Below are 71,875 nucleotides of genomic sequence, written 5' to 3'. Positions count from 1 at the left end.
AACAACAGCTGGTGAATTGCACTCTTCTAGTCTGTAAGTCCTACCTACACATTCTCTAAGGTGAAGTTGAGGCACAGCTTGGATGGAGATTCTCTAGTAGTTAATGAACCAATTATCTTTAAATACCTACTCTTCTTCTGGCCAGAGCCTGATAGACAACAGGTGATTTCAGCACAAACCACACATTTGTCTATGAATTCTACACACACATAACCATGCAGGTCTGTATCTTTCCTGAGCACACAGCACCAGAGTATGTGGTTTAGTTTAGTTCCGTTTATTTTGTAAGGAACATTGCGAATTAATAGAACAGTATTAGAATAGAATTAATCGAATTAATAGACGGTTGACATGCCAGATTTAGCCAAAAGGCTATTTTCTGTCTGTCGTCCCTAGCCAAGGTGTTTAAAGAGGTATGTGCAGACACACACACAGACACACACAGGCATGCACTTACACACAACCCCCCCCCCCCCCCCACAAACACACACACACACACCCACACACACACACAGTGGAGGTGAGTGCACAGAGTTTAGGCCATGTGGTTGTGGGCCTGCGTGGCCAGCACGTGTGCGTACGGGTCTCTCTCAGGCGCTTTGGCTCTGTGCGTGAGCGTGGAGGGCAGGGAAAGGAGCCGCCTGTCTCCCTGTAATCTCATCAAACCACAGCCGATTACCTCACAACACTGGGCCAAACAGTGCCAGCGCTGCCTTATCGCCAGGGTTGAGCGTGTGTGTGTGTGTGCGTGTGTGTGTGGCATGTGGTATAAGGTGGTATGCAGGTTTGTGTGTGTGTGTGTGTGTGTGTGTGTGTACTTTAAGGTGGTATGTGGGTTTGTGTGTGTGTGTGTGTGTGTGTGTGTGTGTGTGTGTGTGTGCAGTGGGGTTGAGCATGAGTGAATCATCTGTGTGTGTGTGTCTGTGTGCTGTAAGGTGGTAGGTGGGTTTGTATGTGTGTATGTGGGTGTGAGTGGGGGGGGGGGGGGTGAGCACAAGTGCATATCTGTGTGTGTGCGTGTGTGTACGCGTGTCTGTGCTAAGATGGAAGGTGGAGTTGTGTGTGTGTGTGTGTGTGTGTGTGTGTGTGTGTGTGTGTGTCTGCACATATAGTACCACTGATCATACGCACACTATTCTGCCTACTCAGCAAATGTAACGCACAGTTTTTAGATTCACACGGGCGGAAGCAATGAATCCACACAGCAGCTGTTGGGGTTTACAATAATCATTGGCTTTCACAAGTGACCTTAAACTATGTGCTCTGGGTCCTTCAGTAACGTGTCTGTGGTCACACTATACAGTGGACAGTGCTATTGTAATGTCCTTCCTCAGCAACTTATTACATGGATTTTCTTCTTTCTCTTTCTCTCTCTCCTCCAGTCTGCAGAACCCCCCAGGAGCCAAGGCATTTAGGGTATTCGCCGTCATCTGAGCGCGTGCAGAAACTGTGGTCAGTCGCCGGATGGACGGTGCGGTGGTGAAGCTGTAATTTAGCCTGCGGTGAAGGCACAGCTGGCCGGTTTATCCCCCAAGGCCAGGTCACTGGGAGCTTTGATGATGTTGACTGAGTAAAGAACACTTGACCCAAACAAACAAACAAAAAACAAAACACTTCTGGGAAGGGTCTCTCCTGGTTACCCGTTTAGTATTCACTTGCAAAGAGAGAAGAGACTCCTCAAAGTGTCTCCTCTCCTCTGGTGCTGTTGAAGGGCAAGGAATGTGTTGTATTTTTACTGGGTTAGGCAGATCTCATAGTCATGTAACCCCATTGTCAGATCACCCATTGTGTTTGGAATTTCTATGTGTTAGCACTTAACTGTAATGTTATGAGTCTATAGTCTTTGTCATTTATGTCTCACGGTATGGCACATGTTTTTCTCTCTGTTTTAGTTTTTTAATTAGCTGTTGTGTCCATTGTTTCTGTGTTTTAGAAATAAGTGGAGAATGAATTAAAATTCAGTTATTTTTCTATATTTTGTATCACAAAGTGTATGTACATTAGTGCTGCTAAGAGTACTGTATGTGGCTGCGCACGCGTGTGTGTGCAGGTGTGTGTGTTCGTGTGTGTCTGTGTGCGCGTGTGCGTGTGTGTGTGTGTAGATGAGCGTGTTTATGTATATGTGTTGTATGTATGTGTGTGTGTGTGTGTGTGTGTGTGTGTGTGTGTGTGTGTGTGTGTGTCTGTGTCTGTGTCTGTGTGTGTGTGTTTAAATAAGTTCAATCCAAATTACGTCACATCAATTTATTCCTAAGCAATAAAGTGAAATGTAATGTTGTGTTATGTTTGTTGTTACAAAAGCTGGAACAGTATAGGGCTTATGCATCCAGCACTTGGGAATTTACAGTTTGGCCAAACGTCTCTGTGGATGTTGTACGCAGCAGCTCCGTCTTGAGCTCTGCACCAGATTTGTCAACACCTCGCTCTACACCAGTGACCTGTTCCTAGTGGAATTTGTAGGGAGGGGTGGCAGGATCTGCACACGTGCAGATGTCCTGTATGTACAGGTGTGCCATTTCAAAATGGCTGTCATGGAAACTGACCTGGTGGAAATGCATCATGGGAAGAGGCGTGGTGGCTACTCCATGCTCCTGCTGGTCAGGAGTAACAGGTACATTGTGGTGTTTGTTAAGTCCTTCTTGTCCTCTAAAGATCCAATGAATCCCTATTTTCTCTCAACAGCTATGTTTCTGGTCCACAGCTATGTGAGTTTTTTTTGGTAATGTAAATGTTGTATTTATAACAGTGCATATAATGTATTCATGTGTGTTTCACATGTTTTATGACATACATTTTGTTATGGTGTTTAATTTTGTAATGAATAAATGCGTACGATTAAGTTTGTGTTGTTTTTGTTAAAAGCTGAGCCGTGTTGCGGTGGTCCCTCATGTAAACCATGTAAACTCTTAAGGTATGTATTTATGTGGGGTTACATTTGTGAGAATGAATATATTAGCTTACCCCATATTGTTTTCTGGCCCAGAAATAATCTTTCACTGTCCTTGAGCACATGCCTGTGTTATTATGGGGAGCTAAATATAGGATAGAATCACAAATTGAGTGCAGTCAAATTTCTTGCAAGTGCATTATAAGCATGATATAGCAAGTTATAGAACCCCACTGTAAAAACAGTCCTTCGTGCAAATGTGTGCTTTTGAGATAGATTTGGTTGTCCATTTTCTATGCTCATGTTTCTCTGTATGTTGCCAGACTATTGTTGGGGAAGTGAAATTAGGCACTTTCACCAACCAAACCCTCAGCTTTGATTACTGAGGTTTTTAAAAAGGAATGAAGCCCTGCTTGTAAAACAGAACTGCACAAATAAACAAAATTCATCTTCTAGCTGTGCATAATATTATGTCACTAGATAAATATGCGATTACCAGGCCATTACAAAAAGATTCCAGAATGTAATATGTGGTAAATCGAACAATGGTCACGGAATCTTGGAATCCCAGAATGAAAAGTTAATCTGGTGTTTACGGTCTCTCACCCTTGGGGTAGCCAGGGTGATATTTCCCTCAAGGGTTCTGGAATGAAGCTAGCAAAAATGCTAACTCCTCTCATTCCTGACACATGCTACAGCAATTACAATGTTGAAGTTGAAATATGATTACCTCTGGATTCTAGGGTTCATTCTAATTCCATTCTCTAAACAAACTTCAGTACAGTATGTAGGATTCAAGTGGACTTTTTGGAGTGCACTCTTGGTGAGAAAAAAAGGTTCTCGATGAATTCTTGAAAGGGCAAACAGTTCTATTTAGAACCTTTTCAGCACAGACATCTGTCAGCATAAAAGCTTTCATTCCACCAAACAGATGTTTTCAGCTCAAGTATAAAGTTGAAGGGTCGATTACTTCCACAAAAACACCCTCATATGAGGATTCTAGGGTGCCTCCATTTCAGCATTAGATTCCTTCTTTAGAGACAAGAACTAGACGGTTCTAGCCAAGAGCACAAGAAGGTTCTAGCTTGCACATTGTGTTTTTCATTCTGCAGGGGAAAGCTAGCTTTTATCAGAGGTGTGCCAGGTGAGCTAACAGTAAAGCTGATACTCAGCCATGACAGAATCCAGACCTGGGGCCTGCAAACTGTCTGCAGGGGAGGGGGCCTCTCTCTGCTGCGTGTCTCCTTCGCATTCTGTTTTCTTAAAACCCCTCATACACCCCCCCCCCCCCCCCCCATCCCTGCCGACAACCCACCAAAGACCTGATGAAGAGTGGAGTGGGGTGGGAGGGCAGAATAATCGCTTCTCATCGAGCTCACATTTGCATTCTGCCGACCCACTCCCCTGTAATTGGTCTCTGGCATATTGACGTCTGACAGAATTACGACATAGGTAGCAGCTGCAGACCACAATAGATTGTGGCTTTGGCCGCGTAGCTGACACTTGTAATGTGAAGTGTTGCTAACACGGAATGACGTGGATTTACAACTTGATAAATTTGTCCCGCTACTGATTGGGGTGTGCTGCCTCGCTATATTTAGGCCATGGAGTCAATTAAACGGCACAGTCAAAACAGGTGACGAAAAAAAAACACCTTTTTACATCTATTAAAGTGCTCCTAAAAAGCCAGTGGCAGGAAGAGGGAAAAAAGTGGCTTGCTGTAATATAAGGGGAAAGTATAGATATGTGTGCGCTTATACTCATGTGCGAAACTACTTACTAGCGCCTTACTTACTAGACTACTTACTAGCACAAAGGGTGACATTGTGTGTTGGTTTTGGTTTGAAAGAGCTGAACGCGCTGAGTCCTGGCCGCTGCTTGGGCCGCCTGCGCCACAGAGGGAGAGGCTGCGTCTTGTGCTCACGTTTCTGCCTCTCGCTGGCTCGCTCTCTCACTCACGACGTGCCATCAGCTTGTGAGCGACAGAGTAACCGCCGAGTGACAGGGGACAGAGGACAGAGTCTCTTTCTTTTCATTTTGAGAAACACCAACAGTGCTCTTGCTTCAAGCTCGGTGGCTTCAGCTCCAGTTTGAGATGAGACACTACAGAAGGACAGAGCTTACAGCAATTTTTTCTTTAAAGTCGATTTCTTTATTTTCATTTGGTGAAATGTCAACAAACCCAGCAGATGACCACAGCTCAGTGAACAATAACATTTGAGTTGGACACTCCGAGGAGCAGTTTGCCCACTGTGAGATTTCCCAATGCCTCTCACTCCAGTTTAACTGTTAGATTCCCTTGAATCAGCTTCTTTGCTGTGCATCAGATGTGAGACACCTTCCACAGGGCTGAAAGGCTTGCAGCTCACGGTTTGTTATTTGTTGTTTATTGAAGTGTAAACAATGGACCAAATGAGTCAAGAAACACAATTTGCTCAGTACTGGATGTCCAAACATCAACCTTTCTCCCTCTGGCAGTATTTCTACTTTGATAATTTCACATAGAACTATCCAGTTGCCCAGTGGTATTGCTAACCTTCCTTTAATTTGAAAATGGACCTTGGGATAACCTTCATGGACCATCACTTTAGGGAATGGCAGTTTTCCAGCTTTGATGTTAATGTGCAGGCACATGCTTATGAGTGCACACACACACACACACACACACACACACACACACACACACACACACACACACACACACACACACACACACACACACACACACATTCTCACACACACACACACACACTCTCTCTCTCTCTCACACACACACACACACACACACACACTCAAACACACACACACACACACACACACACTTTCTCTCTCTCTCACACACACACACACACACACACACACACACACACACACACACACACACACACACACACAGTCTCTCTCTCTCTCTCACACACACACACACACTCAAACACACACTCACACACACACACACACACAACCAAGCAAACAAGCAAACATTTAACATAATTTCTTTACATGCTCGTGAGTGTGCGCACACTTAGACACAAACACACAGACAGCCACATAGAAACACACACACACACACACACACACACACACACACACACACACACACACACACACACACACACACACACACACACACACACACACACACACACACACACATACCTACACCCATACACTTATTGAATATGATGTCTTCACAATGCAATAGTAATTTGTGTATAGCAGCAAGGACCAAGATGGCAGCTGAAATCTGTCCTTGACCAAGGCAGGAGAGGATCTGCTGCCCACTCAGCTGTTTTTACTGTGCAGACAGTGCAGGGACAGATGGGCGTGAGTGAAAGACAAGCCCACAGACAGCGGGTCTCCACGGTGACCCCCGTGGGTTGTCGAAAATAACCTTTGAATAACCACTGCAGGCGACAGTCTGCCCCGGCACGGCACACTAAAACCTAAAGCCTACAGGCAGCCGCAACGGCACAGCTGACAGGAAGACACCGCCGCTCTCCAGCCAAATAAACTTGGACAGAGTTCTCTCCACTCTCAATGAGGGGTTTTTGTTTGTCAGCTTATTTCTTTATTTACTTCTTCATTTACCTGCCTACTTTATATTTACCTCCATCCCCTGGACGTTTCGGAGCCCTCTGAGGCTGCTGCAGAAGTTGTCAGCACCGCATTGAAATATGCTGGTAACCAGCAGTAATGTCTGCCCTTCTTACACTTGACTTTTCTTTGGCTTAAGATGTTAACACAAAGTTGACAGGGGATGGGGATTTTTCCCCCTCTGGAGAGCTAAAAATATGTCACACACACACACACACACACACACACACACACACACACACACACACACACACACACACACACACACACACACACACACACACACACACACACACACACACACACACACACACACACACACACACACACACTCACACACACAGTGAATATATTTTCATGCAGTCAGAGTGCCCACTTTTTGAGCTTTTAAAGATTTACCCGAGTTCCCAAATGAGTCATAGTATTTGGGTTATTTCAGCAGTGTATGTTCTTTAGACATAAACCTCTGACAAATCTAAGTTAAGACAGTGATTTAAAATATCCTTTAATTACAACCTGGCTTTCTTTTTTGGCTATTGAAACAGTACCTGCTTGTCTTTCTCCTATTCTGCCTATGGTTTATTTGAACAAGTGTTGTGTGATGTGTGTGTTCTTTGTGTGTGTGTATGTGTGTGTGTATGTGTGTGTGTGAGAGAAAGAGAATGCCTGAGTGTATGTGCCTGTGTTACAGTGCCTGCAGTCAAAACAGACCTAAAGTTGCACACTTTGCAAGTAAAATTTGACACCAGTGAATTTATGTTCTTATTAAGTATTTAAAACTAAACATAGACTTCCGCACTACATCACAGAAATGAAATGAGTTCAAAGGCTTGTGATTGCATTTCTTCTTTCACAGATCCTTAACACCAAACAAAATCAGTCTATGACAAATATCTTAGTAGACATCATTATCTGTGTACACACCAAATGTGTTTTATTTTGTGTAGTTTTTTAATTTAACATTCATAAAAACGTACCGTTGCCATAGTGATTAATTTCTGTTGTGGCACTTCTTGGAGGAAAACTATTGGAAGTTATAATTGTACTAAGCCCCCTTCCCCTCCACTCCTAAACATAATCAACTGTTTCGTGAGAGGACTTAAGAGCATCTGGAGTTTTAGGGATTTTTTTTTTATACAGAATTTAAATAAATATGCAGTTTTAATTGGCTTGGACAATATCCTATGCTTCTATACAAACACACACACACACACACGAAACACACACACACACACACACATATATATACAGACATATACTCACAAATCGTCTGCCGTCATCCTATTATAAAAGACGTTTGAACATATGCACAAGCGTCATTCATTCAACTATTTGACCTAAGCTTTTACAATAGGCATGAAGCACACAGAAACATTTGTTCAATTCGACTGCACTGAAAGTAATGTAGCATTCCTTCAATGGACGTCAGAGGCACTATTACAAGGTTGGGATTCAGATGTGCACCACATGTACAAGGGCTTCTTAAAACAAGCAAAGCGAACTGCCTGAGGGGAAGACCTGCTCTCTCTTTACGCTACTGACCAGGTAGTTCCACTTCTCCCCAGTTCTCCTCTGGCTGGCCTCCGTGTCAGTTTTGAAATGAGCAGAGTAGTTGGTGTTTCAGCAAAATCACTTCCCAGATGAATCAGTTTCTCATGAATCAGAAATGCAGTCTGTGGATGGTTTTTCTTTGGTGAGAAAAAATACAGTATTAAAATAGATGTAAATATAGTGTAAAAATGAGGCATTTTTCACACTATACTGACACACTGTGGCTGTCTCTTTGACAGTGTTGCAAGTGTTTCATTGTTCCAAGCTACAATGTAATAATGGATGTACAATGTTCATACCGTGAGACACTATGTGCACAGACAGACAAAATGCAGCATTTACAAAACTGCAAAGACATCAGTTGTGGCGACTGCAATCACTGAAAGCATTATGTTGTTTTGAAAATGGACTGTTAAGTGTTCAAAATCGCTACAAATGACAAGTCAGTGAAAACTGAGCCCTGCTTTTGGGCCATTAAGACGGCTGAAGAAACTCAGCGTATGCAGACTTGGATGTGAGCACTATTCAGGAACTGAGAAGAGGAGGAAATGGCTTCAGCTTCAAAGAGTTGCTGTCAGTCCAAAAGCACAATTATAGAGCAGTAGAGAATGGTAAATGTTTGCAATCAGAGGCAAAAAGGGAATGGAAAAAAAACAACATAAGTACAACCAATACAGTTATGTTAAAATACTATAAAGTTTGATTCAACAAAGAGACTATATAGTAAAACTTAAGGCATCAGAATGAACCTTTCTACCACATCTTATAACAGAGACCAAGTGCAGTACATTTCACTCGACCTGTGTTATTTGAGAAGGGATTTACAGCAGGCTCACATGCATGAAGCGCAAACAGAAGGGTATGGGATCAAATCAAGTGTCCCTCCACTTGCTCGCAGTCGAGAGGGGCCGGCGCTACTGGCGCACGTCATTGGCCGACCTTCCTCTGTTTACCGAAGGGCTTTCGTTTCGTCGCTTTTTTCCCCGGCGCTCACACATGAGCCGTTGTGGATGTAAAAGAGTGGCTTTGTCTTGATGAAGTGGCTTCGCGGAGCACATATGCTACTGCCAAATCCCGAGCAGACCGGCCCCGGCCCCGGCTCAGGCACAGGCAGAGGCAGAGGCACCGGAGTCCAATCACAGAGACACAAATCTCACCTGTTTCATATTAAACCAGTCAGATTAATCGTGGAAAGCCAGCAAAACTGTAGCGCTTGATCGAGTGAATGTAAGCTTCCCTCTTCCACTCACTCTACTTAAACTCACAGATGAAATCTTGAGGTGGAAGGTGGATTTATTTTTTTAATCCCCAGATTTCCCCCATCTCCTTCCAGATAACATTCTTCCTTTCAGTTAATGCCACTAAATGGTTCTTGCACAATCACAAGACACATTTATAATAATGACCTATGTAACACAGTCGCACAAGTGTCTAAGGGTCGCCGTTTTTGTTGACCATCAGCGGCTTGTTGATGGATAGTCATCATGGGACACCCAGTGAGCGCCTGAAGGACAACATTGCCCTCTAAAGGACAATTTGGGTGACCCCCAATATAACTCGCTGTGTCCCTCTGGTAAGGCAACAGGTGAGTCAGTCACGGTGAAAAGAGAGGACTGCAGGATAAAGATTAAGTGAGGTAAACACATTAGACCCCCTGCCCTTCACTCTCTGAGTTATGTACTAACAAGGCCAAAACAGTCTGCACTTGATTATTAGAACTGTTCTCCTTCCAAACAGCAGGTGTCAGTGTTGCTAAATTTAACCTGTTGTTTCATACTCAAAGAGGCCTAAATCTATGGTATATAAAATAACCTGAAAATATCCGATTAATATGGTTAGTTACTGTACACAATATCTAATATATGATTCATAACATGCAACGATTGATTGTGCTGTTGTAGCCCATAGGGTTGCGATTTGTATCTCTGAGGATGACAACTATGCCTTTCATTCAGACTTGTAACTGGAAGCCAGTGGAGAAGTGGGGGTTTGGAGTCATAACAGCAAGTGAGTCTCCCATTGACATCTTGCAGAAGTAAGACCAGTATGGTGTCATTATTCTTCTTAAATATGGCAAAGATGTGAGATATGGCCAGGTTAATTTATTATATGGTGTGTGTATACAGTGGGGAAAATAAGTATTTGAACCCCTGCCGATTTCGCAAGTTTGGCCACTTACAAAGAAATGTGTGATCTATAATTGTAATAGTAGGTGTATTTTAACAGTGCGAAACAGAATATCAACAAAAAAATCCAGAAAACTACATTTTATAACATTTATGACTTAATTTGCATTTGATGCAGAAAATAAGTATTTGAACCCCTAGCAAAACATGACTTAGTACTTGATGGAATAACCCTTGTTGGCAAGTACAGACGTCAGACCTTTCTTGTAGTTGGTCACCAGGTTTACACACATCTCAGGAGGGATTTTGGTCCACTGCTCTTTGCAGATCCTCTCCAAATCCTTAAGGTTGCGTTTTCAATGGGAGGGAATGAGGGAATGAGGTTCAAGCCCAATATTCCACGTTACATGGCCCCATCCATAGTCCCTTCGATGCAGTGGAGTCGTTCTGTACCCTTGGCAGAGAAACAGCCCCAAAGCATAATGTTTCCACCTCCATGCTTGACGGTGGGGATGGTGTTCTTGGGGTCATATTCAGCATTCTTCCCCCTCCAAACGCGGCAAGTCGAGTTGATGCCAAAGAGCTTGATTTTGGTCTCATCTGACCACATCCTGTCTCCTAATCCTCCTTAGAATCATTCAAGTGTTCATTGGCAAACTTCAGACGGCCCTGTACATGTGCTTCCTTGAGCAGGGGGACCTTGTGAGTGCTGCAGTACTTCAAACCATTACGGCGTAGTGTGTTGCCAATGGTTTTCTTGGTGACTGTTTTCTTGGTGCCTTGAGATCATTCACAAGCTGGCCTGGCCTTTCGGATGATCACCGATACCGCACAAGGGGATATCTTGCATGGAGCCCCATACCTAGAGCGATTGACAGTTGTTTGGTGTTGCTTCCATTTACGAAAAATCGCACCAATAGTTGTCTGCTTCTCTCCAAGCTGCTTGCTGATGGTTTTGTAACCCATTCCAGCCTTGTGCAGGTCTACAATCTTATCTCTGATGTCCTTGGTCAACTCTTTGGTCTTGCCCATGGTGGTGAGGTTGAAGGTGTGAAGTATGATTCTTTGGACAGGTTTCTTTTATACACGTCACCAGTTAAGATCAGGTGTACCTTGTTAGGCCTAATGAGGAATAATCTGTGTGCTTCTTGGGCACATAACTGGTCATTGGGAGCCAGAATTCTTGCTGTTTGCTTGGGGGTTCAAATACTTATTTTCTGCATCAAATACAAATAAATTCATAAATGTTATAAAATACATTTTTCTGGATTTGTTTGTTGATATTCTATTTCTCACTGTTAAAATACACCTACCATTACAATTATTGATCACACATTTCTTTGTAAGTGGCCAAACTTGCGAAATCGGCAGGGGTTCAAATACTTATTTTCCCCACTGTATTTAAAATCTGCGCTCCATCCGTGTACCAGAGTGTTACTCGGGAAACAGTCCCACTTCACTCATCCCCAGACTATAATCCCGGCAAAAATTAACCAGGAGAGCACCTGTCTAGGCTCCAAAGATCCTGACCGTCAGGAAAACTGGTCTCTTTTATGCACTGATCAGGAACAGTGTAATTCTGGGATATCGGACGTTAACCAGCACACTGCAGGAGACAGAACCAACTAAGGTGTGTTTATGGGTGTACAATGTCCATCTGTTATGTAGCAACGAATAATGAACTACAGTATGAGATATGAGCATATGTACTGTATATAGCACGTGTTTTGATTTATCGTGTTAGTAATGGCATCAGCTCAATATTTTGTGAGATCATTCCCCTTTGAGTTAAATTTCAATTTGGCAGGGAATGTAGGATTCACATTTAAAATTCTGTTACACAACCACAAGTCGACTTTCCACTCCCAGTGTTAATTTAAAACAATTATTCATCTGTGAATTAACTATTCTGCGTTGAATTAATAATAATACACAGTCACTTTCCAGGCTTTTTTTATTTCCTTACACAAACGGCATTCATATCAACAAGGTATCAAATATTTATATGTATTTATATTAGGTATTTCTGGGGTACTTTCCGAGAGCAGGTCGCTGGTGTTTGCGCTTGTGGTTGTCATATATATTTCTCACTGACACACGCTCTATGTTTAGAATAACGGTACCTAGATGGCCGCCCTGGATGCGTATGTGTGTACTGGGTCATTCACACTCTGCTACTTCCTTCCTGTGTCCGCGTGGAGAAGGTGACTGCAGCAGAACTATTGACACCCTAGGGAAAGGGCCTTCGGATTCCACCCTGACAACATGAGCCCAAATTTATCACACTGAACTTCATATCGCCATCTGGATCCCCACGCTCCAGTCACTGGCTCCTCCATTCCAGAGCTTTCTCCCGAGGCACTTTTTGCCAGCCAGCCTCAGCCGAGGAAGAGTCTGCACATCCATAAAGTTTCTCATCTGATTTCAGACCCAGCTGAAATTTTTAGACGAGAGCATGAAAATGGCGTAACATTTTAGTGGAGCTCCTTAATAATTCCATTTAATAGGTTCATAAAATACCTCACCACAAATGAGCAAAATAAAGGTCATTTTATAATTTCATGACGTGGTCTGAAAAAGCCAATTTCACATAAATGTGTCTGGAATACTGCAGATTATAGATATTTTTCTGTGTATACAAGGATAGTGACAGATTCACCATCATGCCAAAAAAAAACCTCTCTTAACTATTTCAAACCATTTTAAACCACATGAATGTCCTTCACTGTGTAATTGTCTCAGAGCAGGCAATTCAGTGATATTTATTTTTATTAAGATAAGGCAAAGAGTGAAGGACAAAGATGGCTGCAAACCATTCCTCACTTAATGCTTATGAGTAAATCATAAATATGACAGTGGGGACCCGGGGCGAGTTCTGTGCCATAGCCAGCCTCTCCTGCTCGCCCAGCGTCCTCTGTGAAGGGCCAAGGAGCCGACATTAACCCTGATCCGTTTCTCCTCCCTTTCTCCCTCTTTTTCTACCTCTCTCTCCCTCCATCTCTCTCATTCTTCCCCTCCTGCTCTCTTTCTCTCTTCCTCCACCACTGTCTTACTTTCACTTTCTCCCTCTCGCTCTCTCTCCCTCTCATCCACCCTTCCACAATCTCTCTATATCTATTTCCCTCTCTTGCTATCTCTCTGCCCCCCCCCCTCTCCCCACTCCATTCCACTCTCTCCCTTTATCTACATCTCTCTTACCTTTTCTCCCTCCTTCTTTCTCTTCCTGTCTCCCTCTCCTCTTTTCACCTCGCTCCTCCTTGCGATCCTGAAGGCACTGACATTTAATCAAACCCAAGTCCCAACGTGCTCATTTTCACATCTGCCCCATGTGAAGCACAATAAAAAGCACTCACTAGCCCTCAGACATTACCATAACTCTGACAGCATGGGCCCATATCTAATTGCTTACGAGGCAAACAGTCGTGGCCTTTTTTTCTTTTCCAATCTATTAATTATTTACTTGCATGTGTAATTGAAAGCACGGGAGACAAAGCACAAAGGGGGCCAACCCGCAATACACAGATGATATCAATATTCTACCGCAAGACAGGCCTGCTGCTATCAGTGTCAAGCACATGTAAAAGAGGTGGACGCTGGGTTGGCTTGGGTTGGTGTGTGGTCTACAAATACTAGGCTACTCAAATGAATGTTGCAGTTCCCTCGGAGTGAAGTATAAATTGCTATATAAATCACTGCGGACACATAAGACATGGATTGTCATGTAGAGTAGGTATGACAAATAGGAACTATGTCAAGCCAATGAGAGATGAAATGCCTAAATGATTAATTTTCTTTATATGTGGATTTAGAGCTTCCATAACAAAATGTATAATGCCCATCAAATTTGTGTTTTTATTCAATAAATGTTATTTTCTCTCTCTCTCTCTCTCTCTCTCTCTCTCTCTCTCTCTCCGTCTGTCTCTTAGAAATGTTTCTTTACTGTGTCTAAAGAGTTATGACTGAGAGGGCTGTGAATTTGTCTGTGTAAATATATTAGAATGACAAAAGCTATCCACAGAAAATGAATGGGGAGGGTATCTGACAGTCGTCTGTCATCGGTCGGGTTGGCATCTCCAGTTAATATACAGGGGGGAACACAGGAGATGGAGAAGAAGCTGAGGCAGGTCCGAAGCTTCAGGACAGCGCCAAAAAAGAGAGAGATGACAGATATCAAAGACGAGTTGTTTGTTGTTTGTTATGGGATATTGCAGAGGCAGGGGCGTTGTAATTTGTGCCGTGAAAGAAAATGGAACATTGACAAATAAGAGTTCTCAAAGTGTCAGTCATCCATGATGAAATAAATAAAAGACTCATTGCATTTCAACCGTATTCCTTGCAGAGTGGAAGAATATGATCTTCTGTGTGTGTGTGTGTGTGTGTGTGTGTGTGTGTGTGTGTGTGTGTGTGTGTGTGTGTGTGTGTGTGTGTGTGTGTGTTTGTGATGGGGAGTGGGTGGGTAACAATACGTATAAAGTAGGAAAAACCTGGTGAAGCAATACTGGAACAAAATCTGGTGGTTCATTGCCTAAACACCCTTTGAGAAATGAACAATCAATCTATCATTCAGTCTGTTGGGATCATCTGTCGCGTCAGATGTGACTTATCCCAAATACCCGAACAGTGGCGAATACAGTTGAGCAAATGACTCAAGACTGCGGTCTGATCCTCCTGTTTATATAACCCGTTGCATAATCCTCTGTCCCCATGTTGCCATTTCATTAACATACCCAAAGCTCCTATGCCTATACACCTGAACCATCTGCTGTTTTAATGCTGTGGATTTTGGTTGTCATGTTCTTTAATGACCGTGGATTCTCCCAATCCCAAACAAGGATTAGTAGGTTTAGAGCTATATGGGCTGGGAGAGATTGAATAGGGTTCAAATTTTATCTTTGGATTTGCTTCCCTTTTTTTGATCGGTTAGATTTCTACATTTTTGACAGCAGTTGGTGGTTTGGAGTCTTTTAAAAAATTACCTTGAACAAATCCCTGGGTAATTCACAAACATCTTATCATTTGTAAAAACGTGTCTCTGGGAAAGATTCTGGTGGGTAGGCTACAATTAATGCAAATGTGGGCGAAACTGGCAGAGACAGTGAATTCTCACCTGTCAACAAATTCGAGCTCAGACATGGTTTTCTGATTCTCTTATTTGCACTAATTGGTTGTTTCAACTTAGATGGAAATAGCCTAAGGTAAGAGCTCCCTGTGAAAACACTGACTTTGTGATTACGTGTTTCCAGCAAGGGTACTTTAATCTTGTACAGAATGAGCAATATTCGACTTTCTCTCACATTTAGCATCGCCCAACAACACATGCAAACCTAATCGCCTCTGCAGCCGCATATCCAGTTAGCACTTCACCCCCCCTCCGCGTGGGGAGCAGGATGGTGTGATCCAGGAAGCCGCGCAGCTACTGAATCACATCAGCTGACGAACAGCATCTCCCCATCTGCGGATGGAACGACCCGCCCGAGCCGGGTGCCCGAACGCTGACACAGGAGGCAGGTTGTCTGTGGTCTCTGAATGCTAGGCAGACTTCTGGAGGAGGAGGCGAAACAAGAAAAAAGGGACGTAAACCTGTTACCATGGCTTCTAACTTCAATGACATAGTGAAACAAGGCTACGTGAAAATACGGAGTAAGAAATTGGGGGTAAGTGACACTTACAGTGGCCACTAAAGTGAATTGTTTCAGCAGCAGCAGGCAGCATCTGAATGCAAAAAGGTTGAATTGCTTCATAGGCTGCTATCCTGACGTGAACTTCTGAAGAAAATGAAGCAGAGTGAAAACGTTTAGATTATATTTGCACTTCGCTTATACGTTTTTACGTTTTCCTTTATGAATTGTGAAGTAAAGGATGTTCAATAACAATATGTAACCATCACCAATAAGGTGCTTGTCACGTCAGATTAGTTTGTAACGTTAGTTTGATAATGTTTTTTCCTTCCTTTATGCGTATGCGTATCCTTTTAAACAGAGTACTGTAATGAAATTTTGCTGGACAAAAATATTTTTCAACAGTTGTGTTGTCAAAAAAAAGTGAATGTCAATATTTCTTAGACAAACAAAGATGTGTCAACACATGACATGGTCTCATATTAACAGTACCCAAAACGGCCCTGTTTTTGTGGTCTACTATGTTGGTCGCAACGCAATGTACACAGGTGAAGGATGTTTTTGTTTGAGTTTATTTTCCTTATCCGGTTATCCGGTGAAACAGTTGAACAGGTCTTTAAATCACTATCTACCAGTTGCTTTTTGACTGCTACACACATTTAAAAGGAAAACAACAGAGAAAAATATGCTGAGACATTAGTCCATTGAGAAATTCCAAATCCAGTTGGGGGCAGGAATACTTGCTGGAAAGAGACGCTTTGTCAGATGCTACTGTACATGGCGCTTGGTTTAATTCATATGAGCATATGATTGTACTGAAAAGGTGATTCCATTGGATTAAGTCCTTTGCCTTTGCATTTTACCTGGCAAGCATCATAACATCCAATTCAAATCCATCCATTTACTGTGAGGCAGCAAAAATTAAGTATTTAACAACTGTAAGTTTCAATTGGCCTACAGCAGTTTTTTAGTCATCTTTGAAAACCTTTGTTTATGACCTTTGTTTGTATGTCAACCATTACTGTGCATACTTGTGTAAACATTCGTGCTTTGTGTGACTGCGTTATTTGTGTAGTAGGGTCAGTTGTGTTTCAGGTGTATATGCCAACAACTTAGCCTCTCTCTCACTGTTGTGGTACCACCATTGGAAGCACTTATTTATCTCCCCCCCTCTCTTTTTTTTCTAAATAGAAATTGTGGGCCTTAATTTCATGGACTGGAAATGGGCAAAGCAACGAGCAATGAGCAAAATGAACTGAACCTAATTTAATAACTTAGAAAAATAATTTAGCTAATTCAATACCTAGAGCAAGATCCTATGTCCCCCAACTGTTTAATGGTGTCATCAGTACCAGTATATTTACCTCCAAATTTATGGGAGAATGATTGATTTGCCCCTTGTTGATCCTTGATGATGTTATCTGCATCTGTTATAAGTGTTATAAGCTAGTTTCTCATATCCTAACTGGGTTGTGTGTGTAGAAATCCTGCATCATGATGTACAATCGTACACATATTGTTCAGTTGCAAGTTGTACGTTTTTGTGAGCCTTCACACATCTTAGATATGTCCTTCCCCGTGTGTTTAATGCTGCAATGGTGGGGCTCCTGTGCAGCCATGACACCAGTATTACCTTCCTGCATGGCTATTTGAGTTGGTGTTTGTCGTTCTCATTACCTCTACAGAAATTGCTCTGAAATGAACCGTAACTATTAGAACAGGGTCTGGAGCTCCCATTCAAGGCTGCAGTCAAAAGAAAAGAGATGAAAAAAAAAGACAAGACAGTTCACTGGCTTTCATGTTTTATGCACAGCCCGATTTTTTTTTTATATATCTTAGTTGACTGAATCGGCCCAACGGTACAGTGGGGGCTAGCTGCCTCCGAATTTTTTATTTTTTTTGAACAAGTGTCGTCTTGAATTCACGGATCAATACTCTCGAGCTGTAGGATGAGCTTCCTCTCTCTCTCTCCCTCTCTCTCTCTCTCGCTCTCTCTGTCTCCCTCCTTCTCTCTGTGGAGAGAGGAAAGCCAAGTGGCTCAGGCCAGACTGCCGTTAAGAACAGCACCACGGCCCGGCTGTTTGTCATTCACCCTGTTCCCCCCTCTACTCGTGTTTGAAGAGAAAGACAAGTACAGCACAGTGCCCTCACAGCTACAGTATGTCCAAGCTTATATTAGACATAATTTGCCTTTTAGTTTTGTCCTTATTTTGATCTTGTGTTTGGGTCATGCCTGTGCCAGATATACTGCGGTTATTCAGATGAAGTGAATACCCGCTGAAAAGTATTGTAGTGTTGAAGTATTACAGTGTAAACATTGACTGGTTAATGTTTAGAAAGTTCATGATACATTTTTTCATTTGACATTTTTTGTCATGCTCACATGGTCATTTTAGATAAGAAATACAACAGCATTTACGGTCCCAGCTAGACAGCAACTGGGTTTACATCCAACTTTTTTATGAAATTTGCATAATATTTTCATCGAAAAAGTCGAGTAAGTCGAATAAGAAACCAATTCGCTAGAAAGGAGTGGATTAAATCCCGGTCCGCATTGGGTATAATGCAACTAAGGTTGATGGAGACGGGTTTACTCGTATAAACCCAAATTTTTTGCCATTTTATTAGGTATTTTCTTTATTAGTTGTTCTGACATCCTTAGATTTTTGATCCCACAGCTGTTCACAACTCCTGCCTTGATTAGGAGAGGGTCCATTTTTTATTTGCCTTACACAGCGGATGGAAACTCGCACAGACTTGCATTTTCTTTAGCCAAATTTTCATGAATGCGCTTAAAATATGCGAATGAGTTGGATGGAAACCCAGCTAGTGAGGATTAGATTAAAATGCCAGACCAGAGAAGAAACACGTTATCCATTCGCACGGTCAGAAATAGATTAAAAAAAACCTGTCTGGTATGTACTTGTATTTAGAAGTTTCTGTGGACCTTAAATTATATGTTTTGTTGGACATATCATTATTGTAGCCTACTGTATGGAGAACCCAGGAGACAATGGCCAACATATACACACTCACTGGCTGATTTGTCATCAGTAATACTGCAGGACTAGTGTGGACGTCACTGTATATCCATCGATATCTGTTTCTCATCTTTCAGCCCTGCACTGTTCTATCCATTCTCAGGATGTTTCTAGCTGCATCTCATACTCTGTGTGTTATTCCGAGGCATTATTTACAATGTTTCTGTCATCCGCTCAGTGAGAAACTGCTGTTTTAGGAGGGAGAGTTAATGATGGGATGTATTTGATCATATTACAGTATCGAAAGGAAATGTCACTGGATTGATTTTTTTTTAACAGTATGTAGTGAGTGTGTGTGTTATTAGAAGAAGCGCTAAAATAATCATAGTAAGCATAACCAGAACATAAAGTCTATTAAGCCTTCAACCAAAGTGTTACTGTGAAGGTTAATAATTATGTCCGAACCTCAAGTGACTTGGCATGGCGTTTGTAGTCATGGTCTATGACTTTACTTGATTTGGTTTATGATGACCCAGTTTTGATGTCTGTATGTTAATCTGCCATTTTTATGATCACACAATCCTCAGTGTAAATTATATATGTTGTGAGATTTACATACACACAGTCCTGTGTCTAGGCATTTATCATGAGGCACCATAGACATTAAAGGGTTTCATATGAACGGTTAAGCAGATATGACCATCTGCTGCAAACCGCAAACCCCATGCTAGGTGCTGTTCCACTGAGGAAAGATTAACTTGTCTAACCGTTGTCCTTTTGTGGGGTGCGTGGGTAAGGGGGGGAGGGGGTTGTCAGTTGGGTGGGAGTTAGCCTCTCTTTCCACCCCCATCATCACTAGACTGTACATTGAGAATATGTGTTATAATGGTGTGTGTTATCCTCGGCCATTATACTGCATGAAACAAAAGCATCGCATTAGAGAACAATTGAGTCATTGTTGGACCAGTTAGCCATTTTACACTGGGATCACCCTAGTGTTTCTACTGTCTGTAACAATGAGCGTACAGACTGCAACCGTGTCCTTGTGAGGACTTTGGGGGGGGGGGGGGGGGGGGGAGGAATGATAATGGTAATTGTTTTTATTGTTGAGGAAGAAAAGAGGCATAATGAAGGAATCGTTATCTGGTGAAATTCCTTCCTGTTGAGTCAATGCGCTTTTATCTTGAGCACTTTAAGCGTTTCCTTGATTGAGCCACGCGACTCTATCCTCAGTCGTACATCACTGTCATCCGCTCGCTCAGTGTCTAGTCCTCTTTAGCTAAAGACGCATGCAGTTAAGTAGTACCCTTTGCCGAAGTACAGGGCTTTTTCATTCGTCTTGTCATCCTGTACATATGACTGGTTGAGAGGTGCCTCTCTTTTCACTCTGCAGTTGTGTCCACACAAATCGAATGCGTTTCCCCCCTCTCATCTGTACGCAGATGTGCTGTGGATCAGGTAGGATCCATTTGTTCCGGCCTCATCAGGCTTATTCAGACAAATCCGAGGATGGATTGCGAGCTGTAATTGGTCCTGATGAATGGCCCAGTGCAGGCTATGGGAGCTCCATTGTTAATGTTACGTGCAGTGATCTATGCTGCAGAATTATGCGGTTCCTTTCTATAAGATAACTTTTTGCCTGGCTATTGGTTTAAACATTCAACATCATTGATCCTCTTACTGTTGTCAATGATCAGAAAAGCTTTTTTTTGCCTTTAACCAGGACTAATGCTACTATTAGTTGTTTGTGGCGAGGAGTAATTGATCAAGCAAGGCAGGAAGCCGCGGGATCACTGTCACCCAATAACTACATCCATGAGCCAACCATTTTCTCATGGACTACATTTTATTTTACATTTATTCATTTTGCTGACACTTTATCTAGAACAACTTATAATACATTACATATATAAATACATATATTTACATATATACATTTTCATCAGTACGACTGCTGCCTGGGTGTTGCACCCACGACCTTGGTGTTGCTAGCACCTTGCTCTCCCAGTGGAGCCAGAGGCCAACACAGGGATTGTGATGGGGTTGTTGCACCATAGAGGATGCTGTACTGGCTGTGCCATTGAGTCTTCTGGGATGTACATGTTTGTGTGGTAAGCTAGGCTCTTTGACAGAACACATTTGACATCGTGCTGGAGGCTCAAACAACAGCTTTGTTTCCACCTCTCGTGGACTGCTTACAAAGTGCAAAGTTCGCTAATCCACGCCGAAAAAGTCAAAGCTCATCACACACTCTCTCGGATGGCAATTTAATTTCTCTAATCCCACGTCCTTATGCCAGACTGGCACTTAACAGCAAACCAAATTTAAAAGTCAAATCAGGATCTCCCACCCACCCCTGATCCTTTCGCCTAAACACACACGCACACACACACACACACACACACACACACACACACACACACACACTCACACACACACTCACACATCCATGCACACACACACAAACACACTTACACTCATATTCTCTCTCTCTCTCTCTCTCTCTCTCTCTCTCTCTCTCTCTCTCAGACACAGACACACACACACAAGCATACACACACACAGCACTGAAGCACTTGTCGTTTAATGTGAAGTCTTCATTTATTAGTGCTAGTGGCTTAGATGGCCCAAACTTTGATTAAATGGGTTTGACCTTCATGTAAGGAGGGCTGACCCATTCACTGATTCTGTCTGAAGAGAGCAGGATTGTGGACCTAACCTCTTATTTGGTTAATCAAGGACAAATCCAGAATGATCAACATTATGAGAGGTTTTAAGGTTTGTATTTTAATGATATACAATTTTTCCCGTTTCACATTTAAAGTTGGGCAAATGTAGGTAAATGGCTTAGTGCAGCTTTAGATAACTGTATTAATAGTTGAGGATTTTATTTGCATCATGGAAGCTTGTATATTTGAATGTCCTGAATTTTATTATTTTTAAACCCTCTTTGGCAACCAGTGTTATCTGTGAAACCTTTGTGGTTATCCATACAATGATCAAAGCCAGCGTATTAATCACAGTCTTTTTTAATCACAGTCTTTTTTTGTGTATGTGCAAAATGCCCGACTCTCATGCACGCTTCAGCGTTACGTGACCGTCAGAGACACCTGAGCTCTTGAGGTCCCTGTGAGGGAGAAAGGGAAAGAGAAAGAGAAAGGGAAAGAGAAAGAAAAGCCACTGCGTGCCGGTCCAAACCAATCCCTCCCAGGTCCATTTAGCCCACCTCTTTTATCCTCTCATCATTTGGGCGGGCAGCATTAATCACAGGCCTGGGCCTTTCCCCAGGGCTCAGGTCATCCCCAGGCTGGCTGCTGCTGCTGAGCCTCAGAGCTTCAGCTGCCTGGGAACATGTGTATCCTGTGGTGTGTAGACAGGCACAGTCCTGCGCTGGACTGAAACTAGGCGGTCATGGTAGCATGGAGGCTATAACCCATGGGTACTAGCGTTATTCACTAGCTCACTGCACAGCACTGTACCCACTGGCTACCGTTACATGCGGAGTGCCACAGTGAGGCTGGCTCCATAGTATCAGTGCCATCACATTGCTGTGTCAGGTCCGGCCCAAATCCAAGCCAGAGCAGTTCTAGAGTGTGGAGCTCAGTTCTAGAGCGTGGAGCTCAGTTCTAGAGTGTGGAGCTCAGTTCTAGTGTGGAGCTCAGTTCTAGAGTGTGGAGCTCAGTTCTAGAGTGTGGAGCTCAGTTCTAGAGGGTGGAGCTCAGTTCTAGAGCGTGGAGCTCAGTTCTAGAGGGTGGAGCTCAGTTCTAGAGTGTTGAGCTCAGTTCTAGAGGGTGGAGCTCAGTTCTAGAGCGTGGAGCTCAGTTCTAGAGTGTGGAGCTCAGTTCTAGAGCGTGGAGCTCAGTTCTAGAGCGTGGAGCTCAGTTGTAGAGGGTGGACTGTGGACCTCCATTGTCAGTCTGGCTCCACACTATCAGTATATATTAGGGATGGGCATTCGATTAAATTGTCTTAATCGATCGTCGGGAGAATTAACGATCGATTTTCGATTAATCATTCAAATCTTTATATTAAAATTCACTATTTATAGGCTATATTAAAATGCAGTGAAAATAGAAAAAACACAGCGTGTTTCCTCATTGGCATCTTTATTACAAGATGAACAACTCTTGTGGCAGTTAAACTTACAAGATGGACAACTCTTGTGGCAGTTAAACGGGATCCGTTCAATTGTTACACTTGAAAATATGCGCTGCTGTACTCTAAAGCAGCAGAGCCGACAGCTAGAAGCCGGTGCTCATAAACACAACTGACCCTCGTGAAAAATCTGATTATAAATAAATTAGTGCTGTCAATAAGATTAAAAAAATAACTAATTAATCTCACATTTTGAAATTCATTAATCTAGATTCATCGCGATTAAAAGTTTGTTTTTCTTCTAAAGACTAAATCTTATAAATTAACGAGTAATCACTTCAGATAGCGTGTATTTTAGACACTATTGTTTAATTGTATTTTTTTTCGTGCTCTCTCGCCATCATACAAGGAATGTATGCGAGACACAATGGTGCCTCTCGACGGTAAATCGTAAGAATTGTCCCCTGAAGCAATTCGAATCACCTCAGTCAGCCCACCGTCTTCAACTATGTTGATGGGCCGACAGTCACCGGCAACCCAAACTGCTACAGCGTTGGTAACCTTTTCACGGACTGGTCTAGTTATTTTCCTAGAGAAGTCGTGGAGTGTGGGTTGGCGACCATCTAACCTGGGACTGCTTTCTGTCGAGTGCTTTGCATTAAGGTGATAACTTAAAGACGAGCTGCTTCTGTGATAGCTACATTCAGCTTGACAAATGCTACATACAACTTTAGTTTTGTCGATTGTTCCGTCATTTTGCCTCTTAAACAGAAACTTTCCGCCCAACAATCCCTCAGCTCTCTCCATCTTCAACTACCGTCTCGGTCTCTCCTATCTAACTGACTGCAGACACTCTGCGGTTTCGTGCCATGGGTCAACGCACACCGGAAGTAAACACAGTTGCGTTAACTGCGTTAAAATATTTTATTGCATTAATCTCGGCCACAGTAATCTCATGGAATAACGCATTAACTTTGACAGCCATAAAATAAATAAATTACACGCACACTACGGAACAGAACATGCATTAGTTTTATCGATGAAAAAATAATGTCATCGAGGAAATTCTTAATGATCAATTAATCGATCGTCGATTAATTATGCCCATCCCTAGTATATATACACTATTCTCTTTTTTAATGTCATGCCAGATCTGGGCAAGATGTGGTTAACGGCCTGGGTCTGTGGGTCCACATTATCAGTGCAGTCACATCACCCTTTCGTTCATGTTGCGTCAGATCAGACCAGGACAGTTGGGACTGTGGATCTGTACTGTTTATCTGACTCTATGAAATCAGTGCCGTCACACAGGTCCGACACTGTCATTCATGTCATGTCAAATGAGGCCAGAACAATTCTAGAGTTAGCTGCCTGGGACTGTGGATCTGTACCGTTAAACTGACTCCACATCATCAGTGCCGTCAAATCACCCTGTAATTCATGTCACGTCAGATCAGGGCCAGATCCAGGCCAAATGCAAGCCCGATCCAGCACGGTGCTGTTCTGCTGTCAGCTGCCAGGCCCTGTGTAGTTCCACTGTCAGTCTCTCATTATCAGTGCCTACACGGTGTCCCCATATTCACCACAGCAGTCTCAGGATCAGCTGCTCTATGTGAAATATGCAGCCGTTTGCCAAGTGTGTTCTAAAATGGATTCACATACACATCCAATGTGGGCACAGGTGCGGGTACCAAAAGTTGATTACGGTGAAAAAAGTCCTTCCTTTTGTCTCACTGTAATCAGTTTATGTTATCCTGCACTGTAACCAACACATTGTGTATGCAGCCTGGTTTATTAGATATAGGAATGGATTTTTTTGTCATCCCTTTATGTTTGGTTCTGTTTGTGTGTGTGAGTGTGTGCGTGTGTTTGTTCGTACACACAGGAAACAGACTGATGCTACTCAAAATGGTTAAACTGAAGGCCTAACCTAAACTTTGTAAGCATTGATGTTTTATTTTTAATGGAATTTATACTATTTAAAAGATAATCTATAATAATGTCCTTATAATAGCTTACTTTGGGAAGGATGCTGCCCTGGTCTGATCTATAGGATGCTTGTATCTGGGTTGGTCCACTTTTAAGATGCCTTACTGGGGAAACAGGAAGAAATCGACAATCTAAAATAAGCAGAAAACAGTGGGCTGTACTCTTTCTTCTTTCATTGCAGTGCACACAGATTCCCACAATGCACTGCGAGGTGCAATTCAGTTCCACACACACTGTCAATTCATGTTTTTGCCCCCCCCCCCCCCCCCCAAAAAAAAGTGTCAGATTGAAACATCACAGATGCTGTGGCTATTCTGGGAAACCTGAAGCACTTCACCAGAGGTGAGACCTGTATCTCAGTGGCCTACACACAAGCCTTGTTTCTCACATGGAATAGAATAGAATAAAATAAAATTAAATAACCCTCCTCACTTTCCCACCAGAGCAGCTACTCTGGGTGTTTTGTCAGGATGAATAATCACAGCAGTGCACACCTACAAGGGTGACCACTGTCATCGTTTCTATATTTATTTATTTGATTCCTTTGGTTATTTATTTATTTTCTTCTTGATGAGGAATGACTCTGTGGGTGCAAATATATGGCTGGCTGCTTATAGAAAACTCAGTTGGCTATAATGAGCCGAGAGGAGAGCAGTAGAACGGTGCCGCTATCTAGTTTTCTATTACGCCAGTGATCGTTTATCCTCCGGAGTTATTGTTCAAAAGATGAATTTTGAATAAGGACTGTCAAAGCGGTTGCCATATTAGGTAGAATACAGTACCATTTCTGGCGGTGCCACTTTCAAAAAAATCACTTCTAGCTAAGAGCAGAAGCGGGAGAAAAAAAATCACTTATCAAGCTGAAGGCAACATGTGATCATGAGCTTTGAATGGGGTCATGAATGATGATGTATGTTGAAAAATGATATGTGATATTTCCAGTCCTTCAAATGAAATCTGAAAATTAATTTTCAGGACATATTCTCCATTCCTAGGGCTGATGTCTAAGATTTTGAATGCCAGGCTACCACTGTGTCTCCCTTTCTCTCTCTCTCTCTCTCTCTCTCTCTCTCTCACGCTCCAATCTGTCTGACCTTCTTGGGTCTAACTGAGTTTGCTAAGAGTGCACATTCTCCCATTCACAGCACACAAATGATAGCTATGAATAACCCTGAGTGTCGTCTGGTCTTTGCTCCCATAGACCTGTGTAATATCTTGGCAGATGACACGATTCCATTTGTTAATGCTAGCAGGATTTTATGGATTGGATTAGTGAATATGAGTCTTTTTATTAGCAAGCAGGTCTTTATGTCTTGTTTTATTTTTTTTTAGTTGATAGAATGAAATGACTGTCTGTCCCTGAAATAGCTACTGGGAGATACACTGCCACTCTCCTGTGTAATTATGCATATTTGGCAGCATGCACCTAATTTACCTCTGCGACAGACTCTCTCTGTGTGTGTGTGTGTATGTGTGCGTGTGTGTGTGTATATATATGTATATATATATAGGGAGATGCAGCAGTTGAATGAGTAGGCCTGAAGCTGTGAGGTAAAAACTTCTCTTGGCAGGGAGACACTCGGCAGGTTCATAAACCTGGAAACCAGCGCCCCACACTCCTAATAACAATTAGACTGATTGGGTGATCTACAGTCAGCAAACCACACTCCTAATAACAATGGGCCTGATTGGGTGATCTACAGTCAAGAGATCTACAGTCAGAGATCTACAGTCAGCGATCCACACTCCTAATAACAATTGGCCTGATTGGGTGATCTACAGTCAGAGATCCACATATATATTCTAATAATTTATCTGTCTGTGGTCCACGCTTGTAACAATAATCGATTTGATTGGTTAATCTACTATTCCAAATGTATAATAATAATCACGCTGATTGGGTGATCTACACTCAGCAATCCACACTTACAATAATAATCAGGCTGATTGGGTGATCTACACTCAGCAATCCACACTTACAATAATAATCACTCTGATTGGGTGATCTACACTCAGCAATCCACAATACAATAATAATAATCACTCTGATTGGGTGATCTACAGTTAGATGTTCAGTGGCAGCTGACTTTGGAATGGATGTAGCCTGGATGTGGCATGGATCTACCAGATCAGCATAGCATCCGGGCCAGACCAGCACTGCATCCGGGCCAGATCAGCACCACATCCGGGCCAGACCAGCACTGTGTCCTGGCCAGATCAGCACCGCATCCGGGCCAGACCAGCACTGTGTCCGGGCCAGATCAGCACCGCATCCGGGCCAGACCAGCACTGCATCCGGGCCAGATCAGCACCGCATCCGGGCCAGACCAGCACTGTGTCCGGGCCAGATCAGCACCGCATCCGGGCCAGACCAGCACCGTGTCCGGGCCAGATCAGCACCGCATCCGGGCCAGACCAGCACCGTGTCCGGGCCAGATCAGCACCGCATCCGGGCCAGACCAGCACTGCATCCGGGCCAGACCAGCACTGCATCCGGGCCAGATCAGCACTGCATCACCTAGGCCTTTACTTTGCTAGGAGAATGAATCCTTAGGGCTCTTCTATTCGGTTTAGCTTTACCTCACCCAGGTTTGTCACTAAATCACATACTTGGAATACCCTTCAGGTCAATGTGAGTAAGTGCATAGTTTTTTGTAGGAAACAAACAAAACAATACAAAACCAAACAAAATCAATCAAATTCTAGAGGGTAAGTCAACTAGAATAAGAGTGGCAGAAGTACAGTGTTTCATTACTACGGAGCACCAGAGGAGTTCTGCATCCCTGGCACAGGTTGCCCTAGATGCTTGTTTCGGCACATCTTCCACACGGCATGCTCGAGTGGGGATTAGCAACCTCTACCTGCCCCACCCGCGTTTATGTAAATATGCCCCTTCCTCTAGGGTCGCATTTGCATTCCCCAAAATCTTTACAAGTACCTTTCATTCTCTCGCTCGTTTTTGTTTTATTTGCATTGTACAGGCAGTTCTGCATGCTAAATACTTTCCAGCGTTATTGTTGTGCTGGAGCCTGACAGCACGCAGCCTTGTAGATTGGATTGAGATTGTGCTTTTTCCTAGTATTGCTGAGGGAAGCCATAATACAGACAGACACGGATAAGAGATTGTCAATGCTCAAGTGGAGTGGTAATCATGATGATTGAAAAGTAAATCCTTAAAGGAGCAACGCACCAAGTTCGGCGTCCAAGGAAAAACGGATTAAAGAGTGAGAATTTCTCTAATGCACAGGCATAGCCCTGTTCACTTACACGAGAAAGGCATTAGTCAAATAATATCGCACAGATTACAATTATAGATTGATGAAATTGTTCTGAGGATGTCCTTGACAAACAGGGATTTCAAAATATCTAAGTAGTTTTGCGGTATTATTTCAGTAAGGGATGAATAAGTGCTGTCAAATAAGCACACTCAAGATGTTTACTGCAAGCAGCCCTGTGCTGCCGAGGCCTCAGTAACAAACAACATTTCTCAAAAATATTGGAAAAACTTGAATATTGACCTACTTCTTTTTCAGAATTATGGCTGCTATTTTTGTAATGTGCTTGAGTGTGCAAGAGCCGAGGTACGAGGTGAGACGGTCTTTGTGTTTGACATTTTAACTAATGCTCCTTGTGAAAGGTTAGCGTGACCTACATGTTCCTACATGATTTCTCCCCACACTTCGCTCTCTCCTTCTCTCCGGGCTTGTGTTCAGATAAGGCGCTTCTTCAAGTAAGGGGAGTGCAAATCTGGCATTCTGGCAACAATGTGTGCGTGACCACTGGGATGCAAGTGGAGAGAGCCTTAATGATGATTGCATTATTTGATGAGGGCCCTGGCTGGAAGGAACGGCTTCTCTCCCCATCCTTAATAAAACATATGGTGCATGATACGGCTTTCCACTCCGGGTGTCGCACGTCTGCGGAGATCAGACCGGGACTCGTCATTGGCTGCTAAATGAGACCAGTCAGTATTAGTTTCTGCAGGGGCTATTAGTATGAGGCGTGTGTGTGTGTGTGTGTGTGTGTGTGTTTCTGCAGGGGCTATTAGTATGAGGCATGGTGCAATGCATTGAGGGCCAGGGAGAGAGGAGAAAGCCACTGGATGAATTTATTCTGTGTGTGTGTGTGTGAGAGAGAGAGAGATCTGTGTTGGTTCACAGCTGCTATACTGTTCCTGATGATCTCACCACCAAGCTTCAGTGTCTCTCTCTCTCTTTATCACATTCACACATAGGCACAGGACACGTATGCAAACACACAAACAAACAGAAATGCCCATGCTTATATTCACATATACACACACACACACACATGCACATGCACACACTCTAACTCTTACTTCTCAATGCCCCCCACTCTCTAGCTCTCTCTCTCTTTCTCTCGATCTCTTTCTCTCACTCTTGCTCTCTCTCTCTCTCTCTCTCTCTCTCTCTCTCTCTTGCTCTCTCTCTCACACACACACACACACACACACACACGCTGGGCCTGATAGGTTGTGACTGTCCTGACAGCTTGTGTTATCAGCTTCCTCTATCTGGAGCGACTCAGTATGGACTGGCTGGCTGCTGGATTAGAACCCCGGCAATGACACCGCCTGACCCTCTTAGGTTGCTGAGGGAGAGGAGGACTGTGGCTGGCACTGCACACAGTATCACATTTCTGGACCGGGGTGGCGCACGCATGAATGTTTCATTGAAAACTCAATCCAAGCATGGGTGATGAGACAGGGAGAAGGATTCCATGATTACTTGTACGGGAGGTGGCGATGCTTTTTGCATGAAGGATTTGGACTGTCCCAGATAAAGTAATCTATGATTAACTGGGCCAAGGCGCTCGCCTGCTCGCTCGCTCGCTCGTCTTCATACAGCAGCCAAAGTCGGGGGCAAATTACAAAATGATGTTCGGAGTAGCCTAAATGCGGGGAGCAAGCACAGCGTAATGATATTGGTTGCCAAAACGTCTGCAGAGATAGTTCGACTAAAGCTGAATTACTTGAGGGGAGTGTAAGACATGATTGCCATAATGATGGTTTCAACAACTGTCCAATAACATAATAGATCAAACTCTGTCTGTGTAATGAGTAATGTTGAGCACAGAGCTAGTCGTTAGTGTTTTTTTTTTTTTTTTTGGTCTGACAGGGATTCGTAACACTGTAGGCAATCATACTATTTGTGGACACAGTCAGTCCTCATTGTCATGCTAGACGGAGTTTACTTTTCAGCAGACTTTAAAAAGTCTCCTGGTTTTCTGAGGGTTCTCTGCACCATTGTTAAAAATCTCGGTGCTAAATTGCTTGGGCGTTGCTTAAAGTTGTCAAGGTAGTCGCAGCTGCCGTCTGCTATGCCTATTTCATAATTTTTATGTTGACCAGTTCTCATTGTGCTTTTAGTGGCTATTGTTAGAAGGCTGTGAATATAATTCACTCAGACTGAAAGCTATACATGGCAATGAAACATATGAATGGTTGTTTTAACATGCAATTTTGCCGGATGACTAATTCGTTTTTAGAATTTTGATATTGAGAGATGTAATTACAAAATCGACAGTAATTTCAGGCGTTGCATTGGCACATTTCTGTGGGGAAGAACAGTGTGGTGAGGAAATATGACAGCATCAAAAGACTTTCTTTATCTCACAGAAAGGCATTTTCATTGTGATTGTTCATTATTATTCCTGTACATTTTCCTTCCCCGTGTCATGACGACAGCGTACATGAGTTCCACATGATTGTCCCCGGGGGAACACAAATATATTAAAGATGATATCTTGTCATCTCTTACATAGCTGGTCTATTTTTACCCACTAATAGGCCTATAGGCCTACCCAACATGTCTCTTCCATATACCATCATCAGCTGCACCACACAGAATCCATGCGTTTGGGTCTCTTTTGAAGTCACAGGCTTGGCTATTAATTGCTATCTTTGGCAGCAGGCATTCTGCTGAATACCTGATTGAGCTGGCTGAACAATGTAAGGCCAGACGGCGATTGGCAGCCCGGTGATAACCCTGTGTGGACACTGCATCTGTCTGAGCTGGGGAAAAGTGAGCGTGATTGTCTGAGGTGGTCGGGAGTCGGTGGTGGCGGCCTGCGCGGATAATGAGATAAACTTCACCTTGACTGCCCCTGACTCCGAAGGCGCACACGCATTTTAGATTTCACTTTTAAAGGTGAGGCGTCAGGTTGCTGCAACAACACCGCTGTCTTGCACTACCCTGTCGGCACAAGAAAAGGTCACACACGTCCCTCAGCCCCCAGCATGTTGTTTTGTCCTTAGAACAGATAATGTTTAACTCGTGGGCTATGCCTGTCCACTGAAATAAGCAGTATTGCTGTATTATAAACCTTATAGTATTCTCACACGTGTTATTATTGTGTTCACAGGATTCACACAATTGTTTTGATGTCACGCTTCCCATTTACTTTGGACAATACCCTCATTTTCCCAACGGGGTGTAACATGCTAATTTAGTGCTATCAAATGGCCGGCAATCCTCCTTGTACACACTTTTTGTTTGGGGCTATTTTTTTTATGAAGTGGCTAAATTTACCTGTCTCTTGTTCGCCGAAAGTGAAGGGCTCTCGAGCTTGTCTCTAATTTCCAACATTTGGGAGGAACACGGTGCCCCTGATTCATAATTAACCAGGCCGCCGCATACAAGGGGAGTTGTATTCATTAATCAGCCTTTGAAATTTTCTCCGCGCAATCAGCGCGCTCCGAAAAGGTAGGGTCCATCCCCGGCTCTTAGACCCCCATTGAGAGGCACTGTGAAGCCAGGAGCATGAAAGGAGACTGATTGCATATTCATTTGCATGCACACTTTTAAGGGACCCTGCTTGGATGGGTGTTGTCTGAACCCCTTCATCAGAGTTGGGGACACAGACAAATCAGTCGTGCTGTACAGGTTCGCCTCCACAGAAATAAAGCCTTTGGGAAGGGGAGGGGTGGTGGAGGGGGGGTGGGGTATGTTTGCACACATGCAGTGCTGTCAAGAAGCAGCAGACCAGTTAAAAAAAGTCTTGCATTGTATTTCTAGGAAGCCACTGAGTCATCGTGAAGGCCTTTTAAGTTGAAGGCAATTGATGGGTAAGGAAGTAGGCTATCCCATGGGGGTACAGCGGAGTACCTATGGGTGGGCGGATGTCGATTACCCCTTCAAAAAATGTGTTGATCTTGAATGATTTGCACAAATGGCAGCTTATGAAATTGCACAGTGATTCTCATTTTGCAAAGATGATTTGCAATTCTAATACCATGTGTGGTGGTCCATGGATATTTCTTTTTAATGTTGATGACTGGAGGAGCCTGTCTTTCCAAGACACACAATGGCAGTTGTATGCTCATATGGAGAAGTACAAAAAAGAATGCCTCAAAAAAGTGTCTGTGTCCAAACGAGACTGCAAGACAGTGTTGTAAAGTAAGTGCTTCTTAGGAACAGAGCAGAATACATGAATCTTATTATCTCTTCTCCGCACATAGCTTTAATCTAGATGAGTTAGACCACCAACACCACCCAGAGCATTTATAGGATGATTAAATATGATAAAAGAACTTCCAAAATCTCACACATGAAACACATGCTGTGTTTTTTATGCATTTTAAGCTACAATATGTTTTTTATGGCCTTTATACATTACTTCTCATTTTGTCACTTCATAATGATACCCCTGTCAGCTCCTGATTATAAATTGAATTAATCTGCAGCTCAGGGGAATAAAATGAGAAAGGGACTGTTTCATTTGATTGTTAATCAAGTCGGTTAGGTATTTTTTGCCGATAGTTCACCAACATTTAGCAGACAGATTGCAAGAGAAGGAATGGAAAAAGGGACAAGGAGGGGTGTGCTGCTTCTATCAATTATCACGAAATGCCTTGTTAAGCTCAGGTATAAAAATGATTCTCGCCCGGAGAAAACGACTCCCCGGTCGCAAACCATGATGAGGGGAGGCGTATACATCAACAAAATGACTCCTGACTGCCTCAAGGCGTGAAAAGCCCCTGTGAGGATTAATCCTGGTAACCATACAGAGGCCTACCCAGCCATCTCTCTGCAAGTCTGCATAGCCTTCTCCATGGCCTCAGATGAGACCAGCTCAACTCTATTCTCATGTCTGCTCTGAGGATGCCATTAAAAAGTATTATATTAAGATAATAAAGCATGGCTGGGGTCCAAAGTGTCCCTTTGGCCAACTCCTCATCAATGTATCATAAAATGTTAAACTATCTTAGGAAGAGATGTCTGGCATTTTTAATGCGGAGTGTGGCATCATCGGCATATCATCATTGGCAGAAAGCAGATGTGGACGGTCGGATCAGGGAAAGGTCGTTCCACTCCATTTGTTAATTATGATACTTTTGGGTTATTGATGTCATTAAAAATACATGACTTCAAGAGCCAAGACTCAAGGGTTTAAGTAACTTTTTTTACTTTATATGGTGAGTCGGGGACAGAATGTGAGAGAGAGAGCGAAAGAGAGAAAAAAGAGTCTGTGTGTGTGTGTGTATGTGTGTGTGTGTGTGTGTGTTCCTCACATACCCCGCGTTCCTGGTTGACCTTGACGTTGTCCTCAGGGGGAAGGAGAGATGTTTAATCTGATAGAGTCATAGACCTGGCTGGGGGGGATTTTGGGGCGTTTTACTTTAATGTTTTAATCGTCACACGTGGTCACAGACTGAGAGAGTCTCTGCAAACCAAGCAGCCCTGGATATATTCTGCCTACCTCAAGGTTTCCACCAGGAGTGACTGGAATGCAATGACTCTGAATATGTAGAAATTGAGTTATGCCTATAAATACTGCTAGAAACTTTTGATGAACTGAACCTTGTGAATATTGTTTTTGAATAAAACTCATACAAAAGGATATAGTATTAGAGATGAAAGACTCTGTAAAATAAGCACTTAAAGGTGCATTGTGCATTTTCTGTAAAAAAAAAAAAAATGCAACCACTTCTACTGCAGTAATTGAGAGAGCATGGCAAAAAAAGAAAACATCAAACGATAAACAAATTCATTAATAAAAAAAAAAGCAAAGCTTGATTATTTTTTCACAGAAAGTACAAGACCACCGGTAAGCATGATTTATCGGACCTTGATCTCATCTGCCTAATGAATGGTTATGTTTTCCATATTTCCTGCAGATCTTCCGGCGATGTTGGCTGGTGTTTAAGAAAGCCTCCAGTAAAGGAGCCCGCCGGTTGGAGAAGTACCCTGACGAGAAAGCAGCTTACTTCAGAGGCTTTCATAAGGTAAAGCTCCCCTCTTGTCTCTCGTTGCGTCTGTGGGCATTAGATATACCTTGAGGCCCCTATCATGTCAACAACAGGAACTCTATAACTCTAGCCATGGATGGGGCTCTCTTGGCACCATAACTTAAGCCAAAAAAGCAACACCGTCAGTAAACTGGAGAGCAGCCATTGAGTGCCGTTGCCGTGTAGTGATTTATGAGAGGAATTGTCATTTTCAGAAAGTCACTGGGAAGAGAAAGTCACTGATAATAGATATTATAAACATTAAAAAGCGCCTGTTTCGAACCCCCACATCGACTTGTCTCGTACGTGGAAATAACAAGTATAGAGGAAATGTGTGTGTTGTGTGTTCATAGCACATGCAGATCACACACACACACACACACACACACACACACACACACACACACACACACACACACACACACGTCTGTGGGATGAGACAGTGTGTTGATAGATGGCTGTACACTTCATAAGCATCACGTGGCTGGACTTCCTCCCAGGTACCCAGCATGCCCAAGAAGTCTCTGCTCAATATTCAACAGTGATATGGGCTTTGCGTGTAGTGGCAAACACCCCAGATAGAACCATTTCCTATTAAAACTGCAGGAGAAGTGCTTCCAAGACTCTCAGATAAGTGCATTATTCAAACTGGAGCAGATATTACTGTTAAGATTCCATTAGGACACATTTTTGGTTTTATCGACTTCCTCCAAGGCTGTTTCCTTCTTTCGTTCGTTCGTTTTTTTTTTTTAAGGAGATAATCGTGAACGTAACATCTCCCTCTCTCCCAATCCTCTGTTTTTGAAACTATTCCAATTAAGACTCATTATCAGTACCGCGGCTCTGCGTCATAAGTGACTAACCCGCTGAATGGCTGAACTTAAATAATGAGTGGGAGATCCGGCTCCTAGATCGGGGCCGTGACATCTCAGGCGCTCTTTTGATGCAGTGTTGTCAAATGCCAATTTCTCCGTAATTACGATTCCTCTAATATGATGTGTCGTCACAGACAGGGAGGTTATAATGTGCTTTAAAAAAAGTCCTCCCTCTCTCTGCTTTTATCTTTTTTTCCCCTGTCAGCTATCAGAGCTCTGCTTTAATACTATGCCTGTAATGACTTCACAACAACAAACAGCACGCAGTGGTGCAGTGGAAAGGTCCACTGGCAAGTCTATCAAAGAGAGGAGAAGGAGGAATGTAACTCCTCTGTATGCCAGTGTACCTGAGGGTTTTTGGTCCTGTGTTCAGACTTTTCAACTTTAACTTTTCACCATCAACACAAAGGCCCTTTTAAGGACCACCCGAATGACCAAATGAACAGCATGCACTGTGTGTGTGTGTGTGTGTGTGTGTGTGTGTGTGTGTGTGTGTGTGTGTGTACATTAACGTGACACTGTCTACCAACAGGGTCCTCTTTAAATTTTATAAATTTAGCCTCAGGCATGACTACAGCAGCTACTCCCCCAACCCCACGAGCTTCGGCTTTCACCTCCTGAACAAATGAGGACGCGACGTGTCACAAACACGACTAGGTTCTATGACGTACCAATGCAGATATGATAACCTAGCAGATATGATGCCCACATCCACCATCTCACTAAAGATCTTTACCTCTGTCTTCCTTCCAGCCATGCACATTTTAACCCACAAACTAGCTCACGTTGGGCCACACATCTATTACAACAGCTAATGCTATTGTTGTAAGCATCAGTTATGTACAATGAGACATAACGGGTGGAAATGTGATTCCCCTCCCCCCTCCCCCCTCCCCCCAGACTCATGTCAGCGTGTGTGCACCTACGTCTTGACACTGGTGGTATTGTCAGCTCCAGTGATTCCAGCTCTTGGTGGCGTTAGTGAGGCGTGAGGAGCGAGGCGTGAGGTGCGAGGCGTGAGGCGTAAGGTGCGAGGCGTGATGAGCGAGGCGTGAGTCGGAGCAAGAGCCAGTGGTTGGTCCATTACCTCTCCCAGCCACCGTGGCAGAACCTCACCCAACACACATCACAAGATGATCAATGGTGGCGATTTAGTGCGCGTGCTCCGGTCCCTCACAAGCCCACACAGCCAGGAGAGGAGAGGAGAGGAGAAGAGAGGAGAAGAGAAGAGAAGAGAAGAGAAGAGAAGAGAAGAGAAGAGAAGAGAGAGAGAGAGAGATATGGAGAATGAATAATGGTGGAGAGAGGAGAGAGAGAGAGAGAGAAAAAAGAGGAAGAGAGAAAGAAGGAAACAGAAAAACAGCAATAGCAAGCACAGAGACCGCAGAAAGAGATGGTGAGAGGGAGAGAGAGAGAGGGAGAGAGTGAGAGAACAGGGAGGGGCAGCACCCTGCCATGCCCCTCTCACCCCCCCCCCCCCCCCAACACACACACACCCCTCCACGCAACCTGGCATCCACCGCCGTCTCAACTCACACTCCCCGCTGCGGCTGGCAAAACACACATTTACCGCGCTGAGAACGCCACCGGCTACGTGTGAGGAGAGGAAAAGAGGAGAAGAGAAGAGGAGGAAGACGGAGAAGGAGAAAACTAGTGGGGAAAAAATCAGCATGCTGTGTGCAGCCAGCTCACATCACTAAAAATGTCTGGGCCCTCCAGCGTGGGGTGAGGGGAGGTGTTGGGGAAGAGTCACATTTTGGGCCCGTGGATAAGCCAGGATAAGGTTTGAAATAAAACCCGATAAGCCAACCCGAGGTGCTAAAGCAGTTTACATCTCAGAAGGTCACCTATTTGGCATTTGGCTGGGTGTGTGTGTGTGTGTGTGTGTAGCCTAGTGTTTTGATAATGTCACATCATGTGATGAACTCCAATGCGGGATCTGTTTTCTGATTTTCATTTAGTCTCTTGCAGAAATGGGCCCAGCACATCATTCCCATTGTGTGTATGATGACAATTACTGATATTATTTCACTGTGAGGTGCAGTCTCTCCCTGGAAATGGCTTGTAAATGTCAACTGTGTTTTAAAGAATGCAGAGTTTGATAACTGTGTAATACATTCAATTTGAAAGGCTTTATAACCTCCTGATTTTAGTCTTCTAAGCAGATATTGATTCTGAGTTGACGACATGCACGTGTTTCTGAGAATTTTTTACAGTGGACTAGGCACACTGCAGTTTCCACCACCTCACACCATATGTCAAATTCACAAATTGCCTGCGACAAAAGAGCCGTTTTTGTGGATAACTGGGCATTGTTCTTGAAATCTGAATCTACTGTGCTCTTGTCAAGAGATTACGTCCACAAAGAGGTTTTGTGTGTGCAGCGTTCTGGTTGGGTACCATTCACTCAACTCCCAGAGCTGCGCAAGTCGGCCATGATTTTTGTTGTCCCAGAGATTAACACTAACTGTATTAGTCTGGCTGCCGTCAGGCTCCCCCAACACCCCCCCCCCCCCCCCCCAAAAAAAAAAAAAAGCCTAACTTTTCCCCCTCCTCATTAAATTGGGGTAATGAGGTTTTTCTGTCTGTTTTCAACCCCACAGATAACGGAACTCCACAACATCAAGAACATCACCAGGATGCCCCGGGAGACCAGGAAACACGCCGTGGCGATTATCTTCCACGACGAGACCTCCAAGACGTTCGCCTGCGAGTCCGGTGAGAGAGACGGGGCTCCCCTGGCTGAAGTGGCGGCCCAGGCTAATATAGATTGACAGCACTACCTCGGCCCAGCTGGAGTGCAGCCAGGAACTCATTCATTTCTGTGTTAAGTAATGAAAGAGCCAATAATATTGATTTTCATACATCAGGTACTTGTGTATGAGTTTATGATGTAATTCAGTACACTTAGACCTTGTAGGAGTGGCACCTGCATTATAACATTTGGGCAGGGCGCCAGAAATGATCACAGAATCCCCGAGGGCCTGTTCCTGAAAGCATTGGTTTGTGACACGGTTTTCAAACAAATACATATCTAAAGGCAATGGCCTGGAAAACGGCATTAAGGGGGAAAAAAGAGAAATAAATACAAAACACAGACAAATAGCACCCACAGGCTTGAAATGGAAATAAGCTATCTTTCCCAACCATTAACTTCTGCTAGGAGCTGTAAATACAGACCGTATGCACTGTGCCCCTGCCATTAAACTGGGTTAGCACAGTAGCCTGCTGTAGGCTGAGACTCCCTCATACTGAGCAGATGATATGAGATGAAAACAGACTGCCATAAGTGAGGGAAACATTTTTCAGGGCTAATATTATGGGACGTTTTTCTTACACACACACATACACACACACCACCTCTGAGAAGAAATGAAATGGAAATAGCTGGGACTCTTTTTGTTCGTTTGTTCCACTGGCAGAATGATTCCCGGGCCGAGGGGAACACGGGCAGGGGGTAAAAGGAGACCCCCTGCTGGGACATCATTAACACCTCACCAGCACTGCTTCCTCACCCAGCCCTCTGTGTGTGTGTGTGTGTGTGTGTGTGTGTGTGTGTGTGTGTGTGTGTGTGTGTGTGTGAGAGAGAGATAGAGAGAAAGAGAAAGAGAAAGAAAAGAAAGAAAGAGAGAGAGACAGAAAGAGAGAGAGAAAGAGAAACAGTGTGTGTGCCTGCATGAAAAAGAGAAATGTTCAGAATAATCATTTCAACAGAAGAGAACCTTCTTCCTTCCTTTCTTTCTTTTTTTCTTTCTCTCTGCAAACACATTACATTAGCTGCTCTCCTGTAATTAAACAAGAGAAGGATGTTAATTGAGAACTGAGCAGAAGAAAGCAGGAATGAACTAGAAATGAAAAGATTATAATTTTTTTTCAAAATAGAAACCTTTCGACATCACACTTACATGACAGTGTTTTAAATATATGTAATTGATAATACACGGCATGAGGAGAGCGGTTGAATGTCGACTGTTTTCAGCGGTCTGTGCGATCGCCCTAAATACAGTACACATTGAGGTATCTGTGGCACATCCGCCCGGTGCACACCGTGGTACCATCCGCACAGCGGTGACCTCCGCCCTTTCCTCGCCCCGCTTCTTGGCTTAGGTACCTCCTAACAGCTGCCACGCGCTCCCACTTCCCACTTCCCACAATCCCTTGCCATATGGAGGGCCTCGGTCTCTGGCGTGTCCGTTGCATGTGGAGCACTGACCTCCCAGGAGCCTCTCTGTCTCTCTCTCTTTCTTTTTCTCTTTCCCTGTTTGCCTTTCTATCTCTCCCATCTCTCTTCTCTTTCTTTCTCTTTCATCTTTTCTTTCTCTCTCCCTCTCTCCGTCTCTCTCTCTCCCATTGTGTCAGGCCTGGCCCCATCAGAGTGGCGATAAAGTGCTCTCCGTCTCTCCTCCTTGGGGGATGCCGCTCAGCACGCTGGGCTTTTCCCTGGACGCCGGCACCCTCCTCTGCCCGTGACGCCACTGAGAAATGCACCCTTGCTGGGCCAAATCACTGAGTTTTTTTTCTCCCCCGCTATTGTTTTTGTTTTGTTTGGTTATTGCCACCGTCCCTCAGCTCTATTCCTCTGATTATACTGGGGGTCTTATGCTGTTTACTTCTCCTGTGCTAGTTTCATGGTGAAATGACAACTACGGCAACAACAATGAAAGTTTCGGGTGGGGATAAAAGGGGAAAAAAAATGAAAGCGTGTAATCCGCAGGGCCTGCTGTGTTGTGTGTGTGTGTGTCTCCCCTGTGTTAGCCAGCATGTCTGTCCTGCTGATGAAGTGTTTGTTTATCCAATTTTCCACTCGGCAGGCCTAAAAGTGAGTGTGAATTTAGACACACTAAAAGGTCATTGTCTCAGGGAGAGACACCGTGCACAAAAAAGGCCTGCAGCAGACCTGAAAACACACACAAAGAAACGCGCGCACACACACACACACACACACACACACAGACACACACACACACAGACACAGACACACACACACACACACACACACACACATAGAAACATTCATATATACAGACACATGCACACAAAGACACACTCACGCACACAGATACAACATACACATGTGCACATACACACATACAGACACTCACTCACACACACTCAGAGAGAGAGAGAGAGAGAGAGTGAGTGATTTATCTGTGCTGTTGTTATCGGTGGCAGGTAGAAATTAAGGCAAGGTGTCATTACACTTCAGCTTGGCGCAAGAACGACTTTCAGGACAGAAATTTCTCGAGAGCATAATGATGGACTATAAGAGCCTGCTGGCCTGTTTCTCTTTTTTTATCACAAACTGGCTCATTGCAGATACCACATAACAGTGCAGTAGCCACTCAATAGAGGAAGACATCAGAAACATGATTAAACATGACCAAACACCTCAGAATGGGACTTACTGTTCAAAACAAGTCAACAAATCAAGTCAGAAATCCTCATCATTGTGAAAAACAATGTTAAGTAAATCATCATTGTAGTACAGCAACAGTACAGTGGCATTATCCGCGATCCGTTGATGTAGTTGAAATCCGCCGCTGAACCCAAGCCGAGCAGGGTCATGCATTCGTTAGCCGCTGGTTGGTATGAAAGAGTAATTAAACTATTTAATCTCATAACACTCTGACGAGGCTGGGCTAATGCTAAGCTGTTTAGACAAGGCTTATATTTGAGGCTGGCTGTGGGGGCATTATTTCCTCTGCCCCTTTCCCAGCCTTTCAGCGTCATGAAGTGCAGACCCCCCCCCCCCCCCCCTCCCTCCCCTCGCTGAAAGGAGAGGCTGCTTCGCTGGTTGTTGCCTTCGCAGCTTGACCCAGTCCTCAAGTACAGTAAATCTGGCTGGGCCCTGAGAGTGGATTTCATTAAGGCAATATGTGGCAATGAAGCAGAGTTGATAAGCTGGAAGTGAAAACACACAGACTTGTGTGGCCATTCTGTTGTCTTTGTCAGAAAAAAATGATACCCTTTTGTCATGATTTAAGTAAGGCCTGTCGGTGTAACTTCATCACCGGCAGATTTACTAGAAGCTTAGTATCTAAGCAGGTATGTGTTAGTTTGCTCATTTGAAAGGTGTAATTCTCAGTGGACCTTGTTAGAAGACCAGCATGGACATTTCTTCACAGAGACGAAGTTTCACCTTTTTGTGCAATGACTTTCAGCACGTCAGGGCCTAAAATACCTTCCAAAAGTGTGATCAGTGGCAGCCAATGAAACGCCAGAATTATGGCACGTATTTCAAATGCTGCTATTAAGTTTTGATGTATGGTATGGATGAGAAGGCAGTGTTGCAGTTCAGAGGACACCTGCAGTGTTTCTGGATGAAGATCTACACTTGACAGGACAAGGCATGCTGTGTTAGCTTTCACTCTGCGCAGAAACCAGGAACCATAGCCCTTTTACATTACAGCCCTAATGAAAGAGTGTACTCGGCAAGTCTAACAAACAATTAATCGCCTTAATTGTTTTCATTCACAAAGTTTTTGGCAATTGCACTCCCCACTCGATAAAAGGGTGCACGCATCCCTCTATTTGCGTAATAGGATATCGATTGTGTAGAGTTTAGCTGGGCGGCTAACCTCCCCGTCAGGCGCTAGTGAAACGTTGTCATGAGGTGACAGAGCGACTGTAAGACGCAGGGGCGGGGGACGAGGGGTTCGAGGTTTCCCGGGCGAGACAAATCAACATTCATCATCGGTTTCGTGTTCATAACCTGGTTGCCTCTTTTCATCAACGCTCAATCGATGATATGGATTTTTTTCTTGTTACCTGTTCAACATGGACCCCCAATCCCTAGCTGCTCTCGCTCTCTCTCTTCCTCTCATTCTCTCTCTCTCTCTCTCCCTCTCGCTCTTTCTCTCTCTCTCTCTCTTCTTTTAATCTTTTAATCTTTCTTTCCTCTCTCATTTTCTTCTGTATCTGTGTTTCTCCTATTACTCTTTTTCCTTAACATGTTTTCTGTCTTCATGTCAGTCTTTTGATTTGTTTGTCTGTCTGCCTGCATCTGTCTGTCTGTCTGTCTCTCTCTCTCTCTCTTTCTCTCTCTCTCTCACTCTGACATACTTTCTCCAGAGCTGAAGGTCAACACATAGATGTGACAGCTTCTACCTTTCTTTCTCTCTGTCTGTCCATCTCTCCACTTTAAGTTACTTTCTTTCTTTTATTGGTGTTTGATGGTTTTTAAATACAGTCAAAAGTCTTTATTTTTTCATTAATTCTTTCTTTCTTTCTCACTCACTCTCCCTACTGTCATTCTCTCTCTCCATCCCTTAATACCTCTACTTTCATTTTCATTTTTGTCTGATGTCTCTGTTGTTGTGTTGCAGAGTTTACAGAGTTTCTGTTGTTCTTTCCCTCCCTCTCTGTCCCTCTGTGTCTCCTATTGTCCTCTTTCTGTCTGTCCACACCTTGGCATCTGATATCTCTGATTTCGTGTGGAGTTTGTGTCTCTTGTGTCTGTGTCTGTGTCTGTCTCTCTCTCTTTCTCTCTCTCTCTCTCTCTCTCTCTTTCTCTCCCTCTCTCTCTCGGTGTGTGTTGTGTCTGTTGTTTATTTCAGTTTCAGTGTTTATTTCTCTCTATCCCCTCACATCTGATCATGTGTGTGTTGTGTGTGTTGGGCTGTGTGTGTGTGTGTGTGTGTGTTGTGTTGCCAGAGCTGGAGGCTGAGGAGTGGTGTAAGCTGCTGTCGGTGGAGTGCCTGGGCAGCAGGCTTAATGACATCAGCCTGGGAGAGCCAGACCTATTGGCAGCGGGCGTTCAGAGGGAGCAGAACGGTCAGTGTCCAATTACCCACGCTTTTTTGGGTCAGTCCTTTGTGTCTGTGTGTGTGTCTGTGTTTTTATGTGTGTGACAGTGACTGAGTGTGTGTGTGTGTGTGTGTGTTTATGTGTGTGAGAGTGACTGAGTGTATCTGTGTTTGTGTGTGTATGCACGTAAGTGTTTGTGTGAATAAGTGTATTTACGGTTGTGTGTTTCTAATGTGTGTGTGTGTGATTGTGTGTGATTGTGAGTGTGTGTATTAATGATTGAGTATGTGTTGGTGTGTGTGTATGCTAGTGTTTTTTGTGAATGAGTGTATATAGGGTTGTGTGTTTCTAATGTGTGTATGTGTGTGTGTATGAGTGACTTAGTATGTGTTTGTGTATGTTCGAGTCAGAATCATGAATTTGTGTATATGAGTAACACACCAGGTTGCCACACCGGTAAATTATTCTATTACCCGTGCCCCAAAGGTGTTTGTGAAACACAGGAGCGCTGTGGGTCCAAGCAAACGTGCTGTGGTGCAGTGGCTGGCTGGCTGGCTGGCTGGTGTGTTTATGGATTAGAGGCCGTGCAAGAGGCAGCTCCTCTCCTCTCCTCTTCTCTCCTCTCCTCTCCTCTCTTTTTCGCTCAGCTCTTCTCTCCTTTCCGCTCCTCTCCTCTCCGTTCCTCCTCTCTTGTCTTCTCTTCTCTTCTCTTCTCTTCTCTTCTCTTCTCTTCTCTTCTCCTCTCCTCTCCTCTCCTCTCCGTTCCTCTCCTCTCCTCCCCGCTCCTCTCCTCTCCGTTCCTCCTCTCTTCTCTTCTCTTCTCTTCTCTTCTCTTCTCTTCTCTTCTCTTCTCTTCTCTTCTCTTCTCCTCTCTTCTCCTCTCCGCTCCTCCCCGGGCCTCTAATGAGCACTGCTGTGCCTCACTGCTTTCAGCCCCTAATGAAGCTTGTCACGCAGATGGATGAGATTATGGGCCTAAAAAAAAGTGAAATAAATGCGCTAGGTTGAGGCCGGAGCAGAGCCGAGGATACGAGACACAATAGTGTCAGAGAGGGCCACCGTCATCATCATCATCATCATCGCCATCATCGCCATCATTGCTGTTTGTTATTTTAGTTGCCAGCTTTTCTTTGCTTGTCTCCTCCCAGGGATGTGTAGTTTCTATCTCTCTTTTCCTCACGTTTGATCAAGATCATGATGATGACATAAGTTTTGATCACAACTCTCTGTTTTCACATTAAACTGAAATCAAACTCACAAAGTCTCTATTAACACACACACAGGTAATGATAAGAAAACAAATTGCCCGAATCGCCTTAAACAGCAGTGGACATATTGACTTGTTTTCATGAGCACAATCTGGCTTGTCGGGGAGTAGATCAGCTGGAGGTCATCGTTCCGATCCCATCCCTCCTGGTCTCCGTGTCGGGAGAATAATAAGGGAAAAAGCCACGTATTTGTGCCGCACTCCCAAATCCCTCCCAGCAGGCTGGGATAATTAAATCAGAGGTTCATTTCCACATTCCCAGAATAGCTGCGTATTACCCAGCCACTTCCACTCGCCCAAGACACATAGCTTATTTTGAAACATTGGAGATAATTAGCCACTATTCATTTTGATTATGAAGTGCATCCACCCTCAGTCTCCAGTCTCTGGGCAGTAATTGGGATTGGGCACAGTTGCTCTGTTTCCCAAGTTATCTGGTACTAGTGTAATAGCTGCTTGATTTTAACTCCCCCCCCCCCCATACACACACACACACACACGCCCACACGCCCATACCTCCACAGAAACCCCCACAAAACTGTCCAAGGTTTTTTCTTTCTATGCCTACATACTGTATATCTCAGCAGTTCCGGTATCTTACAAAGCCTACCAGTTACCATTTGTTTCTTAGAAAGAGCTGGCGACGTAGGAATGAAGTTTGTGATGTCATTCTGGCACAGCCGTCTACATACTCAGACACTACTTTTTGAGTTTGAAACGTTGTCCTTGAGAAAAGGCGTTCTTATCAAGAAGTGATTGACTGTATCTTTACCTGACATGAACCAAACAACAAACGCATCAATTTGTGTCAAAAGCCAGCCCAGACATTGGTCTCTGAAATCCACAGTGGTTGCCTAAACGATTACAGCTGTCTATGGCATTCATTGCTGGAGTGTAACAGTGGGATTAGCAAGCCTGACGAATCTCCTGCTTTTGCTCTGATTGTGTGCTCCGTTCTCGTTGTGTGTTTGTGGGCCTGCAGAGAGGTTCAACGTGTACCTCATGCCGACGCCCAACCTGGACATCTACGGGGAGTGCACCATGCAGATCACCCATGAGAACATCTACCTGTGGGACATCCACAACGCGCGGGTCAAGCTGGTCATGTGGCCACTCAGCTCGCTGCGCCGCTACGGGAGGGACTCCACGTGGTTCACCTTCGAGGCCGGGAGGTAGGCAGTCCGCCGCTGGCCACGGTTTGAGTTACTGTACGCATCACAAAAGTCATCACAAGTCCGCTGGAAATGGCCTTTTGTTAGTAATACAGATGATTAGCATTAGGGATGTACCTCAACAATATGGTTGATGAATTACATGGATGTTATCATTTTAAATGCTCTGCCTTATAGTAATACTACAGTTATTTATACACTTAATACTTAAGACGTTATTTTGGGTGTGTTACCGTAATGTCAACATCTCGATTCTAGGATGTGTGACACAGGCGAGGGGCTATTCACGTTCCAGACGCGCGAGGGCGAGATGATCTACCAGCGGGTCCACTCCGCCACGCTGTCCATCGCCGAGCAGCACGAGCGCATGCTGATGGAGATGGAGAAGAGCTCACAGGTGACACAGCAGGGCCCCCTCCAGCCAGCCTGATCATCTCCACACCATCACACTGTTTACCTGCAAACATATAGAGCAGCTCTATGCTTTTCTAAAACTCTAAGCTACAGTGACTGGAAACTTAATGTGAACTTCAGCAGTCTTAGTTCATGTAATTTGGCATAACGTCAACACAGATAACTGACTGCTGTTGCTGGCCAGAACCGCTTTGCTGTAAGCTGCTATGGCGAGACTCGTGTCTCTTCTGTCATCCTTTATTCTCCGAAAACATATGGTGGAGTGGCCTGGCGATATGACTCCAAGTGTGTGCAGATATAGACAGTCTGTATAGATGGAAATATAGAAAGAAAATTAAAAAATACATAGAGATATAGACAAATGTTATGTAAGGTATTAAGAGGTTGTGTAAAGCTAGTTAACGGCAGTGTTGAGATAACTGGAACATCCTTCAACATCTCTTGTATGGTTGTCTTTGATGCTTAGAAAACATGAGGTAAGTTGCCTTTATAGGAAACCTGAGAATGTTCCAGAATGTTTGGACACACAGCCGTGTGAGTCATTGCTTGGATGCTGCTCTGCTTTTGAACCTCTAGTTTTTCTGTGAGATTTGCAGCAGCACTTGGTATTACACAAAGCACAGTATCATAATGGTGGGTGTGCCGATGTTGGGCTGATGGATTGTTTCACTAATGGAGGTGATTTTGTGTGCAGTGGAACTCATTGCCTGAAACGCTGGTGAATGTTCAAGTGGCAATGCTTAGAGATGGTATGGAGTGAAGATGTAATTGACCAGTGGTAACGATTTTGCCTCTTCTGCAGACACTCTCGAATGAAGCCTCATTAACAAAGTCAATATCCTTACCGCGGAGTGTGTACTGGCAACACATCATACGTCAGAACAGCGTCGGAGATATCTACAGTTGTCAAGGTAAGCTATAGGTAGTAATTAACAGACTGAGTGAAGCACAGGCTGATGGGTTATAAAAAGATGTGCTGTGTATAGAAGTATTAAAAGGTTGCCTTGCCGTTTTACTGCAGCGAGGGCTTAGGCTTAGCAGAGTGAAATCTATGCGTCCTATGTTGTGTTTCATCTCTGTACAGTTTGAAATAACCTGTCACAATTTTATTTTATCCCGCGCAACATTCGTGCATATAGGCTTAGCATGATGGAAATGGCTTATTCCAGCACTGTGGGGAAAAAAAGGTCAGACAAAACAGGTGCTTAGAACATATGCTCTTCAGCTTGTTCTCATGGGAGCACCCATAAGTGTTCTATGCAGAAGCCGTAACAGTGATATCTCTCCAATAGCAGCTAGTCCAGGAACTGAACCTCAATTCATACTGGCTCTCGGAGGAGCAGGTGAGTCCTGGGTGGGTGGGGGCGCAGGTGGTTGAGGGTAGGGGTGGAGGGAGTACCAGGAGCCCCCCCCAAAAAAAAACCCTCCTGCCACGGCCCCTGAGACCGTGACACAGGTAGCAGGGAGCAGGTGATGGCTTTGTCTGGCCCTGCAGACAGGCGTGGGGCCACCTGCTGTATAGGGAAACAGCCCAGGGCCACCTGTCCCTCTCTCTGCTGCTGCTGCTGCTGCTGCTTTTGCTGCTGCTGGGGGATTACTGTCTTTTAGCTGATTGAGCTGTTAGCATTGGACAGCAGGCTTGCTCTCCCTCTCTCCTCTCTCACTCACTCACTCACTCTTCTCTCTCTCTCTCTCTCTCTCACTCTCTTTCTCGTCTCTTTCTCTCTTCTCTCTCTATCCTTCTATTCTCTCTCTCTCTGTCTCTCTCTCTCTCTCTGTCTCTCTCTCTCTCTCTCTCTCTCTCTCTCTCTCTCTCTCTCTGTCTATCCCTTTGCTTTTGCTTTGGTAGTGCCCATGTAGTGATCTCCTAATCTAAGGATTAAGCTGTTTGGGAGGTTTTCTGCAATAAAGCAATTTCCGTGATGGAGAAATTGAATAAATACCCATAACATGAGAGATGTGTTTTTTCCTCACCACACCCCCCCCCCTCTCCTCTCTGAGGCACAGTCACATTGTGTTTCCCTAATTAAGTATTGCATTTTGGATGAGTTGTCAGGTAGACAAAGACACAAAAAAAAAGCTCTTTGTCTTGTGTAGCGATTATTTCCTCAGAGCCTTTGAAGAAATTGTCTCGTCTATCATCTTAATCACAAAAAAGCTAATTATTGCATTTGAAAAAGTCTGAAACACATTCAAAGAGCAGCTTATGTACACCACGCTTTGATATCACCACGTGTTGTTTATCTGCAATGTGGATATATTTTGAGCTGATTAAATTGGGCGGTGTGTGATTTGAGCTAGTGCTGCAGGAGTGGCCCTTTAAGTTGTTTGTGTGTTTGTGTGTGTGTGTGTGTGTGTGTGTGTGTGTGTGTGTGTGTGTGTGTGTGTGTGTGTGTGTGTGTGTATATGTGTGTGTGTGTGTGTGTGTGTGTGTGTGTGTGTGTGTGTGTGAGTGTAAGCCGGGTAAAACCAGGCTCTCATTTATCACAATGACATTCCTATTGTTGCTTTCAGAGATGTTGAGATCTGATGTAGGGAGCATTCGTCCATCTCGTTTATTTGCCTCAGAAACACAAATTCAGCAGAATGTTGTTGTTGGGGCCTTTTTTTCCAATGAATAAATTGAATGTGTGGCCATGGTTTAGGATGCTCTGGGTGGCGGAAGGAGGGAGGCCCATACCGATGCTGATGCACATATCTTGGCAGCAGTGGCCTGTGGAAATACTTGTGGGATCTGGGCTACCACATTAATGGGCACTTAAGGCCCATTGCGTAGAATCGTCGCCGTAGCCTGTTTGCACCTCCCCAGAAATGTAACTACATGTCACATTGATGCAGACCGCCACAACTCTGATTGGTCCTTTTTGGCCGACGTTTGTGGGTGTTTTGATAAACCAATCCCTCAGCCATGAATTGCTGACGGCTATTTACTTCGCTAGCAAGCTGTCAACTTTGTGGGTAGTTAGCTTGCTAACTTAAGCTAACGTGCTGACGTTAGATAGCTTGGCTGGCAAACGCCTCAAAAACGTCTGAAAATCTAAGCAAAGAAAGCCAAACAAATTACATTTGCCTTCTCACCACCCCATAAGTCAGCCTTGACAGTGGTTTAATAGCCATTGTCCAGTCCTATGCAGGATAGTGACAGTATATGTAAGGTTAGCGTCAGTAATACACCGCTATGAAATTGCATATGGTGATTTAGTCCATCTTTAACACCTTTCCTCACCCGCCTCACTCTAGTTGCTTGGACTGATGGCAGCACACATTTTAAGCTAGTTAAGGTGGATAGAATAGTTAAGGTGATGATAGATTATCAGCAGACTCACTCGCATCATTATGAAAGTAAAATCATCAGCTGTGGACTCATCGTCTTTGGTGGACGCAGTGTATGGGTTTTCCTTTAAAAGAAAATTGCCCTCTCTGCCTAATGCAGAATATGGATTGCCCAGTATTGGCCCCAATTCAGGTAAGGAACGGAACATTTGCACCGAGCTTCCCCCCCCTGCCCCCTTGATTGTACACAAGATGAATTTGCAATCAGCATGCTCAATTTCCTGAGTCATGGTACGTTCAAGATTAAATGCCCCCTGGTCCCTAGGTATAATTAAGGGAGCACACTGCCTGCTGTTCCACTGCGCTCGGAGCTCTGCTGCAGTGCTATTTGTTTATTTTTCATTTAGCTAATCATCAAACTGTGAAAACACTCCTCTCCGTAAACTTTTTATAAATTCATACCAGCAACCAAATCACAGGAGTTTTAATTACAGATCTGCCACGCTGGGAGCCCCCATGAGTGTTAGGGGTATCGGGTTCACGTGGTCCATAACCGGAGACGTAACCGCGGGGAAAATGGTTCATGGAGAGGGAGGCTGTGGTCGCCGAGTCTCAGAATCATGCCTGTGGAAGGCCGCAGCTCGGCCAAGCCTCCCCTGCGCCAACATCCTCTCGCTCACGTAGAGCGCTGTCGGCAACTTGTTTTCGCGCTGGTATGCCCACGAGGACGCTTTACCTTCTGTTAAACTCTACCGCTTCGAATCGCAGGGAACTTATTTTTAGCTCACTCAGTTACACTCTGGCTGTTAATTATTGAGTGCATCTGTAGTTACTGTAGAGAATACCGGACCATGCAGCCGTGGCTCAGTGCGAGCCGCGGGAGACCGCAAGACTACGAGTTCAAAGCTAAGCTGTGAAAAGCTTCCTCCTCATCCGCGTGTCGTATGATTCACCATTGCACCACCATCTCGCACACGCACGAGGATGAATCACACCTCCAGCAGTGCAGCAGTTTGTACGACACAGTGCTGCGTCCCTCGGTGAACAGTTTTGACAACTGACAGAATTGCGGCGACATTGGTGAAGCACGTGGGTTGTGTTTTGTCAGCGGTGAATTAGACGTCCAGGAGGCAGAGAGTGTCTGCAGGTGGGGATGGAGCTTGTTATCTGAGAAGGGTCCTCCGAGGCACTGATTGGCTAGATTGGTCCCAGGTGTGTCAGTCTGAGCACCTGCTCCCCGTCTCCCCCGCGGTTAACCTCCTTCAGTGCAACTCTCACGACAGGCAAATAAGCAAAGGACAGAAACACAAAGAAAGAAATTAAGAAAAAAAGAGCAAAAGAAAGAAAGGAAAAGAAACAGTTGAACTTATTACGGCGGGGAGTGTGTTCTTCGTTTCTGTTTCTCTGGTGAGACTCTGCCTCAGCTTGGGCGTGGACATTTTCAGCAGAGGTTCAACTCAAAGGCAGATAGAAACCTAGAAATGAAAAGCCACGCATCAGATATCTTTAAATGCATTTTGAAAAAAGATGGTTCTGCTCGTTTCCCAACTTGGAATAGCAGCTGTAGCTAGAGAGCACCTGGCCCTGATGTGGCCCTGATGTGGCCCCGACTCAGCCAACCCCAGTCAGAGCCACATATCTAGCAGGGTCTGCTGCTAGTACGGCCATTTTAAAATTGACTGTCAGTTATGCTTGAACCCTTTGTGTTGGCAGTCAAGATAAGCAACAAGCCTGAGCAGTGAGAGGCCGCTGACGATGATGGGGTCTTTATTCTTTTGTAGAAATATGACATCCTTCCTTGAATGGTATGCAAGTTGTACATTCCAGTAAGAAGGAGAAGGACAGAGAGAGAGAGAGAGAGAGAGAGAGAGAGATCTTCAGTGCTTTGTTAATATGAGGAGTGCTGATGTGGAAGAATGAGAGCACTTTAAAGTAACAAGGAAAAAGTCCCCGAACTCTTCTCACAAATGGATCAATTACAAGCTGTTATATCAAAATGGAAAAGTACAAGGATACAGCTTTTTTTTTCCTACCGCAAACTTTCAAAGTAATTCTGTGCAGTTGCTGTGGGGTGAGGTGTTTTTTAGTGAAGTATTCAACAGCCTTTTTAGTATTAGCAATTCTAATGGAGTCTGCAGCAGCACTGTCTCATTCAGACCCCGTGGGAGTGATGGGGGGATGGTGATGAACGGTGCGCCGGCACCGGACGAAGGTCGATCCGGTGGCTAACGGCGGTAAAGAGAGAGAGGGATGGGGGGGGGGCAATAGGGGCAGCAGAACGCTAGCATCTGCCCACCTGCTTGAGTTACCTTCCCGGCAACACTCGTGAATCATCGGAGGGATAAGAGAGTTGTGTGCTTGAGTGCGTTACTCTAGCAGTTGCTCACCACACACACAAACACACACACACACACAAACGCCATAAATGGCTTCCCACCACAATTCAACTGCAGCTGATGCACCAGGTTAAATGACACAACTGTCCCCCAGAATGACAAAGCAATGACATCCTTCGTCATCCTTTCCAGTAACCACCCCCCCTCCCCACCGGTGATGGAGCCGAGGGGGCTCCTGAGGGACAGAGATGATTCAGGGGCCCCAGGCCGCAGTCACTCGAGCACCATGGGAACCCAGGCTCCCCAGCACAACAAATGTGCTTGTTTACAGCCTCTGCAAATCATCCCATTTATTGTTTTTGCCAACAAAACTCAAACAGGCACCTGAAACTCTAAAATGGCAGCCCTCCTTTTCCGAAAACCAATATCTGATCTCAACAACAATCAAAAATAAATAATAATAATACAAAATATATTTTTTGATTGTTGGTGAGATGCTGATTGCGTTGGGGTAGGAGAGTGATATGCTTGGTACTGCTTGAGCTGTGTCAGTGAGCAAAATACATAGAGAAAAAAGAATCAATTATAAATCTGTTTATTTTTGGAGTTTGTCTGCTTTTAGTGCAGCTGCTTGTGGCACAGATTTGGTGAAGAAGAGAATTCTTCCTCAGGGAAGAATGCCTTCTAGAACAGTCTCATTGTTTTTGTTGTCACGGTGATGACTCGCATGGAGAGTGACTATGGAAGTCTCCACCGGTTGCATATAATCAACTAATAAAGCCTCAGCCAAGTGAAAGTGAGTGCACTGTAGGCCTGCCCACTGCAGCCCCCCCGCCCCCCGCCCATCTGAGTCTTGTCCTAATTAATATTATGATAATAGATTTCTTAATGGGCTCTTCTGGAATGGACCAGATGAGACTCTGGTTCTTCAGTGCCTTCCGGCAATTTGTGTGTGTTTGTGTGTGTGTATTGTTGTGTGTGCTCGAGGCAGGTATGTAGGTTAGAATTGAATGTGTGTGAGTGAGTCCGTGTATGTGTGTGTTGGGGAAGGGGGGGACATGAAGGTTAGGAATGGCTTTGCGTGCGTGCTTGTGTGTGTGTGTGTGTGTGTGTGTGTGTGTGTGTGTGTGTGTGTGTGTGTGTGTGTGTGTGTGTGTGTGACAGTGGCACACGCGGTGTTGAGCATATGAGTAGTCCCTCTCCTCTCCTCTCAGCTCCTGCTTCCTTTTCTGCCCAGCGCCAGGCAGCCAGGCAGCCCATTGAGCCAGGCAGCTAGGCAGCCAGGCAGGCACGCATCCCATCCAGCCCGCTAATCAGCTAATCAGCTAGCCAGGCTGGGCCATCCGCCACCTGGGCCGGCCCGCTTCAGTCGCCAGAGCTGACAGCGATTTCCAAGGTGACTGGAGCACGCTCTGTCCTCTGTGGCGAGGAGCGAGGAGCCCTGGCAGCACCCCCCCCCCCCCCCCCCCCCCCCCCCCAGCCTATGGTGGCCTGCTTGGGTCATGTTGGGGAGTCTGGGACTTGCTGAGCGTGAGGGGTGAGCAGACGGCCAGCTCAGACTAGACTGTCCTCCATGAGCAGCTGTGGTCACAGGTTAGCAGCAGTCTAAGTAGTCAGAGGCTGGTCACAGGTTAGCAGCAGTCTAAGTAGTCAGAGGCTGGTCACAGGTTAGCAGTAGTCTAAGTAGTCAGAGGCTGGTCACAGGTTAGCAGCAGTCTAAGTAGTCAGAGGCTGGTCACAGGTTAGCAGTAGTCTAAGTAGTCAGAGGCTGGTCACAGGTTAGCAGCAGTCTAAGTAGTCAGAGGCTGGTCACAGGTTAGCAGCAGTCTAAGTAGTCAGAGGCTGGTCACAGGTTAGCAGTAGTCTAAGTAGTCAGAGGCTGGTCACAGGTTAGCAGCAGTCTAAGTAGTCAGAGGCTGGTCACAGGTTAGCAGCAGTCTAAGTAGTCAGAGGCTGGTCACAGGTTAGCAGCATTCTTAGTAGGAGGCTGGTCAGGTAGCACCGGTGACTTGGAAAAGCACACAGTGGCCATGACAGCACCTTAATGGACTCCTTCAAGCAGCATAGAGTGCTCTTAATAACTGTCATTACCTGAATGGCCTATGCTTTTGTACACTCAACGTGTGTGTGTGTGTGTGTTATATAGGCTACATATATGCAGATGGGTTTCAATTTTATTTATTTAGCGTGTGTGTGCGCACTGCTCTGTTTTTGTTTGCTTTGCAACACCTATTGCGAACGAAGGTATCCTCACGTCACCTCTGCGGTTTTCTGCGGTCTCTCTTTCATCTATAATTAATTAGAACAGTCCGGTAGCTACTAGCCCAGGTATCCATCTCCCTCCCCAGCTAAGCAGCTACTGCATTAGGGACCCATCAAATTGGGTTATTAATTTGAATCAAGTAAGTGAAATACAAACTAATGGATATTAATCAATGCCGACATGAACACTCTGCAATTAACGTTTACAGCACCCAGGCAATGTAGTCATGATTTGTATTTATGGACATAGTCATAGGAGGAATATGATGTTTAATAAACGTGACTAAAGCATGTAGGTTTTCCAGTGTGCTAAAAGGAATCCCTAAAAAGTGAAGATTTTAAGCTGGGCTCTTAACCGAAACCTTCAGTGGTCCCTGGCTATTTGCGTCTTAGCTCTTTAGCTGCCATCCTTGTAGAATATAACTTAATAGATGGCGCTAATCTCTTTTCCTCCGTGACGTTCTATCCTGAGGGTAGAATATGAACAAGACGAATGGTAACGATGTTAATTATGGCCTTTTCTTCTGCCTTTCTCTACAGGGAACAGCCTGACTCTTACACTGATTCCTCGGGCGCAGACATTTCCAAGTTTCCTGTCCGAGCAGAACGAGGACGCGACGTGCGCATCCCCAAACGAAGAGCAAGCTCTGTCGCCCTCTAGTGACTATGAAACAAACTACAGCACAGCACCTCTGCAATGACGAGCACTGAATAGCTATTCCTATCAAGCCAAAACGGGACATTCCTTCGCTTTAGCGACCCCCTAGGGACACGTATAGGATTCTGTGATATAAATTAACATATATTAATGTATTTAAAATGATAATAGTGATTTGTAGAGCAGTTAATATAATGATGAAAGGAGTATCCTTTTGTACCTGTTGTAAAACAACAGTAGGGTGAAAGTTGCACCAAAAACTTTTTTCCTCTTGTAGATTTAAATACAGATTTATTTTTCTGCAATTATATGTTGACATAGTAACTACTTTTTTCTCCTCTTGTTCCACTGTACATCACCATGTCCTGTGCATATAGCATATCTTTTGATGTCTGGTCTTGTGTTAAGTGTTCTTTTTCTCCACAAAATATTGCTAAATACAGTTCCATTTTGACATCATGGGTTGCACCATTTAGCAACCTCGTACGTGAGCCTATGACATGCCCTGTGATCGCTTTGTTTGTCGCCATTCCCACCATCTTTGTTATGAAGGGTACACTTTAAAACTTGATGTGTTAACTCCATGACACGGGTGAGAGAAGTCAGTCCCTAATGGTTTACCTCTTTACACGGCTCCTCACCTATGAACTGCTGTATGAAGTGCCTTCTGATATCCATGGGAGGAGAGATGTTGGTACAACATGTCAGACTAGAAAGGCCCTCGTAGCCAACAGAGTTTATTTCCATTGTAACATCTACTTCTGGCGCCTGCCTTTTTATTTGAAGAGCAGGGGGGGAAAAGAACAGAAAAAAAAAGATGTAAAGATCTCTTTGCTGAAACGGAACTCTTTGAAAGTGTGGAGGCGGCAGTAAATTAATGAGCCTGACGCTGGCTTCTTTACCTACAAAGACAATCAGGGTAAACAAACACTTGGGATTCACTTGGGAGTGTTCACCTTGTGTAACTCTGTTTCAGACGGGAGAACTCCACTGGTCCTGTTTGTCCCAGATAACTATTGACACTTTACCGGATCCAACCCAGATCAGGTGTGTGTGTGTGTGTGTGTGTGTGTGTGTGTGTGTGAGAGAGAGAGAGAGAGAGAGAGAGAGTGTGTATTTTTGGTGTCCTTGAAGGGCGAGAGACCAAGGGAAGTCATTAAGATACCATGGCAACCAGGAGTTGTGCTTGACTGGGCTCAGGGTAGCCTAGTGGCTTGCTTAGGAGTAGTTTGGAGGTTAGAGCCATCAACCTCTTAAAGCAGAAATGAAAATGTTATGTTGTGACCTTAATTACGGTTCTTACCCCCACCCCTCTGTCATTCCCATGGAAACTGATGTTTACATCCTGAAGTAGTTCCCTATTCTTCAGAAGAACCCCGGCCAATGGCTTTGTGTTTGTTTCAACAATTTATTAAATTAAATTTAAAACTGACTTGAAAAAGGAGGTCCTCTTGTAAAAAAAATGCATACACAGTATACTCGTAAGATAAATACTGTCTAAAATGTATTCACTGATAATAGGTATGGATAGGTTTTTTTGGAAGAAGAGAAAAAGTTACTGATATAGTATAATACACTGACCACTATTTTGTTGTGGACCAGTCATGTAACGTTACATTAAATGTCAGAGTGAACTCCATATACTCATGTGTGTGAGGGTTAAATCCATATACTCCTGTGTGTGAGGGTTAAATCCATATACTCATGTGTGTGAGGGTTAAATCCATACACTCCTGTGTGTGAGGGTGAACTCCATACACTCCTGTGTGTGAGGGTGAACTCCATACACTCCTGTGTGTGAGGGTGAACTCCATAGACTCATGTGTGTGAGGGTGAACTCCATAGACTCATGTGTGTGAGGGTGAACTCCATAGACTCATGTGTGTGAGGGTGAACTCCATATACTCCTGTGTGTGAGGGTGAACTCCATACACTCCTGTGTGTGAGGGTGAACTCCATGTAATGTGCCGTGTGTGTTCCTCTGTCATGTTGTAAATTTGTTAAAGCACATCCAGAATGAGAAAGTTGGATCCATTTTCATACAAATTGTCTGCTCTTAGGGGTTGAATACATTACATGTGGTTTATATATATATCAATTCTATTCATTTAAAGTAAACCCGTTTGTTAAATAGCAATGTACATACTCTCTCTCACACACACACACACGCACACACTGTAATTAAAGTACTTTCCCAGCAAATGTTGTCATACATTACCATTCCCATGTTCCCTTAATACACTTTGTTCCTTAGCCAGAAGTGACTGAACTCACACTGAAGCTCTCAGTTCTTCTGTACAGAGGAGGCCCGGAATACAATAAACTGGTGTTCACTGTAGAACAAACAGTGACAAATTTGGCGTTCGCAATACAGGCTGTTGCCACTCTGTTTGTCTCCTTACGAAGAAAACAGAACCCTGGCTATTATTCACCGTCCTCACCCGTCCTTTGCATAAGTGTGTTACATCATGGCTCAATAGGCTACACCATTCTGTTTCCAGTTTCATATTTTATTTCACTTAAAGTTGAACGACGACAACAACAAAAGAGACATGATTTCTCTGAACATCGTTCTTTTAAGGCAAGTAGCTTTAATAAATAAAGAAAAAAAAGAAACAAAAACTGTTCCATGAGTACATTGTCTACCATCTTTCTTTCCTCTGTTAGCAAAGTAGACAGCTTCTCTTTCCAGTCTGTGGTTCCATTTCTGCACAGATAAAGAAAGCAGGCAGAACATTCTTACCTCATTCCGCTACAATGGCAGTGAATAGCTAATTCATCCACGACTAGAGCCTTGGGCTGCCACAGAACTTGCATTCACTGTCAGAGGCGTCAGACTGAGACAATGAGGGATCTGAGGAATGGTAGCCATCAGCTGATTCTGGAGGAGATCTGGCGCAGGTCTGATGGATCAGAGCGAGATCCATTTGACAGCTGCCATTTTGGGGAGCTGTGCACCAAAAGTTAAAAGTGCAATCTGGAATCATTAAGGGGGGTCTGTGGAGAAGTTCCAGAGAGGAACCTTTCAGATTTTACTTGCAACCCTTCAAGATGAACTGCTCTTTCACTGCCCGCTAAAAATGACTTTTGAGAGCCACAAAGAACCTTGTCTGTAGAAAGTTCCAGGTAGGGAAATGGTTCGTCCTGCATCATTTGACTACTTAAATAATTTGAGAAGAACCTTCTCTGTTAAAATCAAATGACATTGGAATTAGAAACTCTAACACTAAGTATTGAATTTAGATGCATGGTTACATAGCATGACGTGACTGGTAGATTTGAAAGGCAAGATGAAGGTTATGCTGAAGTAGTGATGGATCTTTTCTGGAAGCATTACTTCCATAATGGTTGGTTATCTTTCACTGGTGGAGTTTATTCTTGGGATCCTGTGTTACTATCCACAACATGTTTAGTTACATCACAGGGTGTTTCTTGTGCTTCACTCTGACTCGTACTCTTCCTTCATATGAAACACAGTCTTCACATCTCGTGGTTCGCTTGACCGTAAACGAAACTTGTCAAAAGCCAAACAGTTTTTTTTTTGTTTTCTTGTTGTTGTGGGTGGTGTGTATGTGTGCATGCGTGAGTGAGTTTCGGGTGGTTGTGGTGGTTTCGGGTGGTTGTGAAATCATCTCTTCCTCTTGGGCTTGTGTTTGTGTTTCTGTCCCGTGCGGACGTTGGCATAAATGGGCTCGTGCCTCCCGAACCTGGTTCCCTTTCTCATGCGGTCGTAGAAGCCTCCCTGCTCCGAGTCGCGCTGCAGAAGCCAGGAAGTCAAAAACAACACATCAACACATCAGCGACCTTCAATGACCTTCATTTATCCCCCTCTGAAATCCCTCTGTTAGTGCACTGGTTACAGGAAGAGTTCACACACTGAAGTTGCATCCTCCTCTGTTGAACCCGGGCCAAGCAAAGGCTGTGGTCTAAAATCTGCTTGGTCTTACACTGGTTTGTGTGTGAGGCTCGTCACCAGAGGTGTAAAGCTGTTACACTGTGACTCAGTCAGGCCATATGTTAGGAGAGTCATTGGGTGTCATGAACCACTGAGCAATGTCAAACTACGAGGAAGCACTGCTGCTGACAGTAGGAACTTGGTGTCAAACTCCCTGAGTACTGTATGTTTTATATTTATTCATTTAGTCGTTTATGTTATGTATATTTTTGATATTAAATTTGTGTTTTGCTTACCCATCTTTTCCCGGGATGGAGTTTGACCCTGTATGCCTCTCGCCTCTTTCTCCTCCTGGGGGAAAAATATGGAGTTTGAGTCCAACTGTACTTTACAGCATAAATCAGCATTATGAAGCCATTTAATAATTCAAGCCAACGATGGTGACCAAGGAGTTTGAGGAGCCACAATCTTAGGCCACCCAGAAGCAAGCTGAATCCTGGTGAGGGCATCTGAATAGGTCTGCTAATGAGAGTGAATACTTAGAAGCCACTCTGCTGTATGGATATAACCTCAGCACGCTGGCAGAGGGAAAAGGCCACACGTATGCGCTCACACACACACACACACACACAACCACGCACACTCACTCACTCACACACGGAACAGAATAAAAACTTGAGTGATCGGTAGCTGGGCTGCATTTCAAACATATGGTGTGGAGGCAGCAGATGGGGAATTTCACTGAAAAACATCCAGCAAGATCGTCCGTCCCCCCCCCCCCCCTACTTCCAGCCCTGGTGAGACGCTGCACCCCACACTCCATTATGCATATGGAATTCTGTAGACAAACTACCACATGTTTACGTCTTAATTCAGGGGTGGATACTTATAAAGCTGCTTTTATACAGAGTGAATTATGCAATAGAAAACAAGAGGGGGGGGGGACCTTTTCTTCTGAGTGTACATGGAACAGTACAACACAGCTCAAACCCCTCTATAATTTGCACCGGGGTTTGACAGGTGTACCACAGTTCAGTATGTCCGCTACGTCACAGCAGGGCAGACCTGAACCCCAACGGCACACGGCCCTTAATAAAGTCACTAGTAGAGTAGAAGAGAGGTGGACTACCTGTGGCAGCACACCAACACCGTGATCAGAACGAGGAGAGAGAGCCCAGTGGCACCGGCTCCAGAGTAGATGTAGATCCAGTACTCGTCAGGGATAAGCTGGTTGTTCACCTCATCTGAAATGACAGGGGAAGACTGGAGATTGAAACAAGGCAGTCCGGGATTAATCCAACTCAACAAACAGATTCTAATGGCACTCGGCCTTTGTGTGGTTGCTCTCCGATAACATGCTTTTGTCGTTAGCCATCTCGTCTGCACAGCCAACTCTAACTGAAAAGCTGGTCCACCCGCGTCCACGGCTATGTCCACCCACTCAACACTGTATGCCAGCCGTTTGCTAATTAAGCTTACATTTTTAAATTTTCTTAAAAACACCTTTTCTGTTGCCTCCTGTACACACTGTAATAACAGTGCACGGCTCTTACCTCTACACATATGCCAAAGCCTAATTGTACTCTTCACAGTTAACTTCACGCTTTAATTTAGCAACTCCAAATTACTTAGAGATGCTGTCAGTTATCCTTTAAGACCACACACCTTTAGATCCCACTAAGTCTACATGGACCAGTGGTAAAGGCCAGTGTCTTCCTCCATGACATTAGTGATTAGATGCTTTCATCAACAAAGGTGATGTTGAGAAACTCCACCCAGTTATGCAAAGACCTGGCTAGCCACTAAAGAGACTTTTGTCTGACATTTTAGTCGAGGGGACAATGCTTAGGTGCCTTGACTTCATGCAGACAGTTAATTCAACCATACAGGGAAAATAACAAGACATTCTCCAGCCTAGAATATTTAACATTTGTTTTGAATTGAATAAAATGTATTATTATTATAATTATTTATTAGTTTAATGGTGCTGAAGGTCTTTCTGATAATCTAATCTAATCTAATCTCTCTGTGTGCTTATGTGTAAAGCCTCCATCAGTGCTAATCCACATTCACGCATGTGAAAGGCCGTTAAAGCCACCCTCTTTCATTGGGGTAAATGACACAGATAAGAAAGTGAAAGGAGAGAAAAATAAAAAAACATGCCACCCTTTAAGTTTTGGGGTTGTTTAATAGCGCCGCGCCTGCCTAGGGAGCCTGGAGGGGAGAGGTGACGCAACGCTTAAATGTTCTGCAAATATTTATCTTCTCAAAAACGAGTGCGAGGGAGCGTGAGAGAGGAATGCCCTTTTGAAGACGTTGGTAAATCTAGGTCAGTTAAAGTTTCTGTCGCTGCATACACGTCGTCATTCTGCATCTACGTTTTCTTTTTCTCTAATTCTCTAAGGCAGACTTTTTTTGGTTTTGGACTTTTTGGGGGTTTTGAAAGCTAAGAAACTCAGAATTCAATTACATTTATTCATAGATCACCATAGCCAAAGAACATTGACTAAAGGTGCTTTAAACCCGACGCTTAAAACAAAAACACACCAAGTGCAAGCGCATGGACGACAGAGGCAAAGAAATACTCAGAACCCAGAAACACTCAGAACCCAGGTCAGAGCAGGTGGGGGCGCTGGGGTCATCTGTTTGGGGCTGGCCCAGGAGTGAGATGGAAAGAGGGAAAGGAGAGGCCTCACTTCTGTTCCCCCTTACTCAACCCCCTCCTCATTCTATCCCACTACCAGGCCAACCACAAGCAGATGGGTCCCCCCCCTCCAAGCTGGGTTCTGCTCAAGGTTTTGTTCTGTTCACTCTTGCTCTAGGGTGCTCAGGCCTTGGGCTTGCCATCTATAAATGTAATTTCCCCATGCAGCCCCATATCATCACACTCGTCACCATCACACCAAATCTGATGATACAGGGCAGAAGCTGTTTGGGAGATGACATTTATAGATGCCACCATGAATGCCTGTGGAAATACCAAAGTACTGGCTGATAAGATGACTCCAGAAGCTTGGCAGAAGAGGAATATTCCAGCATGATAAGGATCCAAAACACACAGACAAAATCCTGCACGAGTTTCTAAAGACGAAAAAAGTGAAAACTATGACCTGGCCAAGTATGTTGCCTAACTCAATCCCAAAAGAACACCTTTGGGGAGAAAGGTAGAGCAACACGTCCCTTCCAGCAAAGAGCAGCTGAAATATATCTCCGAGCCGAGTAATGAAAAAAAAAGACTTGAATCTCACTAATGAAAGGTGTACTCACTTTTCCTACTGTGGGGCTTGTATTTTTAATGTAGGAAATCTAACCTGTTAGTTTAAAAATTTTACATAAGAAAATACCCTAATGTTCGAAGTAATGCAATTACTGTATGGTAATACAAATTTGAATCATTTGACATTTAAGTGATATTGCACAGGGATGTACTCACTTCTGTTGTATACTCTATATGGTTAATACATGCCTGTTAGTATCTGTTAGTTTAAAATGGAGGTGACAGCAGACCTGAGGTCAGGCAAAGCAGTAAGGTGAGGAGCCATTTCAGTGGTAGACTTTGTGTTAATAGAACCAACTGAAAAAATATACACATACCGTAAAATATAATGTGTCAATCAGTACTTTTATTGTGAGTTTAAGTTTATAAAACAAATTACAGATTACAAAAATTATACAACACACATCAATATAAAATATACACTTCATTGCATCTCCAATTCAGAGACAATCTTTGATATAATCAAATGGCAGCTGGCAACATAAACAAGAGAAAATATAAAACTATACATTTATATATATATGTCTATCACATCCTCCTCCTTCTCATGATAACAGTACTACTAGCATAGGGTTAGTTCCCAATAATAGGGTTAATAGCACTGAACATGTGGTCCTGTGATGTTCTGTACACACCTGAGGACTGGGGCACAGTGGTCGCTTTGACTGAGAGAGACAGGTCAGTGGTAGACATGTCCTCAGAGGGCTCTGGGTGAACATCACAAACACATTAGTTAACATCCTCGTAGCATTCAATTGAAAATTAAATTAAATTAAATTCTATTTATATAGCGGCAACAACCATAACATTGTCTCAAGGCACTTTACAGAGACCAGAGAAGAACTGCACTAACTACTATTACTATGACTACTATTACTATGACTACTACTACTACTACTAACCTGGAGGATGAGGAACAGTGGTGGCTACGACTGAGGGAGCTGATTCAGTTGTAGATATTTCCTCAGCTGAGTCTGGATTTACATGGGAAACACATCAGTTTACCCACATATCGTACCCAAGGGAGGAAATCCACTTACAACTACGACGACAACAGAGATGATGACGACGACGGCAATGACAGCATCACCATCAATGACGAAAATGACAACACTGCCATCAATGACAACAACAATGAAACAATGACAACAACGACAACATCAGCAACAATGACAAAAACGAAAATGACAATAACAACATAACGATGACAACAATAATAAAACAGCAAAAACGACAACTTCTACTACCACTACTACAACTCTCAACAACAACAACAACAGCTAGTACAGGTGACCTGGAGGATGAGGATCAGTGGTGGCTATGACTGAGGGAGCTGATTCAGTGGTGGATGTTCCCTCAGTTTGACCTGTGGAAAACACACTAGTTTACCTACACACATACAGAAGGGGGGAAATCCACTTACTACTATGACAACAATGACAACAACGATAACAACGATAACAAACTACTACTGCTGCTGCTGCTGCTGCTAACCTGGAGGGTGAGGCAGAGTGGTGGCTATGACTGAGGGAGCGGATTCAGTGGTGGCTATTCCTTCAGATGGAGCTGGATTGGGAAACACATTAGTTTACCTACATATCATACCCAAGGGAGGAAATACAATAACTACTACTACTTCTACTACTACAACAACAACAACAACAACAACAACAACGACGGCCACTACTACTACTACTACTACTAACCTGGGAGATGAAGCACAGTGGTGGCTATAACTGCAGGAGCCAATTTAGAGGAAGATGTGCCCTCAGTTAAAGCTGGGTCTACATCACAAACAGATAAGTTGACATTTTCCTAACATCCAAAGGAGTGGAATAGTTATTACTACTCCTATTACTAGTACTGCTAACCTGGAGGATGAGGCACAATGGTGGCTACGACTGAGGGAGCTGATTCAGTGGTGGCTACGAATGAGGGAGCGGTTTCAGTGGTGGCTACGACTGAGGGAGCAGATTCAGTGGTGGCTACGACTGAGGGAGCAGATTCAGTGGTGGCTACGACTGAGGGAGCAGATTCAGTGGTGGCTACAACTGAGAGAGCAGATTCAGTGGTGGCTTTTCCTTCAGATGGAGCTGGGTTTACATGGGGAAACACATTAGCTACGTATCATACAAAAGGGATAAAATACACTGACTAGCTACTACAACTACTACTACTAGTACAGAGACTAACCTGAGGGAGAGACAATGGTGTCTTTGACTGAAGGAGCCATTTCAGTGGTAGACACTCCCTCAGTAGAGGCTGGATTTACATCACAAACACAGATTATGTTTTCATATCATACAGAAGGAGTGAAACACTTACTATTGCTTAATACCACAACAGCAACTGCTACTGCTACCACAACTAACCTAGCGGATGAGGCAAAGTGGTGGTGGCTACGACTGAAGCCAGTTTGGTGTTTGATATTCCCTCAGCTGGATCTCGATTCACATGGGGTAAACACAGAATATTCTCATAAGGAGACATATACATATAAGGAGAAATGTACATGAGTTATTTCACATACTACTGCTACTACTAATAATAATGCTAATAATTTACACACCTGGAGGATCAGGCACGGATTTAGTTGTGGCTGAAGAAGCTGAATCAGTGGTCAAGATTCTCTCAGATGGAGCTGGATTTCCATGGGGCAAAAATGAGTCTGCATATTCACATTATATCCGTGGGAACACTTGGCAGGTAAAGGATGATGGAGGATGGACAGAGCAGGAGGAGGAGAAAGATGAATGATTGATGATGGTGTTTGACGATGCTGGTATCTGTTGATGATGATGATGATGATGATAAAATTGATGATGACGGATGACTGATGATGGTGACTGATAATGATGATGAAGACGATGGCGATGACTGATGGCTGATGATGATTGATGATGATAACATTGATGATGATGACAATGATTAGTTACATTTACCTGAAGGATAAGACACACCATTGGCAGCATCTGAAGAGGGCAACTCAGTCATGGGTATTCCGTCAGCCGGGTCTGGGTCTACACAGGGCAGAGTTTTAGATAGATACTTTAAATAAGACTTCCATAATAATCCAATCTGAAAAACACCACAAGACATTATGTTATTTTACAAACATAACCTGCCAATGTGAGCACACCTTCTAAAACCTGTTCAGGCTGCAGTGTTGAGGAAGAAGAGGACACAGCTGCTTCCTCTGGATCGGACGTGGGTGTGTGAAGGGCATCTGAAGAGATAAACATACAGTAGCCAATGTTAGCACGTTTCTTCCAACTGCCCACGGTCTTCTAGCTTGCCGTAGCCGGGCATCTTTTACTATGCTGCCTTGATAAACATAAATAAATAAATACATTAACATAAGTTAATGTGATGAAGAAAACAACATGAAAACAGTCCTCCACAGCAATAATTTGTTGCTGTAAACACTAACAATAAATATGAAATAGCTACCATGTCACTTCAACCACTGTTAGCTAATGCTACCTGTCGTCTGTAATTATGCTACAAAGTCTTGCCGTACCAGACACAACTTAATTATTACACATTTGTCTCCCTAACACTAGTTATACTAGACCGTACCTTACTACTGTTCCCTAACAGAGGATAATCCACAGAGGTAAAACAATATTGATAACAATCACGTGACATACCTTTACTGTTCTGACGATCCTTCTCACCATTCCTGCATCTTTTGCGAAATGATGCTCCAGAGTTTCTCTTCATTTTCAACATTCACCTCGGCTTAGCCACTCCAAGCCCCACTGTTTGCATGCAACAGCTGACCAGGTGTTTTTGGTAATTCCAATTTAGGTCACGTCCATCATTTATTGCCATGGGTTATTGCCATTGTCATTATTCTGTAACTACACTGTTATTTTGTATCCGTTTGCCCTTATTTTCTGTGTTGGCGCAGACATTTGCCACGTCACTGTGAAGTGTCCATGTATTTGACGGCGTGAATGAGGTGAATGAACACTCCTCTCACTCCTCTTGCTGCCGTTAGGACAGCAGACAGTGTTACAACCCCTGATTGGCATTGATAAAATATCTTGGGTTGACTGGTTTTGAAACTATATTTGCGAGTGTAGTGTAATGTCCTACCTCTCTCTCGGTATGTGTGTGTGTGTATGTGTGTGTGTATGTGGGGGGGGGCATCTACTTTATAATGAAGTACATTTTAATGGACGCTCATACGTGCTCCCCCCGGCACGGCACCCTCCTAAGCATGCACCTATTAGCAGGGATGGATTAACGAACGGGCCTACCGGGCCCAGGCCCAGGGGCCCATGAGCTCAGGGGGCCCCTAAGCCAGAGCCTCTGCGTGGTCGCTGTTATGTATCTCTTATTTGTGGTTGAAAAAGGTGTATTTTGTTCATTTGCTAATGGCTTTAATTGAGTGTACCTGTGCTGTGTTAGAAAATGTCCATGTGCGCCAGGGGCGTAACTATAGACAATGCAGCCAGTGTGGAAGATTCGTAGGCAAAGCAGACCCTGCTTTCAAAATGTCTTCAGACATATGGATGTCAAAGTGTCGCATGTTTAACGCATCAAAGATCAAAGATGATTTTATGCTATATATTCCCTCAAAATGGCAAACCTGTCTCTGTCATGGTTATCATCATTTTTAGGGGGAAATCGTCAGTAGCAATCTATAACACAATTATATGCTTATCGTACATACACTATAGAAACTATTAAAAACCCGATTCAATTAAATTAATTTCTTATTTAATTTGTTATTTTTGTCATATACAGATATTCAATGATGATTGCTGGGTAATATGTATCGTGTTCGCCAATGTCAAGTCTCTATTTGATCATGTGACGAGACGATACGCTATAGCTAGTTTAGGCGCAGAATCTGAACATCAAGACCTACAAGCTGACAGCACAGTCAGAGGCACTGTACACTTGTCGAACGACGCCTTTCAAACATAAAAGTGGTAATGCATGATTTGCTCTTTCAATGGACAGGATAGCCAGCCCATTCAGCCTCTCCTGCCCCATGCTGCTCAGGTAGGTCTTAATCAGTTTCAATTTGGAAAAGAATCACTCGGCTGTTGCCCTGTCACAGCAGTGCACCGAAGGTGGATGTTACGGAGTAAACTTTGACCTGTTTACTTTCCCAATACAATAGCCAAAGTATCTAATTCGACCGTTAAATACAACACATTGTTGGTAATATATATATATATACGCCTAATGGTGTTTGTGTGTGCGTACGTGTTTTGCGAGTGCACAATAATTTTTTTCGCAAAGGGGGGGGGGGGGGCCTTTAACATATCCAGGCCCAGGGGCCGGTGGTTTCTTAATCCGTCCATGCCTATAAGTTGTCTTTAACATGAAGAGCCACTGACCAATGCACAAAGCCCACCAATGCCAGGGTGTCACTCACCTTGGGTGTGGAGAATCAGTTGAAACGTGGCGATTTCGAGCCCATTCTCAGTGTCTGACCAACACCAGTAGCGGCCCTCGTCGGCCTCAACCACATTGTAGAGCTCAAAGATCACACCAATGGGAGCGGCACAGTCAACCCGTACACCCTCGTCATGGTGCTCCGCATCAGACACGAGCACGCCGCCCTTCAGTCTACAGCTGCCGAGGGTGGTCCCCTCCTCAGCCTTCTTAATGAGGACATGCTTGACAGTGGAGCTGGCCTGGGGGCACACCAGAGTCACATTTTCGCCCTCCTTCAGAGCCACCACAAAATAAGGCGAAGAGTCTGTCATAAGATGCACAAGAGTGGACAAGACAACACTTCAGTTTCAAGTGCATGGCATAGAATGAATTATACATCTACTCATAACATATTAAAAGTAGGGTAGTTGTAGGTGTTATAAGTGCTATGGAAATGATTTCAACCCAATACTTTTACCTACAGTCACTTAGCTGAACGTGACTAAAGTGAGAGCCTCCATTTTCTTTAAACTAGCTCCATTCAGGCAACTTGTCGTCTTGTAACTTATTTGTTAGAGTTGTGATTTTGTCTCCACCCACTCAAATAAGGCCCAGTTGTTCAGCAATTAAAGGCCCTCTTTTGCATTTTCTCAAAACAACAGCTTTTCTATTGCCAACTGACATCCCTTGAGACCTGTGCACTACTGGATCCCCATGCGCATGCAACGAGGCAGTTACTGAAGTTAACTTCTAGTTACTGAATAGAAGTGATCACTGAAATATACAAATTCCAGTTAAAGGTGCTGTAACTTACTCGCTTTCTGCACCTGGACATCCCTGGTCCACGATCCGAGAGGGAAGGTCTGCATTGAACAGCGATAGAGACCAACGTCCTGTTCCGTGACATTAGTCATTGAGATGCTTCCATCCATAGAGGTTCTTTTCAGGAACTCCAACCTGTTGTCGTACCCCTCCGCAAGCTTTGTCCCATAGCGCGGGTGGTGGACGGCTATGGGGACCTTATCCGGTACCTTGGTCCAGGAGACCATGCTGAGGTTCCCGTCCCATGGGCACTGGCAGTCCAGGATCATCCCATCCTCCAGTGTCACGGCTTCATCAGCGCTCTCCTGTACGGTTGCTGGAGTTGGTACCAAACACAGTGGAGACCAAACAGCTTCAGTGCTCTGAGTCATCGCAAGAATCATTACCCTTATCATTATCCACCCCCAGAGACTTTTTAAAGTGAGCAAAAAAAGTCCCCTACTATTAGAAGCTTGGGTAAATAACTATTTTATTACTAAATAACGGCATTTAAAACCAACAAATCACTAAAAGTGCGTTCAGCAAAACTGCCATCTCAATAGAATTGAGAATACAATTGTCTACAGATCAGGAGAAACTAAACGGTTTGACACAAACAACATAGCACATTTTGAAAGTTCAGAGAATAGCCATTACATCCAAATTGGCTCAAACAGAAAATAAATTAGCTTTTATAAGTCTGATGCTTGGAGCCCATTTAGTTTTGACTTGTTTTTCTCTGATCTGATACAACATTTATCATGACATAGGACATAATTCAGTTTGATGAGTTTATGAAATCCCTCTTATTCAATAAAGCAATGGTAAACAGTTCAGTCAAAAAGAAGGCTTGCTGCTTGCTAAGAATCATTAGAATGAATTAGCACAGTACCTTTGAAAAGTGAAAAAATGAGAAAAGTCAAAAGTGCCAGCGAGTACCAGTAATCCTTTTGTACAGCCTCCATCTCAGCCTTCTCGGCAAGAATGAATACAGCATTGACTGAGGACTGACAAGGCTCCAGCCAGCCAGTGCTTCCTGTTTGCATGTACTTTAAGGGGGGGGGGGGGAACAAGCATCTATGGGGGGAGGCCTTAATCTTTGTTCACGTCGACCTCAAGAGTGCTCTCAGCTTTCTCTTTTCAATAAATGACAAAGAGGAAATGTGTCTCTGTCACTTGCTGACATTTTCTTTCTGCACTTGTTTATCTAGCTGATGGAGAAATCAAACGAACAAGACAAAGACACGGAATAGATGCAGTCACGACCACGCTGGGTGATAAATATAAAAATAGAACTGTGAAACTTCACAGCTTCACAACAGTGTGAACCACAGAGCAACTGTAACGAGCAATTACGACTTAATATAACTTAGTTATTCATAAATAACTACATTTTCATTGGCACTTGTGATTCGGTGAAGGTTACCCAGGTGCTTCAGAAATCAGGGCTTTAGAGGCTGGCTCTCTTCCTGGAGGACGAGCACTAGGAAGTTTAACATGGACCTCAGCAGAGAAATCTGCATCGGCTTATTTCAATAGTCGATACAGACTAAATTTGTTCCAAACTTATTATGATGATGATTTTCTTCCTGTATTTGTTTATTAATGAAATGAAGCAATGAAATGATCAGTAATTCACAGAGAATAGTTCAATAACACTTTTATTGAAAAATACAAAAATAGAAAATGTGTCATGAAACAATACAAGTCACAACAAGCTGTGTTTGGTACAGAAGGTCAATCACAGAACAAGTCAACCAGTCACTGAAAAAAATCTATTCACATTTTTTATTTAAATAAGTTATTCATCAAAAACTTAATTTACACAGGCCACAGTTGTTAGAAGTTTAGGATTTGTTTAAGATTCTCCAGGCACTTCAGCAGGTACGAAGTCAGGGCCTCGTTCTCTTTCAGCTCTGCATCTGTACAGAAACCCAAATAAGCTTTAAAAGGTGGCGCACAACTACACCAATACATGAGAAGCTGGGAGACAATTCAGAAACCATGAGGCCTACCGTTGATAATATATGATCAAACTGAATAGGTGCCTACCTTTCTTCGCTGCCAAGTACGCCTCATCAACCTTGAGTCTGAAGGAGGTGTACTTCAAAGCCACCTTTGCCTTTGTTGAGAGATTAGATATGCAGTATCCGTAAGAAATATAGTCTTCAAAAAGAACACCAAGCCAAGCCAAGGCAGCCTGCCTTTGGATCTGCCAAGTCACATCCTATACGGATAATATGTCTTACTTTTTTTCTCTCTGGTCTCAGCAGACATCAGAGATGCAGTCTGCCATTCTGGCGAAAGGTTGTTGATATTTTAGCTCAATAGCCAATACAATTACACCCTTTCCCTTCCGTGCTCCTAAAGCAACGTGTTGACTGGAATTATTTATGGATCGTTCTGAGGCACTGTGTTTACAGAACCAGTTTTTTTTAACAGGCATCTAGAGGCCCGGGAGGAAAAAATTCACTGAATTCGACAAAAAAGTGTATTGGATTAGAATGGCAGACTGCACCTTTAAGAATGTATTCTTCTATTTGAGAACAGAGAGGTGTGGGAACAGATGTGTGGGGCTGAGGTACCTTCTGATAGCTGTGCAGAAGAGCCCACAGAGCAGAGGCCCCGATCGCACGCACGTCCAGGTAGTCACTGTCCAGACAGGAAACCAGCAGACCAACCGTTTTATCTAAAACACAAATGAGAGAGAGAGAGAGAGAGAGAGAGAGAGAGAGAACATATGATGCTTTGTTCTGTCTACTTCCATTCTGTCCCATCACCCCCCTGCCCCCCCCATATGAATTTCTCAGAGAAGATGGAGGAACTGGTGTATGCTGGTACTAAACTCTCACTCTCCATCTCAGTCAGCCCACAACTCCTACCCAAAAAGATTTCACCCAAAAAAGCACAAGGCAACACTTCCCCCGTCCCCGTCCCCGTCCCCTGTCCCCAGTCAGAAAGATCTCTCAGGCCACTTCAACAGCATCAGCAGCAGCCTTGTCCTTCATCTCCCTGCCGTGTCCTTCAAAACGTTACGTGAGCACTACTGATAGCAGCGACAGCAGGGACCCTGCTACAGTAGAGATGGTACTGACAGCTGTTCTGAGAACAAGCTGGGACCCAGTATGCCTAGAATGTTCCTTATTCCGGGGTTGATTAGAAATAGAAGGAATTGAGTGCATTCAGTTGATGGGGTAAACCAGTCTTGTCTGGTACCTGTATCACACCAACCGCAGACTGCCCCAGGACCCCTATTGTCTCTACAGAGCTCCCTCTACTTTATATTACATCTCTAGCCAATACATCATTTTTACTTAATGACATTATAGTGTCTTAGGACAGTGATTTTCTGTCTCTTACTGAGACGTGGTAAGCAGAAGGCAGCAGTCCCCAACGAGACAGCTCCCGTAAATTTGAGTTTTATGAATATTACCGAACTGGCAAGAAAGGAGGACTAGCTGCTTTGTTTAAAGATACATTGCAGTGCAAAATTACACTTGGTCATTAAATCCGTTTAATTTTTTATCATAACAGGGGATTAAATAGACAATTATATGGCCATATGAACTCTTTGCACTACTTAACACTTTTGGTCTCTTGTCACTTTGGTCATGTGAAAGAGCCCCCCCCACACACACCCACAAGGCCACACTTTGGGTCTGGTTACTTCTAAAGTTCTTGACATTTCTTCCGTTCTGGTTAAAGTGACATGAATGAGACGATAAAGGCATTTTCCGTCCACGTGCTGCAGTGACACTTCCTGTTCTGCTCGTGCTGAGGTGCGGTGGAGACACCCTGCTGTTCTTGACAGAGGACCGTTAGTCTTAGGAAAATTGGCCTTCTACTAGACTCAGATCTCGCCTTCACCGGCCATATCAAAGCAAGCACCAAAACAGCCTTCTATCATCTTAAAAATATAACCAGAATCAAGGGTTTGGTGTCCCAGCCATGCTTTTATCTTGAGTAGGGTGCAGACTACTGTACTGGTCACTTAACTGGACTTTCCAAAAGACCATTAAAAAGTGGCAGCTCATTCAGAATGCTCTTGCTAGACTTTTATCCAGGACCAAAGAACAGAGCCCATTAGTCCAGTTCTAACATCTTTACACTGACTTCCAGTTTGTTACAGAATACATCTTAAAGTGCTGCTACTAGTTTATAAATCACTGAATGGCTTAGGCCCTGAATATGTTTATCAGAATATAAACTGAGTTGGGCTCTTACATCCATGGACTTAGGCCAACTAGTAGAGCCCAGAGTCTAAACTAAATATGGTGAAGCAGCATTAAGCTTTTATGCTGCATGCATGAATGCAACTATAACAAAATGACAGAAGGTCTTATGCAGCTTGCACACTGCCCCAACAAACGCCAACATTCTCCAACTAACGCCAACATTCTAAAGTTGGCAG

General features: G+C 43.9%; 4 protein-coding genes across 8 annotated transcripts in view; 2 read left to right on the top strand and 2 right to left on the bottom strand.

Moving 5' to 3' along the window:
- crispld1a (cysteine-rich secretory protein LCCL domain containing 1a) overlaps positions 1-2,136 on the top strand; it is a 13,422-nt gene extending 11,286 nt beyond the window's left edge. Inside the window, exon 14 of the mRNA XM_012816173.3 lies at positions 1,383-2,136. Coding sequence (XP_012671627.2) covers positions 1,383-1,434 — 52 coding nt within the window. The 3' untranslated portion in view covers positions 1,435-2,136. The remainder of the gene's footprint in view (positions 1-1,382) is intronic.
- Positions 2,137-15,607: 13,471 nt separating this feature from the next.
- dok6 (docking protein 6) lies at positions 15,608-54,499 on the top strand. Its single transcript, XM_031584066.1, has 8 exons — positions 15,608-15,812; positions 33,981-34,088; positions 37,570-37,684; positions 42,620-42,739; positions 44,962-45,151; positions 45,410-45,548; positions 46,368-46,476; positions 53,977-54,499. The coding sequence occupies exons 1-8, from the start codon at positions 15,747-15,749 to the stop codon at positions 54,135-54,137; spliced, it is 1,008 nt and encodes a 335-aa protein (XP_031439926.1). The 5' UTR covers positions 15,608-15,746; the 3' UTR covers positions 54,138-54,499.
- A 2,162-nt stretch (positions 54,500-56,661) lies between these two features.
- cd226 (CD226 molecule) lies at positions 56,662-68,523 on the bottom strand. 4 transcript variants are annotated; one of them, XM_031584169.2, is made up of 17 exons: positions 68,357-68,523; positions 67,478-67,801; positions 66,662-66,988; positions 64,406-64,492; positions 64,209-64,286; positions 63,836-63,907; positions 63,639-63,710; positions 63,460-63,528; positions 63,138-63,359; positions 62,973-63,050; positions 62,761-62,832; positions 62,561-62,632; positions 62,169-62,240; positions 61,902-61,973; positions 59,119-59,233; positions 58,286-58,340; positions 56,662-57,851 (listed from the first exon to the last, which is right to left on the bottom strand). In XM_031584169.2, the coding sequence occupies exons 1-17, from the start codon at positions 68,508-68,510 to the stop codon at positions 57,723-57,725; spliced, it is 2,070 nt and encodes a 689-aa protein (XP_031440029.2). In that variant the 5' UTR covers positions 68,511-68,523; the 3' UTR covers positions 56,662-57,722. The 4 variants fall into 4 exon arrangements, with proteins under 4 accessions (XP_031440029.2, XP_031440030.2, XP_031440031.2 ...); XM_031584170.2 differs by having other exon boundaries at positions 63,639-63,704; XM_031584171.2 differs by having other exon boundaries at positions 64,227-64,286.
- A 586-nt stretch (positions 68,524-69,109) lies between these two features.
- The window catches only part of rttn (rotatin), a 55,101-nt gene continuing 52,335 nt past the window's right edge, over positions 69,110-71,875 (bottom strand). For both annotated transcript variants that reach the window (XM_031584060.1, XM_031584062.1), the window contains exons 47-49: positions 70,050-70,153; positions 69,517-69,586; positions 69,110-69,386 (exon numbers count right to left, since the gene is read on the bottom strand). In XM_031584060.1, the coding sequence (XP_031439920.1) occupies positions 69,304-69,386; positions 69,517-69,586; positions 70,050-70,153 (257 nt within the window). In that variant the 3' untranslated portion in view covers positions 69,110-69,303. The remainder of the gene's footprint in view (positions 69,387-69,516; positions 69,587-70,049; positions 70,154-71,875) is intronic.

The sequence above is a fragment of the Clupea harengus genome, chromosome 17 (assembly GCF_900700415.2).
Source record: "Clupea harengus chromosome 17, Ch_v2.0.2, whole genome shotgun sequence".
Taxonomy (NCBI): Eukaryota; Metazoa; Chordata; class Actinopteri; order Clupeiformes; family Clupeidae; genus Clupea; species Clupea harengus.
This window is presented reverse-complemented; position numbering and strand designations above follow the sequence as displayed.

Bases quoted from the DNA above. Each gene is read 5' to 3' on its own strand.
- dok6 (XM_031584066.1), top strand. From the start codon at position 15,747: ATGGCTTCTAACTTCAATGACATAGTGAAACAAGGCTACGTGAAAATA. The intron at 15,813-33,980 runs GTAAGTGACACT...TATTTCCTGCAG, and splicing joins TACGGAGTAAGAAATTGGGG to ATCTTCCGGCGATGTTGGCT. The intron at 46,477-53,976 runs GTAAGCTATAGG...CTTTCTCTACAG, and splicing joins AGATATCTACAGTTGTCAAG to GGAACAGCCTGACTCTTACA.
- cd226 (XM_031584169.2), bottom strand. From the start codon at position 68,510: ATGCAAACAGGAAGCACTGGCTGGCTGGAGCCTTGTCAGTCCTCAGTC. The intron at 61,974-62,168 runs GTTAGTAGTAGT...ATGTTCACCCAG, and splicing joins CACTGTTCCTCATCCTCCAG to AGCCCTCTGAGGACATGTCT. The intron at 59,234-61,901 runs GTGTGTACAGAA...CTGTCATTTCAG, and splicing joins CACTGTGCCCCAGTCCTCAG to ATGAGGTGAACAACCAGCTT.